Source organism: Rutilus rutilus (genome assembly GCF_951802725.1).
Source record: "Rutilus rutilus genome assembly, chromosome: 8".
NCBI lineage: Eukaryota > Metazoa > Chordata > Actinopteri > Cypriniformes > Leuciscidae > Rutilus > Rutilus rutilus.
Window position 1 is genome coordinate 15,283,072 of NC_140222.1, and position 62,198 is coordinate 15,345,269.

Below are 62,198 nucleotides of genomic sequence, written 5' to 3' on the forward strand. Positions count from 1 at the left end.
TTGTGTCACGTTGGGGACCTGCAAAGATAGTGAACCAGACGTGTGTGTGTGTCTGTGTATGCAACTTTTTTGCCGGGCAGTGTATATAATTGTGTTCATTATTGCGGTTTAACTTCAACAGTCCTAACATTAACATATGTTGTGAAAAACAGATTTAGTTAAGATTAAGTTGTTGTTTTAATCTGTTGTTATTATTGTTGTTGAAACAGTTCAGACTCACGAAGATGAGATAACCTACGCTGAGCCGATGTTCTACAAAAGAAATGCACATAAATCAGTAAGTTCCTTTATTACTAATTTATGTTCTGTGTCTCGGCACTTCAGTGAGTCAGATTTAGAAACGTACACTTTATTGGGGTATCGCGGATTCACTCTCGTTTCATACAAACACAGCTGCTACCATTTTGCGACAATTGTTTTTTACACTGTAATGGATTATAAAATAACAAACAGGTACGATTTAAAAAAAAATTTCAGCATCACTGCAGCTGCCGTTAGAAGCTCTGGTTCCCATAGAAAACTGAGACTCACGCTTAGGACTGCACATGTGCATTGGCTGATGTAGGCCTAGCCTGAAAAATATGACTTTATTAATGCTATTTGAGCAGAAGAAACAACATTTACACCTCATGTCATATTTTGTTGATGATTTGAAATATATTATTTAATTATGAGTTCGGAAAGCAGTTTTTGAGATTCCAAAATGTGATACAAAAGAACCATTGATACAAAAGTGTTAAATGGCATTTCAAGTTGATTTTTTAATAATACTGTTATAATCTATAAATCACATCTAATCTCACATTTATATATGATCATATCTTGTGTTTATTATTTTATCTTGCATTTTACAGATAACTGAAGAGGAATGTGACGTGTTGTATGCACCTGTCGTCACTAGAAGATGATCAAACTGCAATCTTATCAAATATTATCAAATCAGCTGTGTGAACATTTCACTATTTCAGTATTTGGCTTGATCTCTTTAGTGACAAATAGCTTCTAAATGAGCGTGTGTCTACTACTGCAGGCTTGTGGTTAATGTTTGTTTGTGAACGTGTGAATAGCGTTCGGTTGAAGGGTTTTTCTTTTTCCATTCCTGCTCGCATGAAACTCAGTTGGACTAATACTGAAACTTAAGATAAAACCTTCTCACAAATTAAACAGAGATATTGTGAGATCTTACTGTGTGAATGGGGATTTAGGTCTGTGTACTTTTTGATCATTTCACTTCCTGTTTGTAATGGAATAACGAGAAATGAAAAACAACTCATTTATTCATTTTTTAGTTTAGTTTAAATTTAATTAAATTTTCGTTTGTGGTTTACAAATCGGTTTATGGGTTCGATATTTCATTTGCACATGTGGGCGGTGCTGAAACGCCTATTTTCTTTCTGTCAGGCAGAATAAGAGTCAGTACGAGTGCGGCACTGACAAATGCACTTTAATAAAATAATGTCTGAAACCACTTCGTTCAGTCGTTTTTATTTTATTTATTTTATATTGAAAGTAGAAAAATTAGAAAACAGTTCCTTTTTCGTATTTTTCAAAAAAAAAAAAACAAGAATTCAGCTTGATTTTTAGTTTTTCGTTCTGAGGTAGAAAAATCATTAAACAGCTTGAAAATTCGATTTCTACAAGTGGGCGGGAATGAAACGCCCCTTTCCTCTGATTGTGTCATCAGTTCTTCTTCAGTTCCGCACAGCAAAATAAAAGTCCTCCGCTGCTGCAGCTGATGTGTGGATTCTTAACGTGTTTATTGCAACTACATTTCATCTTTTTCCTCATCAAACAACCAGACTAACGAATGGCTAGACACAACCGGTACCGAAAGAGCCTAGACAGGGCTTTCTTCTGTATATACTGTGAATTCACCTACGCTTTGCATCAGCTGGGTATATTTTAAATTAAAATATAAATCAAAAAAATTAGTTGTAAATGAAGTATATTAAACACTAATACAAAAAGGAAAGAATAATTGCCTAAAATAGGCCTAAATGGACTATATAATAGGCCTAACGTTCACGCATGAACTGTCATTCAGACAGACTATCTAACAACCGGAGAGAGAACATTAGAGATATAAAATAGTTTTATGATGTAGGCCTTGTTTAATTAAAATGTATTAGCCTATAATTTATCTCGCGGGTCATTAGCATATTCTGTCATGACAATCTATAAATCTCGTTCCCGGGGGCGGGGTTAATGTAAATTATAGGGTTAGTGATGTCACTAACCCGGGAGGAAGCTCATAGTCACTACCAGCTGTTTGTTGTACTCCTTAAAAAACGATTTCTTTAAAAGCAAATATCTTCCTTTGCTTTGAACTTTGAGGGTTGTAACTTTGCATAAGTTATTCAAAGAGACGGAACTATTTGTAGCCTACTGTATTTATCAATGAAAAAATCCTGCTAAAATAATGTCATATTTTGTGGCTCACATTAATGGAGTCACACTTGCAAAGTCGCATGAGTATGACCAGCAACATATTTCTGCTTCAAATATTGTGCGTAGTTAACAGTGAGTGGTGGTTTCAGACATTATTTTATTAAAGTGCATTTGTCAGTGCCGCACTCGTACTGACTCTTATTCTGCCCGACAGAAAGAAAAGCTGGTAGCTTACTGAAGGCGGAGCATTTTGACCAATCAGATGAAAGGGGCGTTTCAGCGCCGCCCACATGTGCAAATGAAATATCGAACCCATTATCCGATTTGTAAACCACAAACGAAAAATGAAAAATCGAGCTAAAATCTAATTTTTCGTTTTTTAAACTAAACTAACAAACGAATAAACGAGCTGGTTTTCATTTCTCGTTATTCCATTACAAACAGGAAATTAAATTATCTTAATATATCTTAATAATTAAATTACCTAATATGTTTATTCCTTTGCTGTTTACTCAATAAATACTCTAAAGTCATGTTGTTTGCACCTTCTTCTTTTACTTTTGTTTCTAGTATAAGTCATTCATTATTATATGCTCAACATTTCAGAAAGACATGCTCTATATGGTCCAGCTTATTGATGCGTTACTGCCAGCTTCTGCTCCTCAGTGTGATCAGATAGGTTTACAGTCTATGAAACTTGGTGACTTTTCTGGCATTAGGTATGTGAATACAAAAAAAAAAATTGAGGTCATGATCCGAGCATGCTAAGTGGTTGTAAACAAAAAGAGTCACACTCGTGGTCTTCGGTCAAAAATGACCGACCCATAGGAAATGAATGGGAAATTTACAAAAACACAAAAATTCTCTGAATTTTTGTCTGTACAATCTACAAATCGGACACGATTCTAAAACAAAGTACACCGCAGTAAAGACACTCTACAACATCAAGAGTGCAAAAAATTCACACCCACCCACACACACACACATACAAACACACGTTTATACACATACACACCAATAAATTCAGATTACAAAAATCTGTTTTGAATTTTTAAAAATCACAGCTTCATCAGAATGTTACGAAACTTGGTGACTTTTCTGGCATTAGGTATGTGAACACACAAAGAAATTGAGTTCATGATCCGAGCATGCTAAGTGGTCGTAAAAAAATTATAGTCGAGTCCCAAAATAGATAAATAGCCCTGGATAAGATGCAGTAGGCATTTTTGAGGAAAAGTACTTCAAGTGTTGTTTCTATATGATTTTTAGGTGCTGAATCCATTTCTGCCGTATAACAAGTTGTAAACATCACTGTTTTGGCATAAACAATAAAAACAAAATGGCTGCCAAAAAAAAAAAAAAAAACAACTTTTAATGCATTTATTGCAGTTTAAACATTAAACATTATAACTAAACTATGCATTCTCAGAATATTTAAACGTGTAAACAATGAAAAAACAACATTAACATGAAAGGGACAGTTTTTAATGGCTGCTGGAATTATGCCAAGGTACCAAGGTACACTGGGAAGCATATATCAGTGGAAATATGCAATTATGCCCAGCCCGAAGGGGGGAACTTGGAATACACATGACCCCAGGGAGCTGCATATTGAGAATCACTGGGGTGTCCAGCCGCAGGTGGAATATTTCAAACCCAGGGGTGGCAAGGTGGCTTGCCGAGGGAAAGACACATGCTCAGAGAGGCTTACAGTGGACTACACACGTGGGGGTCACCCAGAGGCCGTGTTAGGTGTCGCCCAGCCTGCAGCTCTACAGATGTCTGTTAGCGAGGCGCCATGCGCTAGAGCCCAAGAGGATGCCACACTCCGGGTGGAGTGGGCCGTCACACCAAGGGGGCATGGTCGACCTTGCTGCTGGTAAGCCAAAGCAATGGCGTCCACTATCCAGTGAGACAACCTTTGCTTGGAGAGAGCCTTTCCCTTCAGCTTCCCACCATGACAGACAAAGCTGGTCTGAAGTCCTGAAACACTGTGTTCTGTCTACGTAAGCATGGCGGGTGCGTACTGGACAGAGCAGTGCCAAGGCTGGGTCTGCCTCCTCCGAGGGCAGCGCTTGCAGGTTCACCACCTGGTCTCGAAAGGGTGTGGTGGGAACCTTGGGCACATATCCAGGCCGGGGTCTCAGGATCACGTGAGAGTTAGCCGGTCCAAATTCCAGGCACGCTTCGTCAACCGAAAATGCCTGCAGGTCCCCTACCCTCTTGATGGAGGCCAATGCAACCAGGAGCACTGTCTTCATTGACAGGAACTTAAGCTCCACTGATTGCAGAGGCTCAAAGGGAGCACTCTGCAGAGCAGTTAAAACCTTGAGAGGTCCCAAGAGGGAACGAGAGGAGGGCGAGGAGGATTCAGTCTCCTCGCTCCTCTCAGGAAACTGATGATCAGGTCGTGCTTTCCAATGGACTTACCATCAACTGCATCATGATGTGTGGCAATGGCGGCACCATACACTTTCAGGGTGGAGGGAGACAGCCTTCGCTCCAACCCTTCTTGCAGGAAGGAAAGCACGACACTGATCGGGCCTTTCGTGGGTTCTTGAAGTTTAGAAGAACACCAGTTGACGAAGAGGTTCCACTTCAACGCATAGGCATGTCTCGTGGACAATGCTCTAGTGGAAGTGATGGTAGCCACCACCGCTGGTGGTAGGGTACTCAAACCTGCCTCGTCCCGTCCAGGAACCACACATGGAGATTTCAAAGATCGGGACAAGGGTGCCACAGGGTGCCCCGTCCCTGAGAAAGCAGGTTCTTTCTCAGAGGAATTGGCCAGGGAGGTGCTGTCGCGAGGAGTACTAGTTCTTGGAACCAGGTGCGGTTGTGCCAATACGGGGCAACCAAAATGACCTGCTCCTCGTCCTCCCTGATCTTGCGCAAAGTCTGCGCAAGAAGGCTCACTGGGGGAAACGCATACTTGCAGAGGCCCCGCGGCCAGCTGTGCGCCAGTGCATCCGTGCCGAGCGTGCCCTCGGTCAGAGAATAAAACAGGTCGCAGTGGGACGAGTCGTGGGAGGCAAACAGATCTACCTGTGTGTCCCTGAACTGATCCCAAATCAGCTGAACCGACTGGGGATGGAGTCTCCATTCTCCAGCAAGAGGCCGAAACCGAGACAGATCGGCTGCATGGTTCAGGTCTCCCGGGATATAAATGGCTCGAAGCGACCTCAGATGCTTCTGACTCCATATGAGGAGGTGGCGGGCGAGTTGCGACATACGACGGGAGCGCAGACCACCTTGTCGGTTGATGTACGCTACTGTGGCGGTATTGTCTGATCGGACTAATATGTGCTGACCCCTGAGCAACGCACAGAAGCGGTGCAGGGCGAGACGTACAGCCTGCAACTCGAGGCAATTGACATGCCAAAGGCGCTGGGGTCTTGTCCAGGAGCCCGCGGCAGCATGTCCATTGCACATGGCGCCCCAGCCCATTGTGGAGGCATCTGTTGATATAACAACATGCCAGGAAACTCGTTCTATGGGCACTCCAGCCCATAGAAAACTGAGGTTCGTCCACGGGGTGAAGGTCTGACGGCAGGTCGAAGTCACTGGGACTCGGAGCGTGCCGTGTTGCCATGCCCACCTCGGGATTTGATCGCGAAGCGGTCTCATATGAAGCAAACCGAGCGACGTTACTGCGGCTGTGGATGCCATATGCCCCAGGAGCCTCTGAAATAGTTTCAGTGGAACCGTACTCTTGCCCTCGAACTGACGAAGGCAAGTTAGCAGTGACTGCGCGCGCTCGCTCGTAAGCTGCGCACACATGGCGACCGAGTCGATTTCCATACCGAGAAAAGAGATCCTCTGCACGGAGCAGAGTTTGCTCTTCTCCCAGTTGACCCGAAGGCCCAGACAAGCTAGGTGCCGGAGCACTAGGTCCCTGTGTTCGCAAACCTTGTCTCGAGAGTGAGCTAGGATCAGCCAGTCGTCGAGAGGAACAAGGGCTGCCTCGACAACCTTTGTGAAGACGCGAGGAGACAGGGCTAGCCCGAAAGGGAGAACCGCATACTGGTATGCCTGCCCCTCGAATTATATATATATACTGGTATGCCTCATTTGCATATGTAAACATGACATTTCAGAAAACTTGTAATACAAAAAATGTCTGTCTCTATGTAAGTGAAAAACTGGAAAGGTTTTATGGTGATATCTATAACTTAAAAATTTTACCCTATCCACCTGTAGTGTTTCGGCTGTGAATAATGCACCTATTGTTTCAATAACAATTACAAGAAAATGGGACCTTTATTTCAATGTTATACGGTGGATCCTTATTCAGGAGACATTGAACTTTCTAAAAATGTGGTATAACAACTTTTCCTCAAAAATGCCTACAGGGTTACACAATCTTGAAGATTCGGACCTGACTATTAGTCATGATTTTGGTCTTCGGTCAAAATTACCCCCATAGGAAATGAATGGGAAATTGACAAAAACACAAAAATTCTCTACAAAGCAGCCACGATGCAGAAAAAAAGTGCTCAGCAATGAAGGGAGTGAGTGAAAAACTCAAGAGTGAAAAACATAACATAATTAATAATTATAATTAATATATGTATATATAATTAATATAATAATTATTCAAATTATTAAAATAATAATTAATAAAATGTTATAAACCTTGGCAAAAAGTATTATTTGAGAATTTCTAAAAAAATACATTCAATCCACATCTTAAAAGTAAGTAATTTGGTCTAAAAACAACTAGAATTCACAAACATCTCCATTTAGAGCTATACAGGCATCTAGTGGTAAACCCATGCAATAACATGTTTTATTTAATTTTATGTTTAATAAATTGATAAAAAAAAAAAAAAAATTCTGAAAGCCCGAAAATACTGCATAGCATTTAAAAAAAAAAGAAAAAAAAAAGAAAATAAAAAATCATTATTTTCAATGGCAAAAAATGGACTATAAATATTGCATAAATATTAATAAGTTCAATCAAATTGTCTCAAAATTCTAAATTAAAAAGAATAAATATTATAGATCAAAAATAAATTGCATTGGTTTTTACTGGGATGGAGGAAGTTTCATTTTTAGGTGTCCGGTCATTTATGACCGGGAAGGCCCCCAGTGTGACTGCTAAACGAAGACCATCAGAGGGTTAAACAAACAACAGAGAAAAACTGTTCCAAACCTTTGAATGGTAACATACTGTATGATAATTGAGTTTTTCATGTTTCTCATTATCCTGGATGATAGTAAATGGTCATTTCTGTTTAAAGTAGCAGCACTTGTTTGGTTCAGTTTTCTGGAGTCGTATTGAGTGCTGTCAGTCAGTCAAGTTTATGAATTATTCATAATAGTTAATTCTGTTTGACCTGTGATTATTTGACAGGTTTTGATGGATTGATTTTACTTCAAGTGAGATCATGTATGTTTGATGAGAGTCCTGTCCTGAACACATCTACATACCAATATTCATTTATAGTAATAGCACCACCTGCTGGTAGCAGGAGGTGTGGCAAATACAAATGACTTTTACATCTCCTATATTTGCATAATCAACCATGCCTTTAAACAGAAAGTGTCTGGGTGCTTCTCAATTCTTATTTGTGCATCCTCGTTTCCTCTCCTCGCTTCCTTTCCTCGCGTCTCAGCTCCGCCCCCTGTAGGATGCGAGGAAAGGCTGCAAGGAAAAGACGGGAGGACGGAGGGATCGAATGAAAGCTTTTTTTATACATTGGAATCCTTGATGACTCGAGCGTCACTTCATCGCGTCATCAGCAGCGCTCAGAGGATCTGCCCTCATGTTGTTGAAATTTGTTTATTTAAGAAATTCATAATAAATAATAATAAAGAAAGATACCCTGTTGAAATATGTGAGGTGTGTGGTTTATATAAACTGCAAAAGTAAAGTATAAATCAAAATTATTGTGGCCGATGTGAAGGGGGAGGAGAATTTATACGTGCGTCACGTTTTAGTCGATAAAACTCTTCCGCATAGGATGCACCTGTGTATCCTCGCTCATGACTCCTCTGGAAGCCTCCTCACTCCTCGATCTCGACTCCTCGCGGTGCAATTAGAGAAATGAGATGTCCTTCAAGATGGCTGAGCTCGATCGGTTTCCGGGTCATAGGATGGAGGACGGAGGAGAGAGGAGACGAGGAGGGATATTGAGAAGCACCCCATGTCTGAGCTCGCAACAGGTTTTGCGAGGAATGTGTCAGGACTCTGGTTTGATCTTAAAGGGATACTCCACTTTTTTCGGAAATATGCTCATTTTACATCTCCCCCAGAGTTAAACAGTTGAGTTTTACCGTTTTAGAATCCATTCAGCCGATCTCCGGGTCTGACGGTACCACTTTTAGCATAGCTTAGCACAGATCATTGATTCTGATGAGTCCAGTAGCATTTCTTTCAAAATGACCAAAGAGTTTCAATATTTTTCCTATTTAAAACTTGACTCTTCTGTAGTTAAACCGTGTACTAAGATCGACGGAAAATGAAAAGTTGCGATTTTCTAAGCCTATATGACTAGGAACTACTCTCATTCCGGCGTAATAATCAAGGAACTGTGCGGCTGTACCATGGGTGCAGCAGGCGTAGTGATATGACGCAGCGCCTGAAAATAGGTCTAATAGGTTAGACAAACTTAGTCCCGGTCATGTTGGAAGAAGTTACCGAGCTGGGGACTATTTTCAGGCGCTGCGTCATATCATTACGCCTGCTGCACCCATGGTACAGCCGCACAGTTCCTTGATTATTACGCCGGAATGAGAGTAGTTCCTAGTCATATAGGCTTAGAAAATCGCAACTTTTCATTTTCCGTCGATCTTAGTACACGGTTTAACTACAGAAGAGTCAAGTTTTAAATAGGAAAAATATTGAAACTCTTTGGTCATTTTGAAAGAAATGCTACTGGACTCATCAGAATCAATGATCTGTGCTAAGCTATGCTAAAAGTGGTACCGTCAGACCCGGAGTTCGGCTGAATGGATTCTAAAACGGTAAAACTCAACTGTTTAACTCTGGGGGAGTTGTAAAATGAGCTTATTTCCGAAAAAAGTGGAGTATCCCTTTAAGCCTTTCTGCTGTGTTCTTCTTCTTCTTTTTCGTTTTTATTGGCAGCTCGCTTCTCAGATAGAGCATTACCGCCATCTACTGTGGGCAATGAATCAGAGACTTGTATTTTCCCTCATCCCATACTATTCAGAACCTGGCCTTTCGATGTTGCTGCGTGTTCTTCTGCTGTGTTTGTCTTGTGTCTTGATTAGTGATGTGACATTTGAACCGAGGCGTCGGAGCGTGTGTCGAGAAAAAGTGGGCGTGCCAGATGAAGCCGCGATTCGAGGCTTGTGTTGTTAACGTGAAAATCACGTGACTGATGACAAACGAGGCCTCGATTTGTGTGGATACGTCATCGGTTCGGTCTGAGTGTCGCTTCCGGATAAAAGGCGGTTCGAAACTCGCGCCTCCTTGTGGGTGTTGCAGGAGTAGCAGAAGCAGGTGTAGTAGTGTTAGAGGGTCAGAGAGTTAGATAACTATCATTGTCATTATTGTGTCATATATGTGTGAGGGCTGTATATTATTTCATTAGCAGGTTAGAATAGTTATAGTTTTATATTGTCATTATAATAGGCCTAGCTATATTATAGTCTTGTTATATTAATTAGATAAGATTATTTGGATTGCTCTGGATTTTTGCATCTGGACTGGACTGCTTTTTGATTTGGATTGCCCTTTTGGATTTGTTTGCTTTTTTTGACTCTTCCTTTTCCTGGTAATGGACCAGCAAGAAAGAGCGAATCCTCCCGTCTGGGCTCAACAGAAGCATCAGTGTCCTCATTTGTACCACTGCCATTTTTACGTTCCCCTGCACAGTGCCGGCCCGTGGGGTTGTGGGGCCCTAGGCAAGATCATGAAAATTGGCCCCACTGGAGTAAAAAACTCTCATAACAATTTCATGAAGGAAGAGAAAGCACATGATACGACAATTTCAATATTTAAGTTTGTAAATGTGTATTAAGTGTAGCATTCAAAAATGAAAAAAATATTTACATGAAACTCAAATAAATGAAATAAAATGTATGAATTGTACATAAATATATATATATATATAATATATATATATATATATATATATATTAAAAAAATTAGGCTATAGATTGCTCAATATATAAGTTTATAAAAGTGTAACATTCAACGTACATATGAAAAAACACTAAGAAACTAAGAGATTTTTAGCATAGCCCTAGCCTAGTACATAAAAGACAGAAAGCACACATAAAAAATAAAGCATATTAATAAAGCATAAATTAAAGGTATTTTTGTAAATGCAGTAGTAATTATGCATAATGACTAGAAATGCAGTAGGCTACTACATTTTAACTTTTTACTGATGATCACAATAATAAAAATGTTTTGTATTATTTAGAAATGTTTAAATATTAATTTGGAAAGAGGGAGAAACCTGTTTTTAGCGGGAAGGGAGAATGGATGGGGTGGGTTAGGACTGCATGATAATAATGGAACTGATAATCACAATTATTTTGCTCAAAATTATAATAGTGATTATTAATGACCATTATTCTCAGTTGAGAAATTGCAGAAAAAGAGACAGTTAATATAAATTAATTGCATAAATAGCCTATCAAAAGGGGTAAAACGGCCATTTTGAGGTCTGAGATGGTCCACCTTAATTAAAAAAAACTACGATAACTTCATCAGAGGATTAAAATCTATACAAAATGCATGGGTAGATAATTCTTAACACGCTGAATGTGGCCCAATTTTTCCATGTCTGTCTGTCTGTCTGCGATCATGGGCATTGTTACATTTATTAGTAAAACTAATAATACAGCAATAAATAACGCACTATTTATAGAAGTCAGAAGAACACACCTTTACTTTGAGCTTGTCTTTATTCCTCAACCATTCTCCTCTTCCTTTTTTCAGCTCCAGAAAGATGGCGTTTGGATGCCATTTCTACCACAGTTTAACATATTATTATTTCAATTAACTAAAAATAGCATTGCTGTATGACTACGACTCTGACGAGACTTCGTGACGTTATGACAGACAAGAGGCAATCCAAATATGTGAAGTCGATATTACCATAGAGATTATAATATTTGGTATTTTATTTTTGACAGCACATTTTCTGTCATGCAAAATGCCTCATATAGGCCTAAGAAATTAAGCATTACTAAAGGGTAAGAGCACCACAAAAAAATAAATAAAAATGTCTCTTGTTTCTAAAACGTGAGCATTTTGGAGAGAAGTGTGGTGGAATCCGTGAGTGTGAATACTGTGATAATTACGGTACTCGAGGTCTCCCACTATATCTTGGGCGGTATTATGCAAATTAGCATGTGACGAGCTACTGTTTTGGTAATTGGTATTTAAACATTCTCTATGATAAATGTTTGTAAAAAAATATTTTAATAACACGGTTTTGGCGGTTATAGAGTTCTAATGACGGTGTTCAACTATAACCGTCGGTCTCACTAACCGTCACACCCCTAATTATAATCCATGAAAGTGTGGACGCCACTAAGGAAACTGAAAATTATAGACTTGTGGGAGACACTCTACGCACTGACGTAATGTTCGTCTTTTTAGTTTTTAATTGTAGCCTACAATTCCGAGTAAATATTATATTATGGTGTTAGTAATTGGTATATTAGGCTACATTGCTTGTTCGCAACTCACAGTGTGGATTTTATTATTCTAAAAAAATAGAAGGCTTCACAGACACAAAGACACAATATATATCCTTCTAGACCCTGCTTGTAGAGTTTGTAAACTCTGACTGCAAAAGCATCTTTCTCTTGACTATATAGAAATAGTCACAACAAAATACATTTTTGTAAAAAAAAAAGAAAAGAAAAAAACTTACATTTTAAATATGCATTAGACTATTTATTTTTTTATTTTTTATTTTTATTTTTTTATTAGCCTATCTATTCACTGTAGATGCTGACTGCCTAAGCCCAACCACAAAAACAAAACAGAAACTAAAAACGAAACATTATTATGCAAAATATTATATGCAAAATAACATTATATGCAAAATAACATATTAAACACTCAAAAGTATTTTCCTTCACTGAAAAGCACATAGAGGGCAATTGTGGGGAAATATAAATTATATTGCCAGATTAATTGTATGAAAAAAAGCTAGACCCCGAAATGTTCCTATTTTCTTTCTTTCTATGTGCTGCCTTTTTTCTCAAATGCCTTGCTTGAGCCTGCAGTCAGATAACGCCTCCCAAAGACAACAGATGCAGGAATTGTTTTCAACTGCTGTCCAAGGAATAACGTAAAACTGTAATAAAAACAAAATACAAAGTTCTAAGTGTACAGAGTCAATAACATGTTTACATCAGGCTCTTTACATCACTTATCGGTAGCATCAATTATATATATATATAAAAAAAACTGATTGTAAAATACAGAATATAAATAAATATCTGGCATATCAGATATAATAACTTAAATAAAATTTTTATGTAGCAATATCTACATACCGAAAGTGCCTTCAAATCTACTTAACTCAAGGACCAGTATTAGCCATGACCGCATGCTCTTCCCTCATGCTACTGCTGATACTACTAGGCTCATATTTATGATGTCATCATGTAAGGACATAAACAATATTAAATGCAATACTTAACTTTGAACAGAATGGGTAGCATCCCTTTATGGAAACTAAACAACCCTGTGGTAGACTTGGAATTATTGCACATTAAAACAAACAATAAACTTTCTGATTTGGAGAATGAGTTTACTAGTTCATTATAACCATCATTATAAGCATATTTTTTACAGATGGGTCAAAAGACCCAATACCGGCCAACACACACATTTTCTTATTGTTACAAGCCTTTAAAAAACATGTCACTGGTGAAATATCAGCTATAAATGAAAGGTCATTGTAAGAAGATGCTTTTGCCCACAATGGTGTAGGGGGCAGCATGGGCTAACTTACTAAGTTAACCAGGGCTGCGTTCAGCCCCAACAAAACGTCGCACAACGTTTTTTTTAAACAGAAACGGTGATGCGTTGAACACACGTACTGTTCTGATGACGCAAGAGTTGCAACTATGGCAGCTGAGAAGGCTATTCTTTGTGCTCTTTGTGAAGAATTTTCTGAGCCTGATGAAGTCGGTATAAATGTGTGTTTAATAGTCTACTTCAAAATATGCCCGATGTTACAGTTACTGCACTTGCCGCCCAGAACAAAAGAGAACATCCCAATTGATACCCCTTTTCCACCAACAAGAACCGGGTGCTGGTTCAGAGCTAGAGCTATTGCCAGTTCGGAGTTGGTTCGACTGACGAGCTTACTAAGAACCCGTTTGCGTTTCCACCGGCCAGAGAGCCACAACAGAGCTATATCTTACGTCACTGCATATCATGTTGCCCAGCAACGCGCGTGCGGCAGCGCCAAACACATACACACCAGACTTGTTCGAGATGCATCGGTATGGCGTCAAATGGTGGACAAAACAGCGCAAGCGCATAAACACAGCGCGCAAGTGAATTGCAACAGTGTGAGCAACGTGACAAAGCTCGCACGTGAAATGTAAACATGCAGAACTCTCAAATTCCAAACTGGAGGACAAAAAATATGATTGTGCGCACAAATTAACAAGTCGCAAGCAGAAATAACAGCCGCGAGTCCTGACAGGTTCTACACGCTCGAGTTCTTTTCTACACGCGCGCGCAGATTTGAACACACGCTCGAGTTCTTTTCTACACGCGCGCGCAGATTTGAACACACGCTCGAGTTCTTTTCTACACGCGCGCAGCTGAAATCTTTACGCACACGAGTCAGTTTTAACACTTTAAGGGGCGGGGCTCAGACCTGAAAATCTTTTGATTGGTTGCTATGCCGTGAATGACGTCCTCCTGTTGCGATTGGCTGTTGGCTCTCTCCGAACGAAGACACTCAAAACAGAAAGCGGGATGACAGACCTTAATTAAGAAGGTACGTTTTCTTTCAAAGTTATACACACGTGTTTATATGTTAAATGTATCATTTAGGTAGAATTAACACAAAATTGTTCATTTACAAATGCTTGATGTCTTTATTATGTGTTTTTTGTTTATGTTTTTGATACAAGGATGTCTTTTGACGTGATCTTCTAAAATGGCCGACCCAAGTTTGCATGTAAGTGGTTTAAATATTTAGGAGATTTTTACATAATTGACTTGTGTAACTTATATAGATAAGGTAACACAGCCAACTCTTGATGTTATAAATTAAAAATAGCTAGACACATTTTTTCTCCGTGTAAATAATTAATAAATGTGTTAAAGATATTAACATTTTCCTTATGTCAGTTGTTTTCTCACAACATGTTACTTCTTGCGTAATAGTGATCTAAGAGTCACATGACCTCAGCATTTTCAGGAACCGAATTTTCAATAATTTTATCAGAAATGTGGCCCACTCACAGCTCCTTCCCTTAGCCTCTCATATGTTTGTTTGTGTTTGTGTGTGTGTGTGTGTTTCTTTTTGGTATTCCCTGGATATATAGCCTAACACTTTTATGGTTCAGGTAAAAGTAAAGTAAATGTGTCAATCATTCTATTAGTGGAATGTATACTAACAGTATTATTTTAAAAGATTGCTTACCGATACTTATTTTTCTTTGTGTTCTTAGGAAATTCTGAGATTTCAGATTCTTTCAAGACTGCTGTCCAAATTGGAAATAGCTCTCATAAGATCACCAGTTGATCTTGATTTTCTGGAATTTACATGTCGTCAAGAAATGTACTTATTTCAGACCCTGTCAAGACATGTTGATGTGCCATCACAAGTCATCCAGGCCCTGCAGGAGCTCTTTTCCCTTGTCAGACAGCAAATCGAATATACAGCCCCACAGACAGAAGTAACTACTCTCGCTAGCAGGACAGGGCGTCCGAAATATAACATCGAAATAGAGACTTTGTCTGAACTTTGCGAACTAAACTTCTCTGTACACTACATTGCAAACCTTCTGGGAGTTTCATGTCGCACTGTCAGTAGACGAATCAGAGAGTTTGGTCTTTCCACAAAAAAATACAGTAATCTCAGTGATCAAGACCTCAATAGATTGGTTGCCCAGATTAAAAATGAAATGCCCTCTGCTGGATTCCGAATGGTCAAAGGCAGGCTTCAGTCCATGGGGATTCACATTCAGTGGAGAAGAGTAGCTGCTTCGATGCATGAAGTGGATTCGATAGGAGTCCTGTCCAGAATGTATGGATTGGGATGTGTGGTACGCCGCACATATTCTGTGAGAGGGCCCCTGTCTCTCTGGCATGTGGATACTAATCACAAGTTAATAAGGTTGAGCTATTGTCATATACTTTTATTAGTATTTCTTATTTATTAACATAAGATGTTTAGATATTTTGGTTATGAAACATTAATAGTTAAAGGCCTGGTTTCAGAGACAAGGCTTAGATTAAGTCAGGTTTATGCCTTAGTTCGATTATGGCATTTAAGTATAGCTTTTATAAACATTACTGGTGTGCATCTTGAGACAAAACAATGGCACTGACATATTTTAAGAGATATCAGTGCAGTTAAAAAAGCTCAAACATGCACTTTAGTCTGTGGTTTAAGCCCTGTCTGTGAAACGGGGCAAAAATGTACAGTAATATAAACCCATGTTTACTTGCATAGTATTAGTAGAAATCCAGATACAAAATGCTCATTTTGTTTCAACTCCCTGCTTAATAGGTACAACATTGTCATTTTTGGAGCAGTGGATGGATACTCCAGGAAGGTAAGGACTCCTGTTATTTTTCTTCCATCATCGCAGTTATGCTAATTCTTATATGATGGATGGTTGTATCACCAAGTTCATATGTTACAGATAATGTGCTTGAATGCTGCAACAGATAACCGTGCATCGACAGCCCTTTGCTTCTTCAAAGAGGCAACTGAACGATACGGTGTACCCTCAAGGTCAGTTTTTGAAAGAACAACCACTTCATCAACCAGCATTTCTTCACATCAAAGTTGCATGAGCTATTCAGACACATTTTCAATCTTTTAATAATAATAATAAAAAAACATTTAAGTCTCAAAATTCAGTTTGTTCTCCAATACATGGTCAGGAGAGTTTGTGTTTAAGTCTCCTCAAACAAACCATGGCAGCATATTATATACTGTTATACTATATGCAATTACTGGTTGGGTAAAACATATATATTTATCTTTAAAGGAGCTTGCAGACTAAGCAAGCATACTCGATAAAGTCTTAACGAGATTGACCAAAAATGAAAATTGTCTTATATTTATCTGTCCTCATGTTGTTTTAAACCTTTATACTTTTTTTTTTTTTTTCAGAACATGAAGGAAGATATTTTGTAGAATGTTGGTAACCAGACAGTTTCGGTTGCCATCGGCATCCATTGTATAAAAAATACAGTGAAAATCGATGGAAACAAAACTGTCTGGTTACCAACATTCTTCAAAATATCTTCCTTCATGTTCTGAATTTTTTTATTTATAAAGGTTTTAAACAACATGAGGATGAGTGGATGATAATATTGATGATATATGATTTAATGATAAATCCAAAAGACCTCTCATCTACGTAATATAAGTTACATGGTTCAGTTAAGTAGCTGCTACATTGCATCCGTCTTATGTTTTAACCTCTAATTTAATCTATTATCTCACTTAAGGTTCTCACTCTATTTGTTCTTCTCTACTTTTCTGATATAGAGGTAGATTGTATTTTTCTCTTTGCCCTCATTCAATGTTCCTAATTCTCCAACTAATATTTAATAATTTCATTCATTACAGAGTCAGAGCAGACCAGGGGGTGGAAAATGTGGAAATAGCAAAATTCATGTTTTCAGTCCGTGGAACTGACCGTGGGAGCTTTATGTCAGGAAAAAGTGTTCATAACCAGAGGTGCAACATATCACTTTAAAATATAAATGTAATGATGAATAGAAAAAAAAATCAATTTTTTCTATGACTGCTCTTTAGTCATTTTAGCACTGTTGTTCTCACATTCATAGGATTGAACGTCTATGGCGTGATGTAAGGGTCTGTGTCACCTCCAAATACTGTGATACACTACAAAGCCTGGAAAGAGATCACCAACTTGATTTGTCCTCTGCCACAGACCTTTTCTGTGTCCACTTCATATTTCTACCTAACCTAAAGGCAGACTTGGAGACTTTTGCTGCTGGCTGGAACCACCATCCACTACGCACAGAGGGAAATTTGAGCCCAGAGCAGAAGTGGCACATTGGGTTGATGCAGACACAAATTGATCAGCCAGAGAATCTTGAGGTTGTTCTCTTGTTCTTTGACATAAATCTTTTTCATTTATAAATTAAGTGCAATGACGTGTCTCCTAATTTATTTTTTCTTTCTCTATTTTGCTGCAAAATAGAATATTCAAGAGCCAGATTGGGAAGTAGCAGCAGACCACGACGGAGAAAATGTGGATGGTGCAGTATTGGTCCCAGAGTTTGAGTGTCCCTTGAATGAGGAGGAACTGGCAGAACTTAACTCTCTTATACACCAGACTGATCCCAACACTCCACTTACAGACCTTTATGTAATCTGCCGTGAGTATGTGGCTGGCAGATGCAACCTCTAGTCATTTTAGTGGAATCCTTGGTTTAATGTAACAGTTAATTTCAGTTTGGACTCGCATAGTTTTTTCACAAGTCTGTTAAAGGATTAGTTCACCCCAAAATGTAAATTTCCTAATAATTTACTCACCCCAATGCCATCCAAGATATCCATGTCTTTCTTTCCTCAGTGAGAGAGAAATTATATTATAATACGTCATCACGTTGAAAGGTCACGCCGGCAATACTATTTGAACTACTATTCATATTCATCAGAATGTTATTCATATACTATTCATATTACTATATATATATAACTACTATAGTTACTATATATTACTATATATATAATAGCAAACAATACTATTTGAACTGTCCTCCTACGTACGGTCGCATTGTGGGGCGGTACTTCTTCTGGTGCCGCGTGACCTTTCAACGTGATGACGTAGTTCCCTGTCCGTTTGTTGATCAGCTCAAGCCAAACTATTGAAGGTAAAAAATCTATAATTTTTTTTTGAAAATGACCTATTGTTTCGCTAGATAACAACCTCTTCTTCAGCTGTGATCGCGTACAGCCCGTTTAAACACTAAGACTTTTGAAACTGCATTGATTTGGACTTAAAAACGATGGTAACCAATGAAGTCCATTGTTAGATGAAAAATCCAGAAATGTTTTCCTCAAAAAACTTAATTTCTCTCCCACTGAAGAAAGAAAGACATGGATATCTTGGATGGCATTGGGGTGAGTAAATTATTAGGAAATTTTCATTATGCGGTTAACTAATCCTTTAAGAGTATTACGATTACAGTTGTGAACTGTGATGACAATTCTTCTATAACACTGATTTGTGTAAGTTTGATAGAGCAGTATTTCAACATAATATGCTGAACTGGTGCTAATCTCGTACTGTACATTAAATGACACAAAATGAAATGTCTATCAATAAAAACTTTTCAAAATTGTACTTGCAAATAGTTTATTTCATAAATGTCATCATAACAATTCAGTTAGTTAAATCAAATGTTAAATGTTGTCATAGTAGTAAAAACTGTAACAGGTTTTAAGATTATGTATCTAAATTATCAACAAGAAACCTTTAATTATTTATTGCTTCTGTGACCTCATATTCTTGTTGTTTGAACCTAGTGGCGACCAAACTCTTGGCTATTATTTATTGCTTCTGAAAGGATATCTTGAAACTCCTGATATGTGCCAAGGTGTTTTGTCGGGAAAGTAATGCAGACAGCACAAGCATTTACGACAGGGTAGCATGTGCTATGATGGCCATAACGGACGTCACAATCATGGTCAAACTCGATGCGGATTTTGAAGGCTTCTCTTTGTGCAGCAATCAGTGGGATATGTGCTTGTCCCGTGAGCCACTGGAAGAAGCTGCTTACGGTGGTGGAATTTTGACTGATGTTTCCAACGCTCTCCTCTTTCTCTGCACTGGCAAGTTCTTCTAAACAAAAAAATAACAACAAAAAAAACTTTCAGTGATAGAAATGAGAAATGACTTGATTTGTTGAGAAATGTTACTCAACTCACCATCATCCTCCAACTTTTGTATAAAGTCCTGTAAAAAGTTAATAATGCGGCACTCTCTGTGGCGCCGGAGAGATCCTTCCTCGCTGAATATGGGAGCCAGGGCAAGCTCTAAGAATTCTGCATCAACCTAAAGAGTTGAGGAGAGAAACTTGTATTTTATCAACAAGTGATATATCAAAAAGCTATCTTATACAATGGCGGTACATTTTAGGGCTGGGTAAAAATGTTTGATTTCTCTATTTTAATCGATTCTTTTTTTTATTTTTTATTCTTAAATCCCAAGAATCGATTAGTCATCCTGTTTTCAGTTGATGAATGAATGGAACATTGTAGCGTGCACCCCATCCAATAAATCGCAATAATCTTTGTGCTTTGTTATTGATATGAAACAAAGTCTCAGATTTCAAATTACGTCCATTTTCTTACGAAATTCAAAAACATAATTACCATTTAGGCGCTGTGGCTTTAGATCGCTCTGGCGCAGCTGAGCTCAGCTTAAGAGAAGCAGCAGCACATGATCTTCTCTTCCGCCTTAATAACATCAGTTACAGCGCGAAATAAACATGAATGAGCATCTGAAAGTGTCTTAAAAAAAAAATAGAGTACACCTTATCGAAGTCCGTATCATGTCACATGGAATCGCTCAATCAGTTTTTCAACCGTGGAAAGACGTCAGTAAACAATGTCATGTAACGTCACATTTACCTCAGAAAAACCATATCCAGTGACCATAAACTTGTTAGGCAGCTAGAAAAATTAACTCTAGAGAGGAGCATTTTATTAAATATATGCACCATATTACATATTCATTATAATTTTTAATGTTCTTCAATATTTAATGCATGTTTGAATAAATCTGGAAAGTTTATGACAGCCACCATTTCAATTTGTATATAATTTCATATAACTTTATTATAAAAATAAATAAGTGTATTTTAAGTGTTTGTATATAAATCAGTTAATTTTTACCTTCAATATTTTAGTAGGCTAATGACGCCTATAGGCTACAACTGACTCCCATAGTTTACAATAATAGTTAAGAAATTTGTTTTCCTTGAGAAAATTTGCAATGTATTGTACCTGATATCCAAAATAATCAATATTGAATCGAATCGAATTGCAAGCTTGTGAATCGAAATCGAATCGTGAAATTTGTGTCAATACCCAGCCCTAGTACATTTAAAAACCTTTTTCAAGTGTCCTGGTACAAAGAACTGCAGGCAGGTCTCGCTTTGTTGTGCCAGCAAGTCCTGGAAACCATACAACTTCAGCCCATCACAGATCTGCTGCAACATTGGAATTATCCTCACTGCTGAGTGTAGAACAATAGCACTATAAAGAAAGGACAAAACATTTTTACAGAAATGAAGAATTGAACATTTTAACCACTACATGCATTAAAGTTCAATTACATACTCAATTATGTCCTTCTTCCGCTCTGGGCCAATGGCCCCAGTATACCCGCTTGTTAAAATTCTGTCAGACAGGTCGATCATAGCATCTGTGTCTGCAGCATCAACCTGAAAGGAGACAAATGTCCTAGAGTTACTATTGCTGTGAGGACTAAAGCCAAATGTTTAGGGACACCCCCTTTTAATTAACGTGTTTGTCTATTCTATTAATTACAGATAACACATCTTAAAGGAGAACTCTGGTCAATTTTAACATTGAGCTCATTTTTTTGTAAATTTGGAGTACTGTCAATACAAAGAACAACGACAAAAATCGGTGTTGCCTACACCATGTTATCCTCTTTTTAAAATTTGCACCCTGTTGACTTCAATGGGGCAAGTTTTAAACCTGCTTTTAGCCTCTTAACATCCTTGATGTGTCATTACAAGTGCCCAGCCATGTGAGTGATTCCTTCAGAGTGAACGCGGGTGGATCTGACTGCAGTAGATGTGAAAGATGTTAATAAAAATTATGTTAATTCAGCCAGCGCTCATACCTGTATTTACTTCCTGTTTTCGGTCGAAGTCCATAGTAATCGATTGTCGAGTTCACGCGCGTGATCATAGGTAACTAAACCTATGCGTGTGAACTCGACAATTGACTACTATGGACTTCGACCGAAAACAGGAAGTAAATACAGGTATGAGCGCTGGCTGAATTAACATCATTTTTATTAACATCTTTCACGTCTACTGCAGTCAGATTCACTCGTGTTCACTCTGAAGGAATCACTCACATTTTCTGTGCACTTGTAATGACACAAAGGATGTTAAGAGGCTAAAAGCAGGTTTAGTACTTGCCCCATTGAAGTCAACAGGGTGCAAATTTTAAAAAGAGGATAACACGGTGTAGGCAACACCGATTTTTGTCGTTGTTCTCTGTACTGACAGCACTCCAAATTTACAAAAAAATGAGCTCAATGTTAAAATTGACCGGAGTTCTCCTTTAATGCAGACCACCAGCCAGAGTCCATAACCCAAGCCTATCCATCACCCTACATCAGTGTCTTAACTCACTAATGCTCACATCTAAATATAAGTATATCCATGCAGTTACAAAAAAGCAAGTAAAAAATATAGCCAGAATAGATGTTATAGCAGCAACAAGTACTAGATTCATTATTCTGACTGGAACATATATGAATGTTGGTGTTCAGATGTGTATCTTAAAGGAATAGTTCACTTTAAAATGAAAGTTGTGTCATCATATACTCACCCTCATGTTGTTTCAAACCTGTATGAATTTCTGTCTTCTGCTGAACAGAAAGGAAGATATTTAGAAGATTTTCAGTAACCAGACAGTTTCTGGGTCCCATTGACTTCCATAGTAGGAAAAAAATATTCTATGGAAGTGTTACTGTGTAAACTGTCTGGTTACTGACATTCTTCTAAATATCTTCCTTTCTGTTCAGCAGAAGACAGAAATTCATACAGGTTTGAAACAACATGAGGGTGAGTATATGATGACAGAACTTTCATTTTAAAGTGAACTATTCCTTTAATGTATTTGATCTAGTTTTTAAAAACCTTTTCAATAAGCTCTATGAGCTCTGGATCGGTGACATTGTCTTTGGACATTTCATCCTTGTCTATTGCTCCTGTGCAGATGTAGTCATAGCACCATTTTTTAAAAAAATTTGGTGGGGGGCCCCCTTGTGCTACACTGACTGCGAAGATCTCTCCACAAGTCCTGCAGTAACAAAGAAGTTAATATGTTGAGCATATTGAGGTAACATACTGTAAGTAATGTATTGATGTGTGTTATACTAAAAAATGCATTTTAAAAGCAAATCAGATGTAAAATTACATATTTTTAACAATCATTTTACCTTTAAATATTTAGCATTTGTATAGAAATTGAAAATGCATGACATTGAGACATTGTAGCAGTATTTCATGTCACAGTACACTGATCCTCAGTTTTGCACAATAAATCTATTTACTTACTGCTACCTACTTGAAGTGATCTTTTTGATAGTCAGTAATGGAGTATTTGGGGGTTTTTCCACTGTCTCCTCCCTCAAAGAGCTGAGCCTCAATTCCTTTCACCATTTCTGTTCAATGGAAAGTCAGCAAATAGAATTACAAAATTGAGTAGTTTGTTACATTGAGACAAACTAGCACATACCAGTTAGAAATTATTTTCGGAGAGCTCCATTGTCAATCCCATACTCTCCAAGGAAATTAATGCAAAGAGTATTCTTTGGAGAAGATTTTTTTTGACGTTTCCACTGGACCATGCCCCTCTCGAACAGTTCTCCTCTCGTTACACTGATATTAAATGCTGATGTGCTGTCCACCCTTTCAGCAAGCTGTGTGATTATGTCGGATAAGCTACAAGACCAAACAGAAAAGGCAAAAAAATTCCAAATGCAATAAAGAAAATCTCACAGGTCAGTCAGATGCCAACAGATATCTTGCATTTTACCTTGTACACGGTTTCTCCTCCCTTGTCTTTTCGCTGCCTAGTTTGTCCTGCCAGTCAAGCTCTTTTTCAAATTCTCCCAAAAGGCTGCAGAGACAACACAAATGCTCTGATAGCAGTTGTTCCAAATATATTTAGATTTATATTAAAATTAGTCACAAACCTTTCACCACAACTGCTTGCATGTAGTTCCACATAGTCTTTTGGGTACCAATCCAAGCAAACTGGACAAGCAACCTATGAGAGGATATAGACAATTGCAATAAAGACACACACACACACACACACACAAAATTCTTACATAAGAAACAAGTATGTTTATATAAAAGTCATGAAATTTCTTCATGAAATTCCATGAGCCTTCCTGTAGCTTAAACAGTAGAGCAATGACGCTTGCAACGCCAAGGTAATGGGTTCGATTTCAAGGGAAAGCAAGAACTGATAAGAATGTAAATGTGTACCTTGAAATGCAATGGAAGTCGCTTTGGATAAAAGCGTCTGCCAAATGCGTAAATGTAAATCAATACTAAGTCGATCTCCTTGAAGTTACTTTGGTGTAACATTAAAGAATAACAAAAATGTTCCCAAAATATGGTTAATAGTGCAAATATTTTCTTACCTTGACACTCACCACAGACGTGGAGGCTGATGGAGGCTCATTTGAGGATGCCTTTATTTTGGATGGGGTCATTACAAAAGTAGTTACTTGTGAAAACAAAAAAAGTTCCCAAAATATGGTTAAATAGTGCAAATCTTTTCTTACCTTGACACTCACCACAGACGTGGAGGCTGATGGAGGCTCATTTGAGGATGCCTTTATTTTGAAAGAGATCATAAAAGAATGGGAAGACAAAGGAACCTTTTGAATTAAACACCACCTTCCAATTCTAACATTTGTCATAAATACACACAATGTTAATTTATTTTCAAGAACAATAACCTACAATGGCATTTGTAAAGGTTAAAAAAACACAGCTTTAAGATGCACATTATAGAGCTTACATTCTGGTTGTCAAAATCATCTGCATCAATGAAAGACTCCAAACTGGACTCATCATCAGAGATGATCTGTAAAATAAAGTATAATAAATACTGCAGAGAAAATTTGAATAATGAAACAGGAAGTACGTTTTTAGTATATCTTACCTTACATTCAGAGGGACTATTTAGCCCACATGTGTCAATGTGAAGAGCTAGCAGCTGTACAGGTACATATACCTGACAGGTGATGCACTTGGCTTTAGGCATCCTCTCAAATTCTTTGGCTGACATTGGTAATGGGGAAGTGTCTAATCTATGTTGAATTGGCATTATGTAAAGGCATGCCTTTCCTCCAGATGCCTTTATAATGTATAGACCATTGTAGCCCTCTGCATCAGGTGCCACCACTGTCATTGATCGTTGGCCGGATCCCCCTGTTTGGTTAAGATAAACATCTACATCACTTACAGAATACTGAAAACAAACTCTTTAGTCTATAAGACTAAGTCAATGGTTCTAATCACGTCACTATCATTTGATCCGTGGCCAATGAACTATCACTCTTTGGAACTTGATGAACGAACTTCTCTTTATTAAAGCTCCAGGTGACGGGTTGCCAGATATCACAAAAAGAGCAAAACAAGCCCCTTAAAAACGCAGTATAATAAGCAGACATGACAAAAATGTACCGGGGAACACATAAAACATAACTAGTATTACTAATATCCTACAAAATTAAAAGGAAGTAACTAATTTATTATGAATCGAGTAGTTCAATAAAAAAAATTCAGATATTATAAACTGATTGATGAAGAGGCAATAACATGAGATTGAAAAATTATTCAGCAACACTTTATTTAAAGTTTAATTGCGTAGTCACTATAATTGAGCCACTTGCTACACATAAAAAACAAATTTTGGTGCGATTATCCATTTCTTACCAGCTGCTTTGTACAGCATCCAAGCCCCATCTAATGCTGCCAACTTGGGGAACACTTCACAGAAAAGTGCTGAAATCTGTAAAAAATTTAATAACACAAAGATTGTTCAGTGTAGCAATGCATACATTTGAACGTGTAGCAGAAGAGTAGACAAGCTTTGGGACATACTATTGTTATACAATTGTGTCATTAACAAACCATAAACTGGCCTGTCAATCATCTTGTCACAGTTAGCATCCTCCACATTTCATTTCACTTTATTTAAACCTTTCTACTTAATCGCTGGTTGCACATATCCACCATGTTTGCAGTTTTAACACGCATGTATTTGTAGTTCTAAACCGAATCCTCCTCCAAACCGCAATGGTTGTGGGCAATATTAGCCATTACGGTGTGCAATCCAGAGACTTTTGGCATACTCTTTTCAACGTACTATGCATTGGCACACATTTATTCTTTTTCACATACTATTTAGGATGCAGTATACACATTAAGAACCAGGAATGATCACAAGGGCTAGAGTTGAAAACCCCCATTTTAAAAAGATAGTTCACCCAAAAATGACAATTCTCTAACCATTTACTCACCCTCATGTCTTTCCAGATGTATAAACTTTCTTTCTTCAGATGAACACAAATATTTTTAGAAATATAATCCATCTGTGAGTTCATATAATGCAAGTGGATGGGTCCCTCAAAGTTGATGCTTCAAAAACCATGCAAAAATAATAAGATGGTAATTCATACTAGGGCTGTGCAATTAATTGAATTTCGATTTCGATTTTGGCTCCCAACGATCACCAAAATAGTACAATCGAGTAAAAACAATTATTTTGCCATGTTCTGTTTTGAAAGAACGCTCTAATTTTGTCTTGTGTTGTGAATGACGCACGCACGCGCACATCCACCCCTCCCGAAGCCATAAACTCTCTCAGCTTGAATGTTTAAACTGATAAGACTTAAAAAGAAGTAAAAATGATAAACTTTAGTTAAGATGCAATGCTGGCCCGATTGTGCAAGTGACAATTCCGTCATGTCCTGACTCCTAAACGCGAAAGTGTAGTTTTGACGCTTGCCTTGCCTTGTCCAACCCATTTTGAGAGACAGAGAGAGAGAAGACGCAGCACCGCTGAACACTCACGCCGTTTGTGAAATTGCGTATTGGAGAAAGTTTTAAAATTATTGATTTGATTTTATAATCTGTCTGAATTCATTTAGGATACTCATACAATCTACATGCTAAAGTGAATCAATGTTTGCGGCCACGGGGGAACTTTCCGCATTATAAGTGGTAGACCTGCGGGAATTATTAAAATAGTCATTGAAGTATTATCTGTTATATTATTTATTTTAATAGTTCAAAAAGTACAGTCAATGTTCAAATTTCGATTTTTTAAGAATTGTTGAAAGGTGTCTTTGGTAGTAACACTTTACAATAAGGTTCATTAATTAGCATTAGTTAACTTCCTTAGTTAACATTAACTAATAATGAACAATACTTCTACAGCATTTATTAATCTTAGTTAATATTAATTTCACCATTTACTAATACGCAATTAAAATGAAAGGTATTTGTTAACATTAGTTAATGCACTGTGAACTAACATGAACAAACAATGAAAAGCTGTATTTTTATTAACTAACATTAAAAAATATTAATAAATACTGTAAATTTCTCATTGTTAGTTCATGTTAGTTAATACATAACTAATGTTAACTAATTAACATTATTGTAAAGTGTTATCGTGTCTTTTTAATAAATGCAACACGTTCCCAAAGTCATGTGAAATAAGCGTGTTACATAATCGTGATTTCAATACTGACCAAAATAATCGTGATTATGATTTTTTCCATAATCGAGCAGCCCTAATTCATACAACCCCAGTGGAAGAATCAATGTCTTCTAAAGCAAAACGATAGGTGTGTGTAAGATAAATACTAATAAACTAGTTTAAACTTGTTAAAATAAAAACCATTGATTCTGACTAACATATGAGTAGGCTACATGTAAATGTCAGCACATTGTTAAGTGCAATCAATGCAATCGGTGAAGTGCATGGCGTGAAACTCGTGAGGCGCGACACAACAGCACAGAGGACCAACACTTCTTGCACATTTAAAATATTAATAGTTTAAAATATTTTTCTTACATCTATCAGTTGTGAAGTAAGAAAGTGGATGGGGTTGGTAAGATGGTTAGACTTAGACATTCATTTTTGTGTGGAATATCCCTTTAATCTTAGCCTACCTCTGAGTGGTCAGCCTCTTCAGGCACACTTATGGTTCTTCGGCCCAATCCTGCCTGAAGGAGGATAGCATCTTCATTTGCTTTTGGTGTTCGATCCCGGTTTTTATCCAGAAGGAAGAACTGCACTGGAGTTGACTTTCGCCCTCTTTTTCTGGCCAGTTTTCCAGCCACTTTTGATTTAAAAAGCCCAGGAAATGCTCTGTGGAAAATGCACAAGACATGAATTAAGAAGAGATCTTTTAGAGAAAAGCTGAACGAACCCTTTAATTTCCTAACCTGGCCATATTCTGCTGCACCCGCTGTGCTTTACCAGCCCCAAGAGTCCCAGGGCCTGACTGGCTTCCTCTCTGAGCCTGCATTTCATCTACATTATGAATTCATATGGAGGCTTTTGAGTAGTGAATGGCCACTAAGCTGTTTAACTATCGGACATCTAACATTATAGCTGTTTACACTTACCATTTTGTGAAACACTAACGCTCCCTTCAACATTAACGTTAGATGGGCCTGCATTCAGGGTATCTCCAAAGTCCTTTTAGGCAAGTCGTGCCACTCGGCCGCCATCTTGGCAACGCCTCCGGGCAGCTATTTCGGACTAACAAGACCAGGCTCCTATCTAAATGAATGGGCAGAGAGTCAGAACTGCACTTTAACTGGTCACCGGGACATAAAAACTGCATGTATAGAAACAGCAGTAAAATATGATAAAAATCGCTGAAAAAGTTTGATGACTTTGCCCCAAAATAAGGTTTAAAATGCCTTTTTCCCCACAGGTTATACTTTACTACGCATGCGCAAGAGTTTACGACACCAACTTCATTTACGTCTCTATCCAGAATGCCGGTGTTGTGCAATAATCAATGTCAATATTGTTCTCCATTATTTAAATATAAGCAGGTTTGCACTTTATCAGTAATAACAATGTATTGTATAGATAAGTTGTTTTAACTATTCATTTACATGAATCGGTTCAAAAGAGTCATTAGTTCGCGAATTGGACGTGTCATACGGTTGTGTGATTATCCCAGCAGTTAGGACATGGACATCCCACAAGGTTAGTGTCAACACAGAAAACATTACATCACTGGATAGGTTTTTTCGTTTATTTAGAGAGTAATTTTATGTCAGCTGAATGTGCGGAATGCATTTCAGAGAAGATAAGGCAACGTATTTTAGCACAAATCACACCCAGCGGTAATTCAGGAAAAAAAAAATCTCAGAATGCTTCACATGAAACTTCGGTCTTCCGACCTTTTACCATAATGTTGTTTTATTTTGATTAATACGCGTGCGGGAGAGAGAGCAAGACAGCGCTTAATTTGGAGACGGTGAAGTCTTGTTTACACTTTTGCCTGGCTCTGAGAGAGAGAGAGAGCGCGCGCGCGCGCGACCGGGGCGCTCTCTATCTCTCCGCTGTCGCAAAACCTCAACTGTGCGCATGCGCCAGTGAAACCAGACGATAGGCTTAAATGTTTCCTGGCTTGACTTTTAAAAGCAGATGATTGGCTTACCAGCGGGAGGGGCGGGACATGTGCATACAACTGCCATCTTTGCCGTTACGGGTTTTCCTTATATAGTTGTATTGAGGATTGAGGAAGTGGCATGTCTCATAATAAATAGTCTCTGGTATCTCTCAACAGGTTCACTAAACGCCTTGCTGCGTTCTGTATTTCCACCTATTTTAAGTTATTATCAAAGACAGATGTATAGATATAAACGCACAAAACATCTTACAGCTACAAGAAAGAAATTAAATATGAATTTAGATATAACCCATAACGTTAACGTTACCTCTTTACTGTCTGCCATCATCCGATTCCCAATCTTCCCGCTTTATGTCTGTCCTCGCCCAACAACAGCCAATCACGAGAGATTTGAAGAGATGCAGCCAATCAATACAGGATTTGGCCAGCAGCCAATAGCATTTGTTAACAGGAAGGTCTGAGCCCCGCCCCTTAAAGTGTTAAAACTGACTCGTGTGCGTAAAGATTTCAGCTGCGCGCGTGTAGAAAAGAACTCGAGCGTGTGTTCAAATCTGCGCGCGCGTGTAGAAAAGAACTCGAGCGTGTGTTCAAATCTGCGCGCGGGTGTAGAACCTGTCAGGACTCGCGGCTGTTATTTCTGCTTGCGACTTGTTAATTTGTGCGCACAATCATATTTTTTGTCCTCCAGTTTGGAATTTGAGAGTTCTGCATGTTTACATTTCACGTGCGAGCTTTGTCACGTTGCTCACACTGTTGCAATTCACTTGCGCGCTGTGTTTATGCGCTTGCGCTGTTTTGTCCACCATTTGACGCCATCGGCTTCTCGCAGAACGATCAGCACATGAAATCAAAGCACTGCGAAAGCGATCAAAAAGCACAAGGAGTCGTATGATCTCCAAACACTCCCGAATCTCTGATCGGTCCACGCTGCTCCGATGCATCTCGAACAAGGCATCAACAATAATAGACGTTGCGTTACTATGGATGCTCATGGGTTTGCGAAAATAAATCGGCATCCAAACACGGCGAATCCAACGCGTTCGTGCAGCTCGCCGTAACTTACATAGACGGATATTATAATCGAGCTGCTATAGGGGTCTCCCAGTCACGTGACCCCTAGCCGCGTGTCAGCCATTTTGACGGAATACTTCAGCGCACCTACATACATGAGAATGCGGATTATCACGTTTTATGGCTGCGAATTGATTAAAATAATATAATAGTATATAATGGTCACTGTATTGATTATCTTGAACCTGCTAAAATGTTCCTATAAATATATTTTCTTTACAACTGTGCAATCTGAATAATAAATAGGCTAAATATCCACTAAGCTGCAGCAGTCCTATGCTCGTCTTCCCATTAACAGTTTTTTTTTTCTCTTTCTGACATTTCATACCTGTTGGGTTTACATTTTTTAATTAAATTGACTATAAAAAGATTGCTTGTGTGTGCTGGTGTTTCTTCCAGTCTTTTAAAATAGTTGAATGAATGAATGCTCGCGATCGTGCCTGTAACGATGTTAAATAGGCTAATGTTAGGCTATTTAATCAATAATGTACACAGGATAGAGGAGAATGACAGTCAACTACTTTGAATAATATAGCATTTTGGGCATAAACATGTAAATAATGAAAAGATTGACATTGAAAAATGACACAGAATGATTAAAATTTAAATATTTAATCCACATAAATAAATGTTCGTGGTTCACACTGATGTTATTCATTTGTTCTTCTCACACACTTCAGCGTCGCGGTCACTGGTTTAGACAAACACTGACCACTATCAGCACAGCGGCCGTCAGCTAACTGTTCACGTCATGTCATCACAAAAAGTAAAAGAAATGGACACAGCGACCCCATTGGAACTCAATTGAGACAAGTGAAGCCCATTTTTAGCGATTTCTTAGCACTTCCTTTCCTGACGCGCAGACTCAAACCGAGCAAAGCGTTACACGGACCACGTGAGCATCCCGTCTGTCTTCTAGTAGCTGTGCCAAGAGAAATCTGAATCATTCCCTTCCGAATCTTGCAGAGACGGAGAGTGTGAGTAGGAGCTGTCCATGAGCTTGGAGCAGGAGCAACTTTTGCTAGGTATTCTGATTAATTATATTGTCATTTTGCCTCCACGTCCCCCCGATTGCCCGCGAGCTTCTCCTCCCGTCCATACGGTAATCTCTCTACTGTGCGACAGAGAGTCGCGTGGTTATGACGCAATCGTTAGCCTACTTTTACAAAAACTGCTTCTACGGGGCCATAACATAAGCTACAAGGTAATGGAGCATTTTATACATTGTCGTGTTTCTTTAGAAATAAATAATGGACAAATGGAGTCTTCAAATGCCTCAGATGTAAAGTTATTCGCTGTCAAAGTGACGCCAAAATGAATGGGAGTCAATGGGATGCTAACTGCAGGTGAAGTTCTGCTACAAGATGGCGGCACGCGGCCGACTTCAACTTCCGGTCGACTTCCTTCCCCCCTGGTTGCACACCGGTGCACGCCGTTTCCAGGAAACATGACGTTCAACCCGGAAACCGTAGCAAAACGTTGCGCACCGTTTTGAACTTGAACGTGCCCCTGGCAAACCTACAATATCCTCTGCATGAAATAGAAAGTGTATGCTACAACAGAGCGCCATCTAGTGACCAGAAAAACACTTCACAATATACAAAAATACTTCACAATAAAGCTCTTACTTTGACCAATAGGGTGACCTATACATTTTCCTTTAGAGAAGGTAGCAGCATTACATTGCATACGTATATTTTAGCATGTCATTTAATTAAATTGCTTCATAAGACATTTAAAACTATAAAAGAAAAAAGTGAAAGAAAAAAGAAGAAAAAAAAGAAAAGAAAAAGGGATGTCCAGTAAAATATGCTTAAGTCATCGGTAGTGATGGCAAAAAGAGGCTTCCTGAACCACTGAGACCCAGGGTGGCAGGGTTTTCTATTATTTTGAAGGTACCCCCGGGCGCCGCCATTGGCTAGCGGACCCCCACCTGCTGTTAGCATCCCATTGAGTCCCATTCATTTTGGCGTCACTTTGACAGCGAATAACTTCACATCTGAGGCGTTTAAAGACTCCATTTGTCCATTATTTATTTCTAAAGAAACACGAAAATGTATAAAAGGCTCCATTACCTTGTAGCTAGTGACGGCAAAATGAGGCTTCCTGAACCACTGAGACCTCACAGCCCATTGCTTCAGCTAAAGGTTCATTACTCGAAGCTTCATTCAGCATTGCTCACTAGTGACACCTAGCTACTGTGCAAAGAAATAGCAGACAAATTAATTCATTCTGAACCAGTGCCTGAATTTACTTGTGCAGAGTCACACACACAGTTAATTAATTATTCATAAATTGTTTGGATAGTGACAGTATGAACAACAACAGTGACACTGTGTTGAGTGCAGTGCTTATGTTGGAGGGAGTGTATTAAAGTAAACTGCAACAGAATAGTCTGGAAGGAAGGATTACAATAGATTTTTTATTGAGAAACAGAATTATTTCAAGTGTGTTGGGGTTTAGACAATTCCTCTTCTCGGACAAAATCTCTCAAGCCTTGGAAAAGATCCTTTCACAAGGAACAGAGGATGCAGGGGAACGTAAAAATGCCAGTGCCAGCTGGTATAAATGAGGATACTGATGCTTATGTTGAGCCCAGACAGGGGAGGATCTCCTCTTTCTTGCTGGCTCCATTACCAGGAAAAAGGAAGAGCTCACAAAAAGCAAACAAATCCAAAAGGGAAATTCAATTCAAAAAGCAGTCCAGTCCAGATCCAAAAATCCAAAGCAATCCAAATAATCTTATCTATTAATATGACAAGACTATAATATAGCTACTATAATTAATAATAACAATATACTATAACTATTCTAACGTGATAATGTAATAATATACAGCCCTAACACATATATGACACAATAACGACAATGAATGACAATGATAGTTATCTAACTCTCTGACACTACTACAACTGCTTCTACTCCTGACAACACCCACAAGGTGGCGCGAGTTTCAAACCGCCTTTTATCCGGAAGCGACACTCAGACTGAACCGATGACGTATCCACACAAACCGAGGCCTCGTTTGTCATTAGTCACGTGATTTTCACGTCAACAACACAAGCCTCGAATCCCGGCTTCATCTGACACGCCCATTTTTTCTCGACACACGCTCCGTCGCCTCGGTTCAAATGTCACATCACTATTTGTCGCTTCCGTTATGGCCCCGTAGAAGCAATTTTTGTAAAAATAGGCTAACGATTGCGTCATAACCACGCGACTCTCTGTCGCACAGTAGATAATTACCGTATGGACAGGAGGAGAAGCTCGCGCGCAATCGGGGAGACGTGGAGGCAAAGTGACAAAGTAATTAATCAGAATACATAGCAAAAGTTTCTCCTGCTCCAAGCTCATGGACAGCTCCTACTCACACTCTCCGTCTCTGCAAGTTTCGGAAAGGAATGATTCAGATTTCTCTTTGCAGAGCTACTAGAAGACAGAGGGGTTGCTCACGTCACATCTACGTCGTCAAGCTCAGTTTGAGTCTGCGCAGTACGCTCGACCCCCAGGAAGTGAGAGTTTCTAATTGACTTCACTTTGTCTCCGTTGAATCCAATGGGGTCACTGTGTCCATTTCTTTTACTGTCTATGCTGAGACCTCGCAGCCAATTGCTTCAGCCAAAGGTTCATTACTGGAAGCTTCATTCAGCATTGCTCACTAGTGACACCAAGCTACTGTGCAAAGAAATAGCAGACAAATTCATTCATTCTGAACCAGTCTCGAATCGTGGCTTCATCTGGCACGCCCATTTTTTCTCGACACAAGCTCCGACGCCTCAGTTCAAATGTCACATCACTAGTCATCGGAGTTTGACAAGGTTGGCATGATGGTGGATCTTCCCCTTTCAATAAATAACCATTTGCATGGCATGGCATGCAGAGAGCTTGTCATGTCATGTTTTTTTGTCCATGTGGCCCAGCCCCTTATTCTGATTAGGAGACGAGTCTTCTAGAGAGGACCAGGCTCCTGTAAGAAAACACAGATTCACAGAAGGTAAGAGAAATGAACAGGATTGATGTTTCACAAACACACAAAATACTTTTTGTTCTATTGTAATTTAAATATCACAAACTATTCAGAAAGACAAAAATATATTTTATATTTTAAAAATTCACATGGATATCTAAAATGCTTGACTGCTAAGTATAAATAAGAGTCTATTGTTATTGAGCTCCTTACTAGCTGTTTGAATAAAGTTGCCCTTTTGTTTTCATATTGTTCATCTAATTAGGAGATCATTTGAGTTACTGTTTTTGACACTGCCTTACCTGTGAACATATGTTTGCATGATAAATATATATATATTTTTTTTATATTATTTTATACAATGTACATTAACATTATATCCTGAGCTTAGATGTGTTGTAACACCATATGCTAAATAAACAACTCTATAATTAATAAACGTAATTATAATTTCTTACAAATAATGTATAAATGTATTCATCCCACTGCTTTTACATATTCACTTTGCACAACAAATCATATATATTTGTTAAATCAGCTGTATGTAATACTTACTCTCTGATTGTAGCGAGAGTAAATCACAGCAGATACAGCAGCAAACACCAGCAGAACACCAACAACTATTCCTGCTACAGCTCCTGAAGACAGACCTGAATCTGACATTGGTAAAGAAAAACAGAAATTGAAACTAGGTTTAAAAAACTGCATTTTATATTTGTAACTACATTTTAAAATTCTTCAAGGGAAAGCGCAATTATACTCACCAATAACAGACACAATGAAGCTCTTGACACTGGTGATGCTGATGCTGCGGCGGCGGCGACGACGACAGATGCTGAAGCTGCTGCTGCTGCTGCTGCTGGTGATCTTCAGTTCATAAAGTCCAGAATCTTCAGTCCTGATGTTTGTGATGGTCAGAGATCCACTCTGATAATCCAGCTTCAGTCTGTCTCTGAATCTCTCTTTACACTGAACATCTGTACAGATCTTACTCTGATCTCCAGTGATTTCAGCGATGACAATGTAATCAAAATACCATGTCATTACATCATTTGGGGTTTTTACTACACCAGTCGATAAAGTGACAGTTTCTCCCTCCTTCACTGACTTTATCTTTATTTTTTCTAATTCAGCAACAGGAAAACCTGAAATCAAATCCACAAAAAAAGTCATTACAATTAAAGCTTTTCATTATAATCACAATGTGGAGACAAATTAAAAGATTCATTATGCATCATAGTGTCACAGGTGGCGGTACAAAGTACACTAAGATGAAGGAGATCAGCAAAAACCGTCTTTAATCCAATAAATCCAACAGGCAAGGAAAACTCAGGAAACAGAATACACCACGTAAAACACTGACGAGACAGGACAGGGAATGGATGAAACACAGGGCTTATAAACACAGAGCAAACAAAAGAACTAATGAGATAATTAAATAGACAACAGGTAAAATAGACAACGGGAAACTTGGTCAAACTTAAAATGTCAAGAACAAACACTCAACAGAACAAAGTTGTGGTCAGAATTATTGGCACACCTGGTAAATATGATCAAAGATGGCTGGTTATCCTTTGTCTTCTTTCATTAAAAAAAATGCAAAAATCTAACCTTTCATTGAAGTAAAATAATTGAGAGTGGGGGTGTAATCACTTTTCTCCAAAACACGTTGGCCATAATTATTGGCACCCTTTTATTAAATATGCCTGATGAGTTTAGAGAACACCTGGCAAGAGATCAGAGACCATTCCTTCATACAGAATCTCTCAAGATCCTTCAGATTCCCAGATCCATGTAGAAGCTTCTTCTCTTCAGTTCAGCCCACTCATTTTCTATAGGGTTCAGGGTCAAGGGACTGGGACGGTCACGGCAGAAACTTCATCTTGTGCTCAGTGACACATTTTTGTGTTGATTTTGATGTTTGTTTTGGATCATTGTCATGATGGAAGATCCAACCACGTCCCATTATAAGATTTCTAGCAGAGGCAGTCAGGTTTTGATTTTTTATCTGTTGGTATTTGCTAGAACCCATAATACCATGTATCTGAACAAGATGTCCAGGACCTCCAGCAAAAAAATAGGTCCACAACATTAAAGATTAAGTGGTATATTTAACCATGGGCATGGGGTACTTTATATCCCTGTTTGCACCATTGCAGCCAAAAAGCTCTTTTTTGGTTTTGTTTCATCTGACCAAAGACTCCGGTCCCTTCCGAAGTTCCAGTCGTATTTGACAACTGAATATGCTGGAGTTTGTTTTTGGATGAGCAAGAAGGATTTTTCTTGAAACCCTCCTGTGCAAAAGGTCATATTAAAGCTAGATTTATTTTATTATAATAGTTTTACAGCGTTCTGTTCGAGTGTTGGGTCTGCCTAATAGGCGTGGATTTAATCTCTGAAGTTTTGAGAGTTGGAAAGAAGGTAGAAATGTGGTGCGCATTATTGTAAATCGAATCAAGGTGGATTGAGGTCATCACGCTGTATCTTGGGCATAGAGTGCTCAGATTATTCAGATTGAGATTTTATTATTATTATTATTATTATTATTAATGTTATTATAAACAGTTCACAGAATTAAAGATGTTTAAAAGCATTTAAATAAAGTTTTTGTCAGAGCTCTTGTTAGTCTTAATTTTTACATTTATTTGAATTTTTACACCAGACATATACAGTATATCGGTTAAAAATATCAGTTATCTTTATATTAAATTAATAAGGATCAATAAATAAATACTGATACAAGAAAGACAAATAATAAGAAATTGCATTTATAGATTATGACTGATTGTATTTGACATGCACAACATAGACCATATAAAGCTCTGTTTAGGACGGGTTCCTGTTGAAGAGCAGCTAACAAAGTAATCTATTCACAATGTTTTCTCTCCTAAAATTTAAGCAAGTGTAAATGTCAGCATTATCATATAAGTATAAAGAATTGAAGTCTGTCAGGTAAAAAAAAATAGCTTATTGAAGCAGTTCAGTCAGTCTGCTATTTTATTCCATTGATTACTCCTGATCGGAGGCTTCTGTAAATATTTAGTTTATACGCTTCAACTAAGTCTAATGGTGCAACGCAAAGATATTTAGTAGTACCTGCCTGAGTTGTACCCATTTACCTACCCATTTATGGTATCCTACCTACCCTACCCAAGCTGTAGCTTGCGCACAGCTGGTGCAACCGGCCCCTGATAAATAAAATAAACATACCTGAATGCAAATCCTTCCAACTTCCAGCTAAAATACAAAGTACCAGTTACATAATTTATTGGTACTTTTTGGTAATTTAAAGACTTCATAATTGGCATGACTTGCTGACTTGACTTACTAACTTAATAAATTACTTTATATAGTAACGTTACATGCTGATAGTTTCTTTTGTGCTTTCTATACGTATAATGAATTGATATACAGTGCGCTCTGTCGCATTTGCGCATAGGCTACAATTGAAGAGTGTGCGCTACAAGCACATAATGGCTGACAGGACAGGAAAGTCCGTTTTTCAGTGGTGAGAACTTTATTTCATAACAAGCAACAAAAATAGCGTTAGAATAATGACACTGACAACACCTCATCTTAGCAAAGATAGCCTACTTGAATCAGGCAACACTTGTTTTCTCTGTTCTCTTCTCAGTTCTCTTCTCTGGTTTCAGTCTTCTACGTGTCCAAACTTTCAGTTAAACACATTTTAAAGTGGGGGTGAAATGCTATTTCATGCATACTGAGTTTTTTACACTGTTAAAGAGTTGGATTCCCATGCTAAACATGGACAAAGTTTCAAAAATTAAATTGTATGTTTGATGGAGTTTTTCTGTGCCAAAAATACTCCTTCCGGTTTGTCACAAGTTTCAGAAAGTTCCCAGCATTAAGGGACCAGTGGATGGAGTTTGTTTTTCCAGAGCGTCAACGGAGTTGTGAAAGTGTTCTTGTTTCTTCCCTGCATTTCGACGATGATTGTTTTATAAACAAGGCCCAGTTCGACGCCGGATTTGCAGATCGTCTAATGCTTAAGGATGGAGCAGTCCCAACGATAAAGGTTCACGGTCGTGCGTTGGAACTGCAGGCGGTGAGCAAAACTGCTTCAAATGTCTGTGTGTTGTTATCTATCGACGCGCAAGCACCGCCCACACGGCACGCCTCCAGCCGCTCGTTTTTTTCCGGAAAAACTCGGTGCAGCCTATCTTTCTTTTATAAATATAATAAAACTAAAGACGTTTTGGAGATATGAAGGATGCAGTACTAAGATTAACATGAGATTGACTGAAACTGAGTGTTTAACCCCCCTTTAAAATTAAAAGTCACTGAAAAAAACAAACTGTTTTCGAGTCACCTGAATCCACTTGAATTCACAAATCACGAATTACATCCAATACTATTTGCATGTCTACACGGTGGTAGAGTCAGGATTTTTTCATAGGGGTGTCCAAGCAGGGGCCAGCAACCAGTTTGGGGTGGCATAGAAATCTTCATTATCTCAACATAATGTAATGAATTGTTTTAGTGCAGTAGTATTCAAATGGCGGTTCAAATTCACTATTATAGAGACCATGCAACCAAACACTGTTGAGAGCCACAGAGACTCTCACACATGCTTAAGCATTTAATCAATCTCTCTATAAGTGATATTCAAATGGCGGACCGCGTTTGTGTGTGCGGCTCTTAACAGTGTTTGGCAGCAGCGTCTCTACTAACAGCGAAGCTTTAAGTTTAAATGCTTCAGTGACATTGCTACTGAGAAATGTCATGTAGCTTTTCAGTTACAAAACTATTTTATTGATAAAGTCACAGCCAGGCTCTGTTGGTGCCCTTGGCGAGATTTAATATAGTGCCCTCCCACAAATCAACTTTTTTCTATTGATGTCAACTTTGTTATTGTTGACATTTTAATCTAATCATAAACGTGCACAAAGAGCACACATTTAAAGTAACTAAAAAGCTGTCACTCATCTCAGTTCATTGCAATCTCACAAAGTTCTGTTATAATCAATGAAGCGTTCTACACTGCCCAATGAATCTCTTACAACGCGTCTACACATTTGTTATAATGAGAGGATTCTTAAGCGTGCAGAACTCAGTCAGCACTGAACAAAAACTCCAGTATTTTGAGTGGACTCCAGCTAAATTAAAAACCTGTGATTTGCCATTGCGTTCAAGAGATCACAGACAAGTCTGTGATTGGCCACATTGCTCAACAATACAAAAACACATTGTAAATAGAACTCGGTTGACGTTCTCCAGAGTGCATATTTGCACTGGAGTGTCTGTCAAATCAGTTTCCCCAATATGATATTACAGTATTAACTAAGGGTGCTCTTGAATTTGTCTAGCACCCCCGTAGAACCAGATCTATACCTCGTGCTGTACCCCCTTGTATTTTTGACAACAGTTTCCGAATGTGTGAATCTTACAGTGCGTGTCTGTATTGTATTAGTCATTAGCATCCCTAATATGAATGCATGTTTTCTAACATACATACATTTTATAATATTGATGTCAGATTTATGATTCAATTAAACTGAACATGTAAATCAATCATTAATCATAAAATTTAGTTGAACATGTTTGATTAAAAAATCCATCATGTCACTATTGAAACTTATGATAACTTATATGTGATTGTTTTATTAGTGAGTGTTTTAGTAGTAACAATTTAAGGTAATTTGACAAATCAAAAATGCTAGCTATACGTCTGGCAAACATGGAAACGATACATTGTCTTATGAAATATCCAATACATTGTGAATTCTTATTTGTTTTTGTTAGTTATTCTTACTGTGGGACTAATTTAAACTAATTCTGTGGAAAGGTCCATGTCATGTTCTGTAAGAATACTTTGTATTTAGTTTGTTACTTTCTCCCCCTAGTGGTCATCTAGGAGTAATTCATTGTGTTCATATATAATTCTTACATTGCTTTCATTGGTTGATTTTATCACATGATGCAGTCTGATCAGGAAACAATAGTTATATTCCATGCGGTCAGCTTGCAGCTCTAGTCACCTTATCCTGTCTCCATTTCTGTTTGTGCCTTGGGAAAGCATCGCTTGTAAGTTGTATTTGAATTTATAGTTAACTACATTGATACACATGCGTCATGTATGATGTTCTGTGATGTTACTTGAATATTTATTTGTTAACATGTGAAAACTGCTATTGTATAGCCTTTCATAGTTTGTTAGTTAGCTGTTGAGCTGCACGTACTATATTTACAAGTTATTTACAGCTATAAGCATACCAGCTGAATGTAATATTATATGTTACAACTTTGTAGCTTAAAGGTATATTATTTTATGTCTGTTAATGTATGACGTGTTTAAATAGCATTCAGTGATTGGTGCTATCTTTCTGTATCATTTCAGTTTTACAAAGATTCCTTCTTGAGAATAACGACAACAGTAAAGAGCCTTGAACTTTACTCCAGCCTCTGAATTTCTCTTGAAGCCTGTTAGCTATCTGTCGATTTGTGTACAGTCACACACACTGAGGACAGAATAGTCCATATAATCTGCTTTTAAATGTTAGATGACTCACCACGGATATCAACACAGTAGATCTTTTCACTGATGTCGCTGCTGATAATCATCTGTAGTTTATATTCTCCAGTGTCTGTGGTGTTGGTGTTGGTGATGGTCAGAGATCCAGTCTGATGATCCAGCTTCAGTCTGCCTCTGAATCTCTCTTTACACTGAACATCTGTACAGATCTGACTGTCATCTCCAACAATTCGAGCAATTCGAGTGTCATTAAAATACCATGTAAATCTGTCTTGTTGGTTTGTTTTAATCAAGTTATCAGTGTTAAGAGTGACTAAATCTCCTTCCATCACACACACAGACACTTTGTTTTTTTGAACACCAGATGAGCCTGAAGAAGAAATTAACAGTTAGAAATTAAAAATCATATCTGGGATACTGGAGCACAAATATACAACAGGACAGACCAGTGAAAATGTTTTTTTTTTCTTCTACAGATCATAACAATAGACCCTTAGACACCTGATATTACACCTCTGAAGGGCTGGAAAATTAATTTATTGCTATTTTCCACCACATTACGGCTAAAAAAAAACATGTTTTCATTCAGTATCTTTCAACTGTTTTACAGAGCCATTGTTTTATCAATTCCTTCAGTTTCGGATGCTTTTAGCAGACCCATTCATGCCAACAGTACAGGCCATTTTAGAAGTATTTGTTTATATCTTAACTTCCATTCTTTCAGTTGTTAAAACATTTTCAAAGGAATACATTGAATTAAGACTGAAGTATATGCACTTTGTAAGATCCCCCGCCCAAGCTTTTGTTTTGATGTTAACTGGATGGTTCAAGTCATATGATCCTCCTCTCTCCAAAAAAAGAAAGAAAACACCATCATTTGCAAAACTCTGACGCATCAGAGTTTTGGGTGTACATATTTTCAATTGAGAGAAGGAAATCTCTCAAACTTTATTTAAAAAAGTCTTCATTTGTGTTTTTAATATGAACAAAAGTCTTATGGGTTTGGAACAACATGAGGCAGAGTAAATGATGACTATTCATTTTTGTATGAACTAATAAGCCTTCAATAATAACGTTCATATGAACAGCATGTGATCATTTTGTTAAAAGTGTTTCATCTAGACATTCATGTGAAGGTGATAGAGATGATCTCAATTATATTTTAATACAGAGCCAAAGCTCACTTTTTCAAACAGCCCACCATAAAAACAAAACTACCGAACGTTATTCTAAAATTGCAGGGAAAAGGCACTGAATAACTAAATTACACTCACCAGTGACTGTAACTATGAAGCTTTTAATGAGGCTGTTGATCTGTAGTTTATAAACTCCAGAATCTTCAGTTCTGGTGTTAGTGATGGTCAGAGATCCAGTCTGATGATCCAGTTTCAGTCTGTCTCTGAATCTCTCTTTACACTGAACATCTGTACAGACATCACTGAGATCTCCATAAATTTGAGCTATACGATCGTCATTAAAATACCATTTAATTCTCCCTTGTTGGTTTGTTTGAACACCAGTCTGTAGAGTGACAGAGTCTCCCTCCTCCACTGACACTTTCTCTATCGCAACATCAGAAACACCTAAAAAAGAAATGAACAGTTAATTATATAAATCACATCTGTAATAGTGTGACAAAAACTGGAAAGTGCTGTGCAAATGTTTTCTATTGATCATAGAGATAGTGGTAGAGAAATGTGTCTGGATTGATAATGGCACATGCAAACAAACAGCAGAACAACATCAATGATTTACACATTCACTCATCAGACAAACATACACGAGTCTCATAACATCTTAACACCCTAAAACCTACATTTATATGCACCATTGCACACTGGCAATCATAATATACAATGCAATTAATCCATAATATATAACTCACAGGCTTAATCCTTAAAGTTATTACAGCATCGACAGCTGTGTTATAGAGAGGGTAAATTTTGCGTGATCTGCTGTGAAGTCACAACCATGTTGCATTGTGATCTAATGGATCTGCCTGAAGTATACATATCAGCTGTATATATCAGCAATAATGTCTCAGTTCAGAAAAGTAACAATTATACAATTGACCATTATTCCTTGTGAATTTTTCTTTTTGACACTGGAATGTAATAGTTAGTTTACTGAAATGAGGCACATTCTATGACCTCCGGAGGACACATCCTTCTGAATGAGACACAGTTATTGAGTAGACTCGCTCACTCAGTCAAAATCGTCCACTTGACGAAGATGAACGCACTTCAAACTGGCAGGGGAATTGCTTAGGGAAGTTTGCGAGTGCATGTCTAAAAGCGGAGTTAAATGATCAAGTGTTTAGATGTCCTATTGAAACAGATTAGAAAAAGGCTTAAACCACCCCTTAAAATTGTAATATTTAAATCTGATATGGCCAATTAATTTTGATTGACGTGGCTACATGTGACTCTTCTCCCCGACTGTGCTACTAGTCTGATTACAAATGGATTATTAGGGTCTATGTAAATGCAGCTATGAGATATTAAGTACGCCCTATTTAGACATATTCAAAACTATATTTTATATATTTTAGTCTTTTGGCATAGGTCGACTTGCATACGGCCGTCTGCTGGAAGCTAGTTATTTTAGTCGGTAAAGTTTTAAATATGGATTCTTTTTTTTTTTACACGAATGCATCGCTTCACTTCAGAAGGCCTTTATTAAAGGGTCATTCCACCCATTTGAACATTGTTTTTTTATTTAAAGTGGGTCATATATGTAGTCGAAATGTAAAATAATTTCTGAATTTGGTGCCTTCGTGACCGAGGAAAGACAAAAAATAACTTCAGGACGCATTTGTATGAAAGACAACAACTCCCACAATGCACCACATTGCACAGCTCCGCAAGCCACTCCCACTTATCCAGAAAGCGCATATCTGCCTATAAGAGAATCACTCTACCGTCTACAAGGCTAGCTACCACCAGAGCTTGAAATTCATTTCACACAAAATGTCTAGTTAGTTGGCGAACTCATTAGTGCATTACTCCTCGTTTGTATTTCTTTCGAAAAGGTGAATTATTGCATGGTACCTGGATGTTCAGTCAGAACATATGCGGTGCGAAACTAGGATAGTTCACAACACAAACGTCCGTGTCCTCGTCTGATTCAGAGATTTCGTCCAGGAGAAATTGTCATCGTTGAAATTCTTTGCCGCAGAGTCGGACTCTATCTCTGTGTTCGTAGCGGTTCGTAGTTACATAGTGAGATCACCGGCGCCACCAGTCCGCCCTAACTCGAGCCAGTCCGGGCTCCTCGTCTGCGGCAGGCAGGTCTTCTGCCTCGGCTGCTCTTCGCTATAATGCGGCTTGTAAAGGTAACGTTAGCCACAAACACCTGATTCAAGCATCAGACTTCCGAAATCCTCTTCTTCTATATCATATTGAGTACTCTCCTCCGCTATTGTCATAACTTTACATCTGTCTCCACAGCGCCTGTTAGCTTAGCTTCACACAAGATGGAGGATATTGCTTTCAGTTTCAGAGAGTAAAGTCCCACCCACTGATCTGTAATAGGTCTAGCGTGAGCGGGTCCCGCCCCCTGGGAAAGATGAGGAACGAGTGTCTGTAGTCTCAACAGAAATCCCCCCCTCTTACACTTCCTCCTACAATGACGCAAAATGACGATTTTTGCGTCATTGTAGGAGGAAGTGTAAGAGGTAAATAACGGATTTCTCCCGTCTCAGGGGAAAATGAGAGAGTGTTGCACGACCATTCAATAGTATGACTGGGTTTCTAACAATGCAAAGCTTAATGCAAATGGGTGGAGTGTCCCTTTAACCCGCCAGAGCTGTGTGGAGCACTTTTATCTTGGATGGATGCACTTTGACGGACTTCAAAACAGAAACGACCATTCACTGCAAATATAAAGTTTGGAAGAGCCAGGACATTTTTTAATATAACTCCAATTGTATTCATCTGAAAGAAGAATGTCATATACACCTAGGATGACATCAGGGTGAGTAAATCATGGGCTAATTTTCATTTTTGGGTGAACTATCCCTTTAAGACAGTTCAAACATGCAATTTAGTCTGGGACTATCTGAGAGGGTTAGTTTACCCAAAAATGAAAATTCTGTCAGTAATTACTCACCCTCATGTTGTTCCAACCCCTTAAGACCTTCGTTCATCTCCGGAACACAAATTAAGATATTTTTGATGAAATCAAAGAGCTAGATCACTCTACAACAGGCTTCTATGGGATCGAAACTTGCATACAGTGTTTAAAATACAATGTTTAAAATAGTCCAAGTGACTACAGTGGCTCAACCACAAGTTTATCAAGCAATGAGAATACTTTTTGTGCGAAACCCCCCCCCCCACTTTATTCAACTATTCATTTTCCTCTGTGTGGGCCTGAGTAAGTTCACGTAGTGTAACAGCGCAGCGCTTCTGTGTTGTCCTTCAGAACATAGGCTCACCATTGGCCAGCGTCACACGCATCACACACGACCAGTGTTGGCCAACAGTGAGCCTACGTTCTGACGTACAACCCAGAAGCGCTGCGTTGTTACACTACGTGAAGTCATTCAGGCCCACACAGACTAAAATGAATAGGCTAGTTGAATAAAGTCGTTTTGTTGTTTTTTGCTCGTAAAAAGTATTCTCGTTGCTTGATAAACTTGTGGTTGAGCCACTGTAGTCACTTGGACTATTTTAACAATGTTTTAAATAACTTTTCTGGGTCGGCAAGTTTCGATCCCATAGAAGCCTATGGAGGAGCGAGAGCGCTCTCAGATTTCATCATAAATATCTTAATTTGTTTTCCGAAGATAAACAAAAGTCTTACATGGTTTGAACAACATGAGGGTGAGTAATTACTGACAGAATTTTCATTTTTGGGTGAACTATCCCTTTATGCCTCATCTGTGAAACCGGGGACGTGTCTTAAAGATAAGGTTTGCATGACAGTTTTGTTGACAAATACACAGGGATATCTCAGTACATAGAACTCAGAGAAAGAGTAAACATTGTTCATTTACATATATTATCAACATTGTAACAGTATACCTTGCCCTTTAAAAATGTTAAAAGGATAGCATAATTTTGTCTGTTTAACTGACCACGACTTTAAACTAAGTTGTGACTTGAATTATCTTAGAGCTATTGCCATGTGAACATTACTTTGTTGCCAGAAGATGATCTCCATTGAGTCACCTCTAGCTGATTAAAGGATATTTTCCGATTGTAACCTTGAACATGCATTTACAGTAAAGCTCCTTTGAAATTATTTGTATTGTGAAAAGCACTATATGGTTTTACTATGGTAAAACTGTACCAACCATGTTGTTTTTTGCAAACCATCATTCTACTACAGTAATACTAGAGTACTATTATGGTAATCGTGACTAGTGACCATAGGTGTTGAAACCACGGTGGTTGTAGGAAAACCATGGTTCATTTTGTTAGCTACTATGAGTTTACTGCAAATGCTGTGGCTTCAAAAATGCTCTTCCACAACCTACAGGTGACCTACTTTTTTTTTTTTTTACAGTCTATGGGTAAAACCATGGTTAATTTTCATAAGGGTACAAAATATACTTAAATTCTCCTAATTTATATGGCTAATATTCACGCTGGATACAAGTATCTGATAAATGTAAATGTATTATTTATTTAATCTGTTCACTGAAAATGTATTTAATAAAAACATTTTCGTCCGCTAATTTGAGTGGTTGCATTGTGTATTTTTTTTATATCCAGAATAGTGTAAGGGCATGTTGGTTGGCATGAGTGACCGATTATAAACCGTGGACCGCCAGAAAAAAACAAACTAATTATAAACTTATTAAAAAATGTATAAGAAAAGTGGTCCGCTGGACTTTTGTTAGCTGATGTATTGCACTGCATTAAAGTACATTTAAAACAATAACACATTTCTTTTGAGTGTAATGTGATTAAAAAATGTATACAAACTGTACAACACCACCCACCATCACGCCATTAGGGCCTATGTGTATCGTTTAATGAAAGAGTCCATGTGTAAATAAATATCTTACCAGAACCAATGAATAGAAGGCCTACACTCAATGAGAGCAGGTTAAAGACCTTCATTTTGACATTTCCACTTAAGAAGAATTAATGAAGCATATGGAAAGTGCCGTGTTTTCCTCGTGTCGACGGAGCCATTGCACGTGTAAAAGCGAAAGTAACATTCCGTCTATTTTACTGTAGTGATTTTATATTCACATATTCGGATTTCTTTTTATCTTTCCAACGGTGAATGCAAAAATGCTAATATTTAGATGTGACGGTCGGCACAGAGGCTCCGCAGCATAGCGAAAACGAAACACGCCTGTTTCTATTTCTCACAGAAACACTGGCTGTTTCTCAATTCCAAGAACGCAGAGAACGGACTTGTGTTCTCGTGGAGACCGGTCTTGCCAAGCTTCCTTGGAAGAACCATAGACAGTAAAAGAAATGGACACAGCGACCCCATTGGAACTCAATTGAGACAAGTAAAGCCCATTTTTAGCGATTTTTAGCACTTCCGTTTCTGACGCGCAGACTCAAACCGAGCAAAGCGTTACACGGACCACGTGAGCAACCCGTCTGTCTTCTAGTAGCTGTGCCAAGAGAAATCTGAATCATTCCCTTCCGAATCTTGCAGAGACGGAGAGTGTGAATAGCTGTCCATGAGCTTGGAGCAGGAGAAACTTTTTGTAGGTGTTCTGATTAATTGCTTTGTCATTTTGCCTCGACGTCCTACCGATTGCACGCGAGCTTCTACTCCTGTCCATACGGTAATTTCCTACTGTGCGACAGAGAGTCGCGTGGCTATGACGCAATCGTTAGCCTACTTTTACAAAAACTGCTTCTACGGGGCCATAACATAAGCTACAAGGTAATGGAGCATTTTATACATTGTCGTGTTTCTTTAGAAATAAATAATGGACAAATGGAGTCTTCAAACGCCTCAGATGTGAAGTTATTCGCTGTCAAAGTGACGCCAAAATGAATGGGAGTCAGTGGGATGCTAACTGCAGGAGGTTTTTGTATAAACCTTCTTTTATATATTGGAAAGTTTCATATCCATAAATGTAAATATATGAAAAGTAAACCCCACTTTAGCTTTTTCAAAGAAGAATTGAAGATGTATTTAAATACAATTTCAACTTCTGTTAACAAGAAAGCAATGAAAACAAACAGAATTTGTAAAAATAAAATAAAAGGAGAGGGCACAACAACAAAAAACATTAAGTGAGAATATTAAACATGGCACAAATTCTGTTTGTTTTCATTGCTTTCTTTAAAGAAGCAAAAGGCCAGATGCATTAGAGAAAGACTGAAGAGAGGTTAAAGCAATTGGGATCTGAGAGATATCTCTTAGAAACAATGCTGTATCATCTACAAGTTGGCTAATAAACAATTCTAGTACTAGTAAACTAACAGTAACTGCAAGTGCTCTGTTTGTCAAGTATGTCAAATTTAAACAAGCAAAAAAAAAAAGATAAGAAAAAAAAAGAACTTTTCTATTTACTATGTTTTTTGGCAAGTGCAACACAGTCAGTGACACACTGCGATAGGCTATGTGGTGCCTGCCTTTTCGGAAGTGAATTGCCCCTTGCCCTTCCGTAGCTGTGCTCTCGTCTCGAGCTTTTTGTTGGTCGCCCAGTAATGAGGGCACGTCTGCCTCCAAGTGGCGTTTTCTGACGAGCCACTGCTGTCGGCTGCACTCCAATTTTTGTGCTCGTTTGCATGCCCCTTCTTGCCATCTTCCAAGCACCTGATCCGGCAGATGCACTTTGCTGGCCAAATGTGGCCAGTGCAGAGATTAGCTGGCTGTCGGTAGTCAGTCTGTCATAAGATGCCAGCATCTTCTCCATGGGAGCCTTGTACAAGTCAGGCTCAGCCTGTAATTTTCGAACAAGGCCCTCCATCATTCCCCTGACCCGAATTTCCAGCCTGCTGACAATGGGCACAACAACATACATCAACAAGTATTGGTTAATGGTTACTAGTAACAAGTAAATTTTTTGTGATGTTGTGTGGTGTGTGTGTGTAAATGGTAGTAACTTCTGGTGTGTGTGTGTCTGTGTGTGTGTGTGTATGTGTAGTAACTTCTTAAAGGATTAGTTCACCTCCGAAAAATGTTTTGCTGATAATTTACTCACCCCAGTGTCTTTTTTTCTTCAGTCGAAAATAAATTAAGGCTTTTGAGGAAAACATTCCAGGATTTTTCTACACAGAAAGGACTTCAATTGCAACCAGCTATTCAAATGTTCAAAGAAGGTTCAAATGTCGGTCACAATACAGCTTCAAAGTCTCTACACGATCCCGGTCGAGAAATAAGGGTATTATCCAGCGAAATGATTGGTTATTTTCACAAAAAAAATCAATTATATACTTTTAAACCACAAATGCCCACAAAAAAAAAAATCTTTTACCATCTCTGAGATGCGCCATGTATCATGCATCATGTTGGAAAGGTCACAATTTTTTTAAATTAAATACATAAATAAAACAAAAGAAGTCAGACAATTTTGAAGTTGGAGGAGAAAATGAGATGGAGTTTTTCACCCTTTCCTACTTTTTTGAACCAGAGTACACACACAAATAACTTGATGGCGTGACTCGTGACCTTTCCAACGTGATGACGCAATGCGTGGCTTTGGCAACATCTGCAAAAAGTTCACAAGGTTCATAACCTTTACGTGCCCGCATCGAACATTCCAATGTTGGTGCTGGATAACCACCTCACATAAAAAGTTCTATGTCTTGAGTAAGTAAGAAAGTAAATGTTTATTTATATAGCACATTTTTATACACTGGGTGCAATACACACACTCTCTCTCTCTCTCTCTCTCTCTATATATATATATATATATATATAGATATATATATATATATATATTGATATATATATATATATATAAAATATCAAATATTATAAATATACGAGCTTGAAAAAAAAAGATAATTCTAGAAGAAAATTTCTGAGAGGCTTTTGCATCTGAACTCTTCATACCACGAATGAGAGCATACTGTCAATTTACTTGTAAACATTTAAGAAGTGAAGTAAACATTTAGAAGTGAAGCAAAAATTTAGATAAAACATGATAAGAACCGATTTAACACCACTTTATCCTCTTTAAGAAATGTAACATCTTTTACCTTTTTTAATATCAACGACAATAGAGCGAACGGACACGTAAGGGTTAATTCCCTATTAATTCAGTTGGTTTTTGAATACTAGGCCATTAAAAATTTATTAGAAGATTAATCACATGTGTGATCAAATAATCAAATATGAAATGAAACTTTACCTTCGTGAATGTGTCTGTTGTCACCATAGACTGTAAAAAATAGGTTGTCGCGATCTGAGGCGATGTATTCTCTATCACTCTGGGCACTGTGTCACTGTGTCACGCGGCGAGCCAATCAGGGATGAGTTCTCTATGAATATTAATGAGTCTTCCGCTACCACCCTGCAAAAAAAAAAAACTCGCCGCCCGGGGGTACCTTCAAAATAATACAAATCCCTGCCCCCCTGGGGCAATAGTGTATCCAGCTGCAGACTCGCAGCACCACCAGTTTCAGAACCCCAGCGCCAGAACCGGAAGTGAGGGCGGAGTTTACCGCGAGTAGCGCCTAGGTTTTGGAGTATAATTAGCTTTTATTACACACGAAACGTCATTCTTTATACGTTTTATAATGATACATTAAGGTACAGTTACAGTAAAATAAGCAGTTTAAAACATTAATCTTGTGTAATATAATTATGTTTCATTGTATTATGAGAGTTACTTCCTGATCACGATGTGATCAAAAATAATGCTTGAAACTTATGGGCAATTTACATAAAATATCCTTTATTTCACAAGAACATGTGACACTTTGTTGTGATGAGGCAAAGACAGTGGCATCCATTTGCAGCTTTATTAGAGTAGTCAAGACAGGCAGGGTCAAACACAGCAGACAGGGCAAAGCAGGCTAGGCAGAGACAAACCAGGTGTACAGGCAAGGGTCGAGGCAGGCAGCAAGAATCAGGAATCAATAAACAGTCCAGGTCAGGGCAGGCAGCAGAGAATCAGAAACGATAAACAATCCAAGGTCAAGAACAGAAATCAAACACGGGAATAAATGCTCAGAAATGATGGCTGGGGCAGAATCAAGACTTCATGTTGGATGTGTGTGTGTGTGGAAGTGGTTTATATGAGTGTGTGTAAATGAGATGCAAGTGTGTAACGCAATCAGTCCCAGGTAAGCGGTGTAAACTTCAAAATCTATCAAATGAGGAATTCACTCTGAGGCCCATTTTGTCCTTACATTCTTGCAAAAAAAACTCCATGTCATCCCTGAGCACAAAACGGAATACAAAGGGCTCTCTGGAAGCTTCTGACTGTTCCCGGAGATTGTTGAGGGCCTTTTCCTTATCTTCTTCGTCCATTCGAATGAAAAGAGGCTCCTCCACTGGACCCTTGAGCAGATGGCTGTTGGAATGGAGCCATTCCACAGCTTCTTTCATGTGCCAGATTATTGGGAGCTCCTTCATTACAGAATATTAAAGGAAAATGTGACTTTAATATTTCTTATAAATGTATGTTAAGATATATTATTATTTTAAATATAATTATATAAACATATACACACTGCCTCACTGCTGCTAAGCATAGCTTGTTCTCGTTCGACTCTTGTAGGGGTTTCTGCACTGGAATATACATATCTTGGTTAATTTAAAATTGATCAGAAGAGGGTAAAAATGTAACAGTGGGCTGGAGTAAATGTCCAGTATCTACCTTTCAGAGAAAACCCCAAAATTTTCCAGAAGAATAAGAGCCCACCATCTCCGTATGTTCGGAAAGTCGCACTGGAAGACAAAAAATAGAGAAATCTTGATATTTCAACTGCTACAACATCATAAAGGTCAATTATTTGACCTGGTAAATTACTTACAGATGTAAAATCAAAGGGTGCTCCCGTGACAAGATGTAGAGCGTACTGGAAAACAGGAAAAGTTAAGTTAAAAGTTAATTATCGTCAAATAAAAAAATAATGTTTCCATGTTCATTATTTACCAACTTAAATTATTATTTATTTATTTTAAAACACACTAATCATTGATTTAGATCAAAACATAATTATCTCACCATCAACATGAAGACTCCACAGTCTACACCACCAATCTGTTGTGGGATATCCTAAAAAAAAAAAAAAAAGCATTAGGTTATTAAGGGTTTGAAACTTCAGTCCCAACTTTAGCCGACTTCTTTATAACCAACCTTGTTTTTCAGTAGCACCCATTTGCCAGGTGAAATTTTTGCTGTCAGTTTACTGCAACAAAAATACACAAATAATAAAACAGATTTGTTAATATGAAGTTGCATTGTGCAGCAAATACAGTTTGAAGCTCTGAATATATTTTTTTTGAAAAAACTGTCACAGCATACAGAATCAGAACATCATGCAAGTAACCATTAAGCAAGTTTATTACATGGCTAGGTTTAATTTTAATGTAGAATGTGGTCTGTTATTTCTTGATAACAGACCACTGCGAAGTATAACACACCGTTGCCATGATAACAGACCACTGCGAAGTATAACACACCGTTGCCATGCAAAGCAGAGAGTTGCTTTGGACGCAGGATTCTAACTGTAGAGACGGAACAGACTGTTTTCCTTAGCGGAAGCAATACAATAGGCTCTATGTCGAACGTCGCATGACGAAACCGGAAACCTGGTCTCATCGCATCCGCTTGTCATAGAAAGTGTTAACAGCCGTATGAACTGATGCCGATATCTATGGAATTTTAAGGTAATCAGCTAACCTACCTATCTCACTTTGTTATTGGCGTTTTATTTTATTTAAATATCTAAACGTTAGTGTGAAGATTTTTTTTTTTTTTTACTTTTAAATATCGATCTTCACATGCATTCACATTCTTTGCTCGCTTCTTTTAAGTTATCTTGAGTAAAACAGTAAAAAAATGCATGAAGCACATACAAAAGACCTGAACCGGAAGCGATGCGTTCTGTTTTCTGGTTTCGTAATGCGACGTTCGACATATAGCCTATCGTTTTTAAATCAATATTTTGTGTCAAATTATTGATTATTTGGTAGGTAGCCATGTAATAAGCATGATAACGTAGAGTGAGGCGGTTGTTATAGCGAAAACAACCCCTTCAGGCTGATTAAAGATCCCTCCGCTTCGCGTCAGGGTCCTGATCAGCCTGTCGGGTTGTATTCGCTATAACAACCGTCTCGCTCTACATTATCCCTTACTTAATAAACTCTTGAACGGGACACTCTGAATGGCAAAACTTTGAACACACTCATTGAACTTGGAACACACACATTGACCTTGGAACACACATTGAACTTGGAACACATATTGAACTTGGAACACATATTGAACTTGGAACACATATTGAACAGTGCCTGGTCCTTTAAACTTTGCAGATGTTGTTTATGCGCAAACAGCAACATTACACACTAACTAAAGTTAGAAAAGTGAAATCACACTCAACCACCCCTTTAACACTTACTACTGGCTGGGACCATCATTGAGGTCGAGATTGTGTCTTCCATCTCAATGTCTATGTCCTCCATCTCAATGTCTATGGGGACTGGCTCCTCAGTGGAGATGTCAGAATTTTATATAACAATACAAACAGCCAACAAGAGCTATTTCCTTTAAACACACACACTGAATGGTGGTCTATGCATTTCCACTAATTCATTCATACATGCATGCATACATACATACATATATAAATAAAGATATTTTAATTTACCCAGCACAGCCTGTCCAAGCATATTCTTCACCAACTTTGATCCAAAAGTCTTCATTAATCTAGTTCTCACTTTGTTGTTCTTGTTTTCGTTATAGTGGTGAATTATTGTCCTCATTTGAAACAGATGTGTTGATGGCTGAGACATGTTCAAAAAGTAGTTATTTTTTCTCATTTTTGCAAACAGTTGCTCTGCAACCTGGCTATTTATTTTGCCAGCTAGTTGAGGCACAATAGTGATCTTCCTCAGAACATCTCTACTGTCTTTGGTATTGCTCTCGTGAAAACGGTCAGACAATACGTAATGATCCGAAGATCCTGTCACTGGGTGTCCTTGAGGATTGCTCACACTCATTTTTTCTTCCAGCCAAGGGAAGGACACTTTCAGATTTCCAGATTTGGCAAGTTTAATGTTTTCTTCATTGGGTTCTGCTAAGCGTCCTTCATATGGACGAATAGGTATGCTTTCTGGTGCCCTTAGATTGGCATGTGTTGCTAAACCACGTGCAAAGTCATAAATAATGATGTTCGGCAGATGCTTCCATGAGAACAGAAGATCAGCAAAATCTCGAGGGCTTTCTGCTCGAAGATTGCATTTTAGACTGTAAACTACGCCACATGGGCACATGATGACTCCCCAGCCTCCTAGTATAACACAAAAACAATATTTTTTTTTAAACATGACTGTATTGCCAATATATTGACTGTAATATCAAAGGTTATATTTGTAACACCAGACAAAACAGTATTATAAATTAAGCTCACCAGAGGCACCCCAGATTTTCTCAAAGATTTTGTCATATGTTTGCCTCGATTTCATTTCATTTGACAATCTGAGGATCCAGTAGAGTTCAGACCACATTCTTTGCATAGATTCCGAATAACATTAACCTACAAAAAAAAAATATTTGAATATAGTGTAGTATATATATATTTAATTCATACAAATAAATATATCTGCTTGAAAGAATAGAGAATGATGTATGCAAGTAGTTATAAAGAATTCATATATCATTCATTGAAAAAAAGACTGTGTTTTACTTTAGGAAAAGTGGTTTTATTTAATTAAGATATTTTTAAGTTAAAGTACTTAAATCTGTATCTGTATTGCACGTTCAAATAAAATAATTTATATTAGCAGGTTAATATATGTTTTCTCCAGGAGTATATGGGTCTGGAAATTTGAGAGAAATTCTAAATGAATGCATTTCAATTTAAACCCATTATATATTTAGTCGACTAAATCTACTGTAGAATTAGTCGACTAAAATCTTATTGTATTTTCGCCGACTAAAACTAGTCTAAAACTAAAACACTTCAGATGACTAAAACTAAATGACATTTTAGTCAAAAGACTATGACTAAAACTAAATCAAAATTTGCTGTCAAAATTAACACTGATTGGAAAAAATAGTAGCAGTTTTACAAACAAACCTTTTGCTTTTGAAGTTCTTCCTTCAGCCTCTCCTCGGTCACCGTAATTTCTGCAGTCTCTGATGCAGACTTTGAAGAATGAAGTTTTTCATACTCTGTGTTTAGCACACTATCTGAACGGCGTGTGTTCTTGCCAATCCAAGGAGCCCAGAAGTGATACATTGGTTTAACAACAAATGGATTTTGTGCACCACCTACAAAAGCAGCATTTAAAACATAATAAGCTGTGTGATTCTTTTAATTTCTTTGCAATATAGTGAAAAAAAAAAATGTTTGCACATACTTGTAACAAATCCACGACATATCATCTCTTTGGACAAAGCCTCCCAGAATGTTTCCAGATTGACTTCCCCTTGAAAGTTTTCTGGAGGTTCCTCTATGTCACTTACTGGAAGAAAACAAAAATGTCACTATATGGCAATAACGTGAAGAAAAATTAAATTGAAAATAAACAAGTAAAACAACTTGGAAATGAAAATGATTACAATAAACATACCAGAAAACTGGAAAACACCCTTTCTGTGTAGATCCATTATCACAACAGGGGGATAATCACCACAGGTAACGCATGAATACTTGTACTCATGTTTTGTAAGGGCCTCAAAGTGTAAATAGGCATGCAGCACCGTGTCTGCTGACGGAAACTTTAAACCGGTCAAATCTTGCAAAAAATCAACGGCTCTGCTCACAGAAGTATGCACCTGGAATAAACAAAATCTGTTTTAAGTAACATACATAATAGGGCTGTCACGATGTTAGATTTTTCACACCACGTTATTGTGGCCAAAAGATTTCACGATATCGATATATCGCGATATCTATATAATCTGTGTGTGTGTGGGGTCGGTCAAATAAATTTTTACTTTGATTATAGTTTTTCTTTTTTACACAACAAATATAAGGATACTGACAAACACAAGGCACATGCATTACTTCTTGTATACTCAATCTATGTCAAATATTTGTGAAGGAAGACAAGCATGTGATATATACATTAGATGTTGCCTTGGCTACGGCAGTTTATGTTTAAAGGAATTGTTTAATTTGGACTTCTCTGTGCATGCTCTTTGAGGTGGTGACCATAGACCTGCATTAAATGACTGACAGACAAGAACCGTTTAACCTAAAAATATCAAAATTGAAACTACTGAGGAAAAAAAGACACCTACATCTTGGATGCCCTTGAGGTAAGTTAAAACATACAAAAATTTAATTTCAAAATGAACTATCCATATAAATGGCCCACCCTGTACATTGCAGCACAGGGTGAAGTCATTAGCGATGATTTGAGACAAATATAATGTAAATTTAATATAAAATTATAAGCGCTGCATCGTCTTCTTATTTGATAGGTGTCAGCGGATGCAATACAGCCACCTGAGAGGTCAACCAGGTACTGGCGCTGGAGTATTTACGTGTCATGTTACCATAAGAGTCCTGTTCATTTTAAACATTGTGGTTATCGCCAAAACCGGTATATTGTCACACTCTAAATTAATGTCGATATTTCATACTTTGAATATCACAATTATCGTCAACACCGGTATATTGCGACACCCCTAATACATATATACCTACACCATAGTGTTAAATTAAAAGTTACCTGGAGAAGGCTTCTCAAGGTTAGGCATAAGGGTAGGGCAAGGATGATGTGGTCATTAAAGTTATGTAGCTGGTCTTTCCACTCCTGGTAGCGGTAGAACATTCCACAAAGTGGGCACCGCTTACAGTAGGTGGCAACGTCTAAAATGTAAACAAGTAATACATCAGAGGACAATTTAGCTGAATATCACACACGAAATTACATAACACCAAATCATACCTTCAACAATGGACCAGTTTGTGAGTATTTTAGCCTTCTTTGTAATTAGGATGGGATCACTGAGTGGAACGACACCTGGACAACTCTGACAGATGCTTTCATCTGGACAAAGGTTTCTTGGATAGTCTTTTTCTGGTGATGGTACATGCACATCGTCTGGTAGATCAACGGGTATCTTCTTGTGCTGAAGAATGTAACATACCATATTATTTAGCCCCAGATCTTTTGGAGGATAAACAGGACTGTCTTCTCTGAAATCCTTCTCCTCAGACTGTGCATGTGGCTCTTTGTGTGGTGATTCTTCTCTGCTGAAGACTGTTCGAAACAACTCACGTTGTGTCTGAAAAAGGTGCCATTTTGCAATACATTTGTGCACACATGAACGCCGCAATTTGGCACAGGGACAATGCCATGTGTTTAATTTTGAGTCATACGCAACCATTACACGTCCCAACCGGCTGTAATAGGAGACACTGGGTTCGAATACTGAAATCAACTTCTTTGTTTCAGGGGTGCCAATCGAAGTTTGAACAGAGAGTGGAATGCAATTGCTGTTGGCAAGCTGCTGCCGAGTAAGGCATATCTTCTTCTTTTCATTACTAAACCGCTTTGCTTTTACCATCTCGGTTAAAATCTCCTCTTTCAGGGAGACTAGTTCTGCAGAAGATGTGCAGTAAGTTACAGAGCGGATGTGTTTGCACTGATATGATGACAGGCCACTCCTCTGTGCAACTTCCATGTTGACCTGACATTCATGTGATTCACAGATGACCTTATGGTGTTCTCCCCATGTCTTGAGCTGAATATGAAGAGGAACACTGTGACCCTTGGTAACTTTAAGGACTGTAAATACGCCATTTGTCTTGTCAATGCATTGGCTAGCAAGATGGAATGTGGCATTAATGTCCTGTATTGGCTGTTCTGTGTGTTTGCGGTCAATGTGTTTTTTTAAGTTTTTTCTATTAATGAGGATATTGCAAACTTGGCATTTTTTTTTTATCACAGGCTGCACACGAACCCTTCCTGAGGAGAATGCAGCAGTGGCTGGAGATGGTGTGCTCAGCGCAGCAGTGGCTGGAGATGGTGTGCTCAGCGCAGCAGTGGCTGGAGATGGTGTGCTCAGCGCAGCAGTGGCTGGAGATGGTGTGCTCAGCGCAGCAGTGGCTGGAGATGGTGTGCTCAGCGCAGCAGTGGCTGGAGATGGTGTGCTCAGCGCAGCAGTGGCTGGAGATGGTGTGCTCAGCGCAGCAGTGGCTGGAGATGGTGTGCTCAGCGCAGCAGTGGCTGGAGATGGTGTTCTCAGCGCTACAGTGGCTGGAGATGGTGTGCTCAGCGCAGCAGTGGCTGGAGATGGTGTGCTCAGCGCAGCAGTGGCTGGAGATGGTGTGCTCAGCGCAGCAGTGGCTGGAGATGGTGTGCTCAGCGCAGCAGTGGCTGGAGATGGTGTGCTCAGCGCAGCAGTGGCTGGAGATGGTGTTCTCAGCGCTACAGTGGCTGGAGATGGTGTGCTCAGCGCAGCAGTGGCTGGAGATGGTGTGCTCAGCGCAGCAGTGGCTGGAGATGGTGTGCTCAGCGCAGCAGTGGCTGGAGATGGTGTGCTCAGCGCAGCAGTGGCTGGAGATGGTGTGCTCAGCGCAGCAGTGGCTGGAGATGGTGTGCTCAGCGCAGCAGTGGCTGGAGATGGTGTGCTCAGCGCAGCAGTGGCTGGAGATGGTGTGCTCAGCGCAGCAGTGGCTGGAGATGGTGTGCTCAGCGCAGCAGTGGCTGGAGATGGTGTGCTCAGCGCAGCAGTGGCTGGAGATGGTGTGCTCAGCGCAGCAGTGGCTGGAGATGGTGTGCTCAGCGCTGGAGATGGTGTGCTCAGCGCAGCAGTGGCTGGAGATGGTGTGCTCAGCGCAGCAGTGGCTGGAGATGGTGTGCTCAGCGCAGCAGTGGCTGGAGATGGTGTGCTCAGCGCAGCAGTGGCTGGAGATGGTGTGCTCAGCGCAGCAGTGGCTGGAGATGGTGTGCTCAGCGCAGCAGTGGCTGGAGATGGTGTGCTCAGCGCAGCAGTGGCTGGAGATGGTGTGCTCAGCGCAGCAGTGGCTGGAGATGGTGTGCTCAGCGCAGCAGTGGCTGGAGATGGTGTTCTCAGCGCTACAGTGGCTGGAGATGGTGTGCTCAGCGCAGCAGTGGCTGGAGATGGTGTGCTCAGCGCAGCAGTGGCTGGAGATGGTGTGCTCAGCGCAGCAGTGGCTGGAGATGGTGTGCTCAGCGCAGCAGTGGCTGGAGATGGTGTGCTCAGCGCAGCAGTGGCTGGAGATGGTGTGCTCAGCGCAGCAGTGGCTGGAGATGGTGTGCTCAGCGCAGCAGTGGCTGGAGATGGTGTGCTCAGCGCAGCAGTGGCTGGAGATGGTGTGCTCAGCGCAGCAGTGGCTGGAGATGGTGTGCTCAGCGCAGCAGTGGCTGGAGATGGTGTGCTCAGCGCTGGAGATGGTGTGCTCAGCGCAGCAGTGGCTGGAGATGGTGTGCTCAGCGCAGCAGTGGCTGGAGATGGTGTGCTCAGCGCAGCAGTGGCTGGAGATGGTGTGCTCAGCGCAGCAGTGGCTGGAGATGGTGTGCTCAGCGCAGCAGTGGCTGGAGATGGTGTGCTCAGCGCAGCAGTGGCTGGAGATGGTGTGCTCAGCGCAGCAGTGGCTGGAGATGGTGTGCTCAGCGCAGCAGTGGCTGGAGATGGTGTGCTCAGCGCAGGAGTGGCTGGAGATGGTGTGCTCAGCGCTACAGTGGCTGGAGATGGTGTGCTCAGCGCTACAGTGGCTGGAGATGGTGTGCTCAGCGCTGCAGTGGCTGGAGATGGTGTGCTCAGCGCTACAGTGGCTGGAGATGGTGTGCTCAGCGCTGCAGTGGCTAGAGATAAAATTGTGGCTGAAGTTGAAAGCGGGATTTTTTTGCAAACCTGAACATGCATCTCAAAATCCCTTCTCCTTAAAACTGTGGTATCACAGTATGGGCAGTGGTGATGCAGTGCTGTTCTACATCCCAGTCCACATCTGAGTATAGTGAAGCCTAAAAAAAAAAAAAGAGTATACTGGTAAACTATTATACTATAATATATTGGGTGTACATATGTTAAACAAATAACTCAAGATATTCATACCTCCACAGACAACTGCCTTGTTGAAGTGGATTTGAACATGACTTTTTAATTTGACTAGTTTGGCTGGCTTAAATACACTGGCCGAACAAAAAGGGCAGTGGTAATGGCTGCAACACTTGTTGCACTGCTGCAGCTCAGGTAATGAGTCACCTCTCTGAATCGTTATATGTCTCTACAAGAGATGAAAACAACACACAATTATCTCAACATTGACAAATGGGGTTTAATAAATAAAACTCAACTATAAGGTAACAATAACTCACAAACATTACATATAACAGAGGAACGTGGAACAAACACTTCACCTTCACAAGATAAACGACTTTAACCCTTGTGTGGTGTTCATATTTTTGATATTCAGTCATTGTTTTTAATTCAACACAATCAAAAAATTCATTTTAAAATATAATACTATATAATGTTTACTTCATCCCAATTACAAGCAATATAAACAGCATATATGGTTAATACTTTCTCTTTACCTTTGTTAGTTCACATTTAAGAATTGCAAGTTGCAACTTTGTGCGGGAACGGCAGGGGTAAACACAAAAATCACTCTTGCACTCATACTCTCTCACACTTCAGACAAAATCTCTCTCTCACACGCACGCACGCGCACACCGTTTAGTATGTATTTTTAAAGCCGTTTGGTTTATGAGGACACAGATGTCCTCATAAACCATGTTTACGTTGTAACGTAATACCGATGTGATTACACACATTTGTGTCCTCATAAACCATATGAACACAAACACAAAACATCCTGTGTGTAATGTAAATGTGAAGGGCGTGGTCATTGAAAATGTTTTCTGATATAACTTATATTCTTCACAGAAAATAAACCAAGGCCAATGAGTCTGTGTATGAAAAAATAATTAATCGTATAATTTTTCTTCTGATAAAAAATGAAAACACCATACAAGGGTTAAACCGTCACCGCAAAGCACGCCATTTACAACACGCAAAAAATAATCGAACCATCCGTGGAAAAAAAGTTGAATACAATAAAGTATGACAACATATTCAAGCTTCAATAAGAAGATAAAACCAAGCACAAATTAAATATTTATCAGATAAACCCTGAACTTAATTATATATGCGATAATTTTTCACCACAAGATGTCAAAAACATTAGACAACTCCTCACCGTGCTTTCCGCTATTGTGTCGTCGTTGTCAATTATAACTCCGCCCACACACTTCCGGTTCTGGCGCTGGTGTTCTGAAACTGGTGGTGCTGCGCATAGATATCATATAAAGGCTAGATGTCTCGTCCGCGCTGCTGGCCAATGGAGCTCGACATCCGCACACGGCGGCCATCTTAAGACAGGATGCTCGTTCACTCATAACATGGTGCATGTACTTTTAAATAACCATAACTTGCTCAATTTTATACCGATTTTCAAACGGTTTGGTTTGTTATAAACGTCAGAGATGTAGCTATTATACTGCATACATATGAATAATTATGTTCAAAATGTTTAAGCATTCAGAATTATAGCCACGTTAATAACGTTTGTAAGAAACCAAACCGTTTGTAAATCCGTCCAGATTTCAGCGAGATAAGAGGATTTGTGTGCGTGCTGCTCACTCACCTTAATTCACAGAGTCCTGTCCTAAGATGGCCGCCGGTGATGCTGGAAGTGACTCCGCCTTAAAGACCCACTCCGATGAAAATCATGTTTTTCTAGGTGTTAACATGTTCTTGTGGCATTTTTCTGATGTTAGAGGACAAATCTTGAGAAAAATAAGTTCAAAGTTGTATTTCTGAGTATTTCTGCATTCAAATGGCTGTGAATCAGTAGCAGACGTTAAAATGCCAGCTAAAATAGACTGGAGTTGTGACGTAGTAACTCCACTGGGCGTGCCACAAGCTCATACTCCCCTCCGCCCCCGCGGCTCAGGTTTTGAGGAGTAGAGAAGACGATGGCGGATCAACACCTATGTGCGGTAGCGGGTTGCAATGCTAACTGTACGTTCACACCGCCGCCGACTTGAGCGGCAAAGAAGCTCTGGCCGCCCTGTCAAGGACGCTTGTCAAAAAGTACGAGGAAGCTTGTTGACGCTTTGGCCGCTCTGACGTAGCAGAGCATTCTATGTTCGATCATGGGAGAAGAGAAGTGCCACACCATGAAAAGTAAACAAAATAAATAAGCAATACATTGACACTAGAAACCTTTTATAATGACAGCATTTGTATAACCGTTTTGGTCACTTTATTATTTAATATTATTAATAGTGAGTGCGCGCGCGCGGCCGAGGCTCTCTCTCTCTCTCTCTCTCTGCTATCTCTCTGCGTTCTTATATGCTCTGTCAAGCGCGCCCTGTTATACTGGCAGGACTTAAAAACACATGCAAATGATAAACTTTCACTCTGATGGTTAAACTGCAATTAATCCGATAATGATAGGAAACCCAGCAACGGCGATGATCAGCTTCTCCTCCGTTTTCTCGGAAGCTCAAGTCGGCGGCGGTGTGAACGAGGGGGAGGGTCGTCTCCGTGTC

The 62,198-nt window shown here is 38.9% G+C and overlaps 4 protein-coding genes across 6 annotated transcripts; 1 reads left to right on the forward strand and 3 right to left on the reverse strand.

Annotated features, from left to right (window-relative positions):
- Nucleotides 1-13,837: 13,837 nt before the first annotated feature.
- Nucleotides 13,838-18,846, forward strand: LOC311295208 (uncharacterized protein). The gene is made up of 8 exons (XM_084416453.1): nt 13,838-14,342; nt 14,479-14,525; nt 15,022-15,689; nt 16,086-16,131; nt 16,222-16,313; nt 17,160-17,270; nt 17,381-17,657; nt 17,761-18,846. Exons 2-8 carry the CDS (start codon nt 14,505-14,507, stop codon nt 17,968-17,970), a joined length of 1,425 nt encoding a protein of 474 aa, XP_084272579.1. The 5' UTR covers nt 13,838-14,342; nt 14,479-14,504; the 3' UTR covers nt 17,971-18,846.
- Nucleotides 18,847-18,906: 60 nt separating this feature from the next.
- On the reverse strand, nt 18,907-29,515 carry LOC311295219 (G2/M phase-specific E3 ubiquitin-protein ligase). 3 transcript variants are annotated; one of them, XR_014628252.1, is made up of 12 exons: nt 29,330-29,515; nt 27,539-27,737; nt 25,292-25,367; nt 24,516-24,784; nt 24,372-24,437; nt 24,133-24,183; nt 23,989-24,039; nt 23,533-23,606; nt 23,373-23,456; nt 23,073-23,278; nt 22,902-22,998; nt 22,610-22,634 (listed from the first exon to the last, which is right to left on the reverse strand). XR_014628252.1 is itself a non-coding variant. In XM_084416481.1 (11 exons), the coding sequence occupies exons 3-10, from the start codon at nt 25,308-25,310 to the stop codon at nt 23,083-23,085; spliced, it is 810 nt and encodes a 269-aa protein (XP_084272607.1). In that variant the 5' UTR covers nt 25,311-25,367; nt 27,539-27,737; nt 29,330-29,515; the 3' UTR covers nt 22,873-22,998; nt 23,073-23,082. The 3 variants fall into 3 exon arrangements, 2 of the variants coding, with proteins under 2 accessions (XP_084272606.1, XP_084272607.1); XM_084416481.1 differs by lacking the exon at nt 22,610-22,634 and having other exon boundaries at nt 22,873-22,998; XM_084416480.1 differs by lacking the exons at nt 23,373-23,456; nt 23,533-23,606; nt 23,989-24,039; ... (4 more) ...; nt 27,539-27,737; nt 29,330-29,515 and adding exons at nt 18,907-19,407; nt 19,494-19,620; nt 20,681-20,825; nt 20,910-21,013 and having other exon boundaries at nt 22,472-22,634; nt 23,073-23,214.
- A 1,174-nt stretch (nt 29,516-30,689) lies between these two features.
- LOC311295213 (pregnancy-specific glycoprotein 22-like) lies at nt 30,690-47,066 on the reverse strand. Its single transcript, XM_084416473.1, has 6 exons — nt 46,570-47,066; nt 41,828-42,136; nt 40,591-40,923; nt 34,825-35,205; nt 34,616-34,716; nt 30,690-34,060 (listed from the first exon to the last, which is right to left on the reverse strand). Exons 1-6 carry the CDS (start codon nt 46,622-46,624, stop codon nt 34,043-34,045), a joined length of 1,197 nt encoding a protein of 398 aa, XP_084272599.1. The 5' UTR covers nt 46,625-47,066; the 3' UTR covers nt 30,690-34,042.
- A 3,294-nt stretch (nt 47,067-50,360) lies between these two features.
- On the reverse strand, nt 50,361-57,151 carry LOC311295214 (uncharacterized protein). The gene is made up of 13 exons (XM_084416474.1): nt 56,559-57,151; nt 56,340-56,479; nt 55,233-55,437; nt 55,020-55,124; nt 54,737-54,930; nt 54,068-54,193; nt 53,306-53,947; nt 51,793-51,844; nt 51,661-51,711; nt 51,467-51,511; nt 51,310-51,380; nt 51,164-51,221; nt 50,361-51,059 (listed from the first exon to the last, which is right to left on the reverse strand). The coding sequence occupies exons 1-6, from the start codon at nt 56,998-57,000 to the stop codon at nt 54,119-54,121; spliced, it is 1,161 nt and encodes a 386-aa protein (XP_084272600.1). The 5' UTR covers nt 57,001-57,151; the 3' UTR covers nt 50,361-51,059; nt 51,164-51,221; nt 51,310-51,380; nt 51,467-51,511; nt 51,661-51,711; nt 51,793-51,844; nt 53,306-53,947; nt 54,068-54,118.
- Between the last annotated feature and the right edge of the window lie 5,047 nt (nt 57,152-62,198).

Excerpts from the sequence above, each read along its gene's own strand:
- LOC311295214 (XM_084416474.1), bottom strand. The coding sequence starts at position 57,000 with ATGGTTGCGTATGACTCAAAATTAAACACATGGCATTGTCCCTGTGCC. Across the intron at positions 56,480-56,558 it reads AAACTGGTCCATTGTTGAAG|ACGTTGCCACCTACTGTAAG; the intron begins GTATGATTTGGT and ends TTTACATTTTAG. Across the intron at positions 54,931-55,019 it reads ATGTCGTGGATTTGTTACAA|GTGGTGCACAAAATCCATTT; the intron begins GTATGTGCAAAC and ends CTGCTTTTGTAG.
- LOC311295208 (XM_084416453.1), top strand. The coding sequence starts at position 14,505 with ATGGCCGACCCAAGTTTGCAT. Across the intron at positions 17,271-17,380 it reads AAAAGTGTTCATAACCAGAG|GATTGAACGTCTATGGCGTG; the intron begins GTGCAACATATC and ends TCACATTCATAG. Across the intron at positions 17,658-17,760 it reads ATCAGCCAGAGAATCTTGAG|AATATTCAAGAGCCAGATTG; the intron begins GTTGTTCTCTTG and ends GCTGCAAAATAG.
- LOC311295219 (XM_084416480.1), bottom strand. The coding sequence starts at position 22,996 with ATGGTGAAAGGAATTGAGGCTCAGCTCTTTGAGGGAGGAGACAGTGGA. Across the intron at positions 22,635-22,901 it reads TATCAAAAAGATCACTTCAA|GACTTGTGGAGAGATCTTCG; the intron begins GTAGGTAGCAGT and ends TTGTTACTGCAG. Across the intron at positions 21,014-22,471 it reads TCATAGAGCTTATTGAAAAG|GTTGATGCTGCAGACACAGA; the intron begins GTTTTTAAAAAC and ends GTCTCCTTTCAG.
- LOC311295213 (XM_084416473.1), bottom strand. The coding sequence starts at position 46,624 with ATGAAGGTCTTTAACCTGCTCTCATTGAGTGTAGGCCTTCTATTCATT. Across the intron at positions 42,137-46,569 it reads CCTTCTATTCATTGGTTCTG|GTGTTTCTGATGTTGCGATA; the intron begins GTAAGATATTTA and ends TTTCTTTTTTAG. Across the intron at positions 35,206-40,590 it reads CTACTGTGTTGATATCCGTG|GTTTTCCTGTTGCTGAATTA; the intron begins GTGAGTCATCTA and ends ATTTGATTTCAG.